Source organism: Bos indicus x Bos taurus, chromosome 13 (assembly GCF_003369695.1).
Source record: "Bos indicus x Bos taurus breed Angus x Brahman F1 hybrid chromosome 13, Bos_hybrid_MaternalHap_v2.0, whole genome shotgun sequence".
Lineage (NCBI taxonomy): Eukaryota > Metazoa > Chordata > Mammalia > Artiodactyla > Bovidae > Bos > Bos indicus x Bos taurus.
The window spans coordinates 17,110,833-17,180,858 of NC_040088.1; the positions used below are offsets into that span (position 1 = coordinate 17,110,833).

Here is a 70,026-nt window from a genome sequence, read left to right on the forward strand (position 1 = left end):
GACGAAGATAAAGAAACACAGGCCACTGAATCGCATGGAGAGAATAGGGGCTGGGTCTTCTCCAGGGTTCAACCCTCCGCCCTGCGCCGAGCTGCGCAGGCGCACTCCCGACCCTCATCCCGCTGAGGATGCCGAGGACAGGCGCTTTGTCCCCGCCAGGGGCTGGGGCGCATCCCAGGCTGATCGCATGTGTCCCTGCACCCCGCCCCGCCAACCGTGTGTGTGGGCCCTGGCCAAGCGGCTGGCATTCTGTGCACGTCCTGAGCCCACAAGCATCCATGTGAACACACACGATGCACAGTGCAGACAAGAGAAGCCCCGTCATTCAATTCGGGGTCCTGGCCCCAGTAGCCCACAGATTGAGGCAGAACCTCCTGAAGTGGTATCCACGCAGTACTCACAAATCACATCCTCACAGCTGGAAAAAAGCAGGTTCACACATTTGCGCACACAACCCCAGGAGCCCAGACTCACAGGCCACCTGGACACATGTCCACACACCACCACAGGCGTTCATGAGCACACAGGCCCACAGGTGTACCCACGTGAGCACAAAGACACTCCCAGGAGCGCACACTCACTCCCATGCTCCTACCTCTGCTTCCAAGACACATGCACACCCATGGAATCTCCAGATGTCCATTCAGATCTGGACATTGTGGTGTTTGGCTTGTGAACATAACAGCAAACAGAGAAACATCCCAATTTTGAAATCTGTTTTTAATTAAACAGATTAAACAGTGTCATTAGGCCAGAGGTAACTCACATGGATAGGTGTGTGATCTGATAAAAAATACATTTCTTCCTATAGACTGTTGCAAATGAATTTCCCGGGGCCGTGTGCCCTGGTGGAGGGGACAAGGGAACAAAGGAGGAGTCTTTGGAGTTTTCTCCAGAATACCCAGGGCTTTTGCTGACCCAGTCTCACCACCCCCACCCTCCCAGGCACTCCTGGGAAACACACAGCACACACACAGCCACAGCTCCCCCTGGGGACATCCACAACTCCACAAGGGCATGACAGCCCCATAGGGCCCCGAGTGTCAACTGCCACCATCCACCCAGGGCATGCTACTGCTACTGCTAAGTCACTTCAGTCGTGTCTGACCCTGTGCGACCCAATAGACAGTAGCCAACCGGGCTCCCCCGTCCCTGGGATTCATCTGAGTCCTCAACTGCTCACACTTGGAGAGTCCTGGGCTTCACCCAGACACAAGCAAGGTTGCTGCCAGGCATGGTCACTCCCCAAACACAGGAACAGATGTTCACACACAGCCACACTCCAGAGGTCTCCAATCTGATTATGTCCCTCCCTGACCTGAAGCCGTCCAGCCACCGGTGCTGCCTGCACAAAGGCTCCTCTGACACAGCCTGTCCTCCCATCCCACCCCCTGTCACGCTCCAGCACACAAGAGATACTCAAGAAACCACTGGCCAAACTCTGAGGTCTGTTTGTGTTTAATCAGACAATATGCAAAGTATTTACAACCAATTCCAAATTCCCCCCTCCCCCACCCCAGGCCTGGGCCATGGAATGCGGGACCCCCTGGCCCTGCCCAGAGCCGGGGGTCCCCTAGGCCTCTGCATAGTCATCTGAAATCTACAAAACACTGTTCGCTTAAAAAAAAAAAAAAAAAAAAGGACAGTATTAGGATACCTTATACAAAGGGCGCTGGGCAGTTGGAAGGGGATTTGAGAGCACGCTGGAGTGAACCCAGATTTTGACTGGGACAGACAGGAGAAGACTTGGGTAATACACATGTATGAAAGGAAAAATTGAAATTTCATAGGCAGGCACCACTTGGCCTCCTTCCCCACTGGCAGGGCCTGGCTGGCTCAAGAACCCCTGGCAGCAGGAACGTTATTGCTATGATGAGGGGCAGGGGGTGAAATGTACATGGCTGGGGGACAGAGTAGGGGACATTTTTACATGTTAAATATGGACACACATGGAGGAGGAACACACACGTGTACACACACACATACACACACACAGGGGCCCTTGGCAGAATGCCTACAAAACTGTCAGCTGCCCCATTTAAGAAGGGCAGGATGAGGCCCAGGGAGAAGCCACCACATAGCCCAAGGGCCAAAACACGGTCTCTTGATGCCACGGGCTGGACTCACCACGTGATGCCAGGCCATAAGGTCTGGACAGGAGTGGAGTAGTTGCAGAGGCCATGGCCACATATGGAGGCAGACACTGAAGCCCAGAGAAGCAGCAGGGGCTGCCTGAGGTCACACAGCCAGTCCTGGTATGTGGCAATAGACAATCTGTCCTCTCTCACCCCAGCCTACGCACTCCCTCCCCTACTCGTGAGTTAAGGGTGCCAACTTGGAGAGGAGAGCAGGGGCCAGGCATTGAAACAACACAGGACAAACTGGGGGAAGGAGGACCTGGGGTTCCGTCCTGAGGCCAGGGTCTCACAAACACTTGGATCTTCCTTCTACTTCTGCTTGATTGCCTCCAGAGCCTGTGAGCTCCTTTTCATGATTGGCTAGCGCCAAAGATAAAAAACCACCCACATTCTGATTAAAACCTGCTTCCCTATCCTTATACCCTTCATTTCTAGCTCAGCCCCACATCCACCTCCACTTTCTCCCCCGACAATAGCCCCACTGAGCGAGCAGTGGCAACAGGACTCTGTCTGCTATCTCTGAGCCATTCTCAGGCCCCTTGTCCCCTGGGCTACCCCAGTCTGTCCACAATGCCTCCAAGGACAATTGCAATGGTTCCTGAGGAAGACAGAGGGAGCACCGGGTTCCAGTTCCACCTCAACCCTGAAGTGCTCTGCTGCCTCGGGCAAGTCACATCCTCTCTCTGGACTCAGTGTCCCCATAGGTAATACGAGGACAAGGAACTGATGATCTCTGAGGATTCCTCAAGCCTAAGAAGGGCAGGGTTTGAGGACGGTGTCCAGCCCCACCCACGATCATCAAGTCAGGCTAGGCCTCACCAGCCTGGGAGCCACCAGCAGAGAGGGCTGGACCCAGGAGCCTTCCGCAAACAGGCGATTCAGAAACGGACGGATGGGCCAGGGCGGCAGGCAGGCCGGGGGCCAGGGGCCCATCACTCCTCTTTGGAAAGGCTCTTTGGCCAGCTCTGCAGACAGACCTGGGGTGGCGTGGAACTGGCAAGGAGCCAGTGCACGGGGTGGGCTGAGACTAAGAAAAGGGCACCCTCAGCCTCAGCCTTTCTTCCCAGGGTCTCCCGCTGAGACATCCAGAGCTCCAAGAGAGAACGCAGGGAGGGGGCGTGTTTGTGGGCGGAGCCAGGACAGCAGCCTTAGGCCCCGCCGCCATGGCGCCCCCAAGCCCCGCCCCACCACGGAAGAGGGCGGGGCCTCGTCACTGGCAATTCCACGGAACGCGGGCAGGCAGAGGCAGGCAAGACCCCGCATCAGGGGCCACCCCGCCCAGGATCCAAGCCGAGAAGGCAGTCTGGCCCGGTAGCCCCGCCCTATAGGTTCTCTCCGGGCTGGTACTGGGGCTCGGTGGACGTGAAATAGTCCTCCAGGAAGGCCTGCAGGTACTCGAAGGTGGGCCGTTCCTCCGGGTCCTTCCGCCAGCACTGGCACATCAGGTCATGCAATGACTCGGGACACTCAGGAGGGCAGGGCATCCGGTAGCCCCGCTCCACCTGGTCCAGCACCTCCCGGTTCACCATCCCTGCGGGCAGAGGGAGGCGTGAGGCGCTAGGGGAGGCAAGTGGAGCAGAGGGACGTTGATGGGGACAACAAAGAGGGGTTCCTGCTTAGGGGCAGGGTGGCTGTGACCATAGGTAAGGCCCTCCCCAAGCCTGGGAGCCCTGAACAATGACAGAGCCTAGGATCAGAGGGTCACCTCCTTGTTATGCAGACGGGGAAACTGAAGCCCAGGAGGGGCTTTTACATGCCCAAGATCTCCTGAGCAGGGGGGTCACCAGGGCAGGGGCAGAAGGACTAAAGATGGGCGGCGGGGAGTTCTCTTACCAGGGTAGGGCACCCGTCCCTTTGTTGTGAGCTCCGTCAGCAGGATCCCAAAGGACCACACGTCTGATTTGATGGTGAACCGGCCATAGAGGGCAGCTTCCGGAGCTGTCCACTTGATGGGGAATTTGGCACCTGTAGGAACAAGAACGGTCGGGGGAGCTCAGGAGAACATCACTACCTCTCTGTCGGGCACCATTCTGGTCCCCACTTGACAGAGGAAGAAACTGAGGCTCAGAGGAGGGGTGTGACTCCCAACGGCCACATAGCATCGGCTGGGAGCCTGCCCACCTTGCCGGGCTGTGTATTCGTTGTCTTCAATGAGTCGAGCCAGCCCGAAGTCAGCCACTTTGCATACGAGGCTCTCTCCAACCAGGATGTTGGCAGCCCGGAGGTCTCGGTGGACATAGTTCATCCGTTCCACATAAGCCATGCCTGAGGCGATCTGCAGGCAGAACCCGGGAGTCTGATTCAGAGGCCACCCTGTGCCCTTCCCAGATCACAGGGCACATCCCCAGGGATGGGGTCATCCCCAGGAGTGGACAACCAACCAAATGCCCTGCCCTTCCCAGTTTTTCAGGCAATGAAACCAGTTTACAGTAAACCCTGTTGGCACAAAAAGCGGAACCAGTGCCTGGCCTAAGGAGGGAGCATAGGACAAAGGGGAGGCACAAGACAAGATGCAACCAGGGAAGTGGGATGACCATGAAAAAGAGACCCCAGACGCTCCCAGAGACACAGATGAGAACCAGATCCTGCCAGTTGTCCCAAGTCCCCTTTCTGAGCCTCAGTTTTCTCATCTGTCAAATGGAATAATAGCCATCCTACCTCCTCTGATTAAGTGGCTGTTGAGCACTGCCTGCAACAAGCAAGTACTAATACACGTTTGTTGAGTGTACTGACACTTGACAGAGAAGAAAACTGAGGTCTGAGGTCCCATAGCAAGTCAGTGACTCCTGATGCCCAGGTAAGGGCTCTTTCTTCTGCCCAGAACCACCACTCACAGCATCTGTAAGTGGTCCCAGTAATACATAGGATGAGATCAGTGAGGGTGGGGGCAATCAAGGCAAGTTTCTTGGAGAGGGCACTCAAGAGGCCAGATGTGGCAGAGCCAGGTGGGCGGGAGAGCTCAAGGCCAGATGTAGGAGGTGGGAGGGGCTGACTCACCTGTGCAGCCATGTCCACCAGCTGAGGCAGCCGCAGGTACTTGCCTGTCTCCCCCTTGAGAAAGTCCAGCAAACTCCCTGGGCAGAGAGAAAGCAGCTCTAGCTCCCACTCTGTCCTCCCTGAGCCAGGAAGCAGTGATTCCCAGATCTTGTCCACTGGGGCAAGCCAGTCTTGCTTTAACCATACAGCAGATTTTATGTAAACCTATCTCTGAATAAAGTCTGTGTTTGTCACTCAAAAGGCAAGCAGGATGGGAAACAACCAAACGTTCACCTCTAGGAGAACAGAACTGTTGTACAGCCATACTATAATGGCACAGCTATACTATAATGGAATACTACTAAGCAATCAAAAAGGAAGAAACTACCGATAATACACAAGAAAGAAAACCCGTGGATGTAAAAGATTTCATATATGAAGTTCTAGAAGAAAGAAATCTATGAAGACAGAAAGCACATCAGCGGCTGTATGGGTTTGGGACTGTAGCATACTATCTGCAAAGGAATACAAAGGTGTTTTCTGGGGTGATGGAGATATTTATCTCAACTATGCTAAGAGATACACAGCATATCCATTCATTAAAACTCACTGAACTGTACATTTTAAATGGGTGTTTTTTTTCCAAAGGTTTTTTTTAACGTGGACTATTTTTAAAATCTTTATTGAATTTATTACAATATTGCTTCTGTTTTATGTTTTGGTTTTTTGGCCATGAGGCATGTGGGATTTTAGCTCCCTGACAAGGGATCGAACCTACATGTTCTGCATTGGAAGGCAAAGTCTTACCCACTGAACCACCAGGGTGTATTTTATCATATGTAAGTTATACCTCCAAAAGTGGAATTTTGAAAAATAATTATTTTCAAAACTAAGTAAAAGTCAAGCCAGGAACTTGACCCAGGTGTGGCTCAGCTTGGAGGATTCAGGGAATTTTCCTTCCAGCCCTAGAAATGGCAAACAGCTTTACAAAAGCAGCAGACAGGGGGACACTGATGCATTGTGGGACATCACTAAAAACAAAATGAACCGAGAAAGGCAACCTGCAGTTTAATGTTCCATGGATGTGGGAAGTTGATTCTTTTCATGCATTTCACCTTTAAAGGCATGCACTCTAACTCACAGACCTAGAAAACGAACTTATGGTTGCTGGGGGAGAGGGACAGTTAGGGACTTTGGGAAGGACATGTACACACTGCTATATTTTAGATGGATAACCGACAAAGACCTATTGGATAGAACAGGGTACTCTGCTCAATGTTATGTGCCAGCCTGGAACCAGGTGAATGGGAGAGCTCAAGGGAGGGAGGCCCGGGGCAGAAGGGATACATGCATACGTATGACTGAATCTCTTTGCCTTTCACCTGAAACTGTCACAACATTGCTCATCCCCAACACAAAATGTTTTTGATGTTATAAATAAATAAATAAAAATTTTAAAAAATAAAGGCACACACTCATTCTAGATGTGGTGGGAAGTGAAGCGCGTCCCACCTGCCCTGTTGCAAGGACCCCCACCAGGGCCCTCCCGGCTTCCCTCACCCTTGCTCATGTACTCCGTGACAATGTAGATGGGCTCTTCGGACACCACGGCGTACAGCTGCACGAGTTTTTCATGCCTCAGTTTCTTCATAACCTGGGCCTCCTGCAGGAAGGCCTCCGGAGACATCGTACCAGGCTTCAGGGTTTTGATGGCCACCCTGGTGGTGCCGTTCCAGGTACCTGTGTGGACAGGTGTGCAGGTTGCCTCAGGGGAGGACCCCCATTCCCATCTCACAGGGATGCAGGATCTGCCTGTCTGGGTACCAATGTCAGCTCTGACCTCCCAGGCCAGGTGACAAGCCCAGCCTCTTTCTGAGCCTCAGTGTCACCATCAGCAAAATGGGCAGAACACTCCTCACAGGGCACGCTCAAGAAACAGTAGCTGTTCTTAGGACTCTTATGATTAGAAATGTCCCCAAAAGCAGCACATTCGTCAATTCAACTGCCCTCCTCGGGGTGGTCATGTTCCTTCTGGGTGACACACTGAAAGGTGGCCTAGGTGTTCACAGCTGGTGCGTGTGCACTGGTGGGGGATGGGGGTGAGACAGAGCTGGCCTCAGAACAAGGCCCCAGAACAAGAAGCTGTCTCAAGCCACACTCGCCAAAAATTAATTAAAGCCTTACACCAAGTACAAAGACTCAGAGGTCAGACTGGCAGGAGTTTGGCTCCCACCTCTGCCCACTGTCAGCAGTGAGACCACAGGTGAGTCAGTGCCCCTCTAAACCTCGATTTTCTCATCTGGAAAATGGGGATGCTATAATCCATCTATGGGGCTGCCAGGGCTGCTAAGCCCACTGGGAGCACCCAGTTAACAGCTGCAGCTGTCATTTTATTATCTGGTTTTTCAAACTGTGATGCCTCGGGGAAAGCTATGTTTTAAACCAGTGTGTTTAATCCCTGTTTGGTCCCAGCCAGGCCTGAGGATCCTTTGATGAGTGGCCTTGGCCCATGCCTCACTATCTCTGGGCCTCCATCTGTGGGTTGGGGCTCAGGCCCATGTCTGCAGTCCTCCAGCACAGGCCCTCTGGAGATATGTACCAGGCTCTTCATAAGTCTGTCTGGATCATCCAGGGAGGAGCGAGAGCCTCCTCCACTGATTTCACCGCACAGCTAAACCAGGAATGAGTTTTGCAGCCACCAGAATGGCGGATGCTATCTCCGTTTTGCTCGGGTTCTCTTTTTTTAAGATTTATTTATGCATTTGACCACTAGATCTTAGTTTTGGCACACGGGATCTTTGATATTTGTTGAAGCATGTGAACTCTTAGTTGTGGCTTGCGGGATCTAGTTACCTGACTAAGGACTGAACCTGGGCCCATGCATTGGGAGCATGGAATCTCAGCCACTGGACTGCCAGGGAAGTCCCATCAGTTCCTCTCTTTGTGCGTGTGCTTTGCATCTCCATCCCCTCTCCCCAGCTCAAAGCCAGCAGCTCCTCTTTCCTGACCTGGCCTGACCTCCAGCCTGTAGGCCCCTGTCCCTGCATTGAGCCTCCCAGGAAGCCCCTCTGCTCTCCTCCATCATCTCTTCCTCATGGGAAGGAAGTGGAGGCAGTGATACACCGGAGCTCAGATGGAACCGCCTTGAAAACTGCACACGGTCATCTCCCCATGGGATATGCGGGCTCACAACAGCCAGGCCTCCCTCACCACAACCTCTGCGACACGTGTCCGCAGAGACCAGTCAGCAGAAGGGGGCCTGGGTTTTGTCAGGGCTGCACGGCGTTTGTTTTCAAGGACAGTTTGGCCATTTCTCCAGAGTGAAACAGGAGATCGTTAACAGGCCAGGAACCCTCTAGACTGCACCTCCCGGAGCTCCATCTAGGAGCTGAGGTTTCTCTTCCCACGGCTGAAGTTAACGTGGGGACACGTGTAGGGCAAGCATTCTCTCAATCCCCCAGGGGGTCCTATTACCCCCCGCCCCCGCCAGCCCCATTTTACAGGTGGGAAGATCAAGGCTCAGAGGGAAGCCACCCGGCCCAGACCACAGGGCATGTCACTGGGGAATCACGATGCCCAGCCCCAAGCAGTTCTCAGAAAACGGGTACCACGGCAGCTGGAGGCATGGCTTGCTGGGGCCCTAGCTTGCTACTGCCCACCACTGGAGGAGTTCCACGTTGAGAGTAGGACCCACAGTTCACAGAGGTTATAAGATCATGGAAGCAAAGGTTGGGGGACTCATGGGGCCTGGAGAAGCCACATGGGACAGACATCTGCCTGGTTTTCAAAGGGGGACAAAGCAGGGGCGGGAGAGCCGGGGGCATGGCCTTACCCATCCACACCTCTCCGAAGCAGCCCTGGCCCAGCTTGACCTCCAGCCGCAGCGACTCCCGGGGGATCTCCCAGGCATCTTTGGCCAAGCCTTGAGTCTGCGGCTTGGACGTGGGGCACACAGTGGTCAGGCGGTGGCAGAGGCCGTCAGCGTGTTCTGAAGACAGAGACAGGGCAATGGAGTTCAGGCCTGGCATCCACGCAGGGTCACCGTGTCCCACGGTGTGTGTGTGTGTGTGTGTGTGCGTAGACTCACACACTGCATGCACACAGGCTTCAGGGCCACACAGGACACCCTCAAGGCCAGGCGTCCATACCTGTGTGTATGCACTGCCCCCAACACGGGCCCACAGTGCCTCATGCATCTGCTCCCCGAGTCATTCGTTCATTCATCTGACTTTAAGGGGGTGCCAGGGAGCCAGTGGAAGCCTGCCCTCATGGAGCCCCCAGTCCAGGGGGGCACCCAACTTTCCCATATCACCTCCCAGGACCACAAGTGTGACAGAGGAGAGCTGTACATGCAATAGCAGGTGGGTTGGGTGGAATTCTGGGAGGCTTCCTGGAAGAGGTGGCACCTGGGCTTGTATTTGCAGGAGGGTGAGTGGTCAACTAGGGAACAGCCCTCTGGGTAGAGGGCACACTGCCTCATCCATGTGCAAAGGCCCTGAGGCAGGAACAAGCCAGTGGGTTGGAGGAGCTGAACGGAGGTCGAGGTGGGTGGGGAGGGCTGCCAAGGAGTGAGTAGGGGAAGGAGGGCCCCACGTAAGGCATGGAGGCCAGTTGGGTTTAGACCACCCAAAACCTGACGCCACATGGGGGTCTTTCTCCTAAAATTCCAAGGTAACCAACCCCTGGAGGGTTTTGATCTGGGGGAACCGGGTTCAGAATAAATACAGCGGTGGCCAAAGGGATGGAGGTGGACAGCGGCAGATCCTTGAGGAGTCAGGAGGCTCAGCTGACAGAGGAGAAGGGGCTGGCGCTCTCAGGAAAGGCCACACGTGAAGGCTGTGGCCACATGCCAGACACCCAGGTCCCCACAGGACTGTCCCATGGGAGCACACAGGCCAGGACACCACTGGAGTCCACCCAGGCAGCCCGGACATCCAGACGGACTGGCCACAGCCTTGCACACATGGCCTAACCCGCGCCCACAACCTGCGCCTGTGAGCTCCCCGCCTGCCACTCGCTCTCCCCCTCTCTGCTGCGATCAATCTAGACGCCCCCTCGTCTCCTGGTAACCGGTTCTAACCGGTCCTAAGGCTGCAGGGACAAATGACACCGGTCTATGCCCCCCTCCTTCCCGGCTCACTTCTCCAGACAGCCCCCTCCTCATCAGGCAGCTTCGGAGGAGGAGGACGGAGGGGTGGGAGGGGGTGGGGAAGGCAGAGGGAAACCAGGGAGGAGGGCATGGGAGGAGGGGAGTGGGAAAAGGGGCACAGGAGGAGGGGAGTGGGAGGAGGGCGAAAAGGGGAAAGGAAGAAGCAGGAGGGGAACAGGAGCTTTCATCCTCAGGGTGACAGGAGTCCTGGACCTGGTTGGCTCCAAAGCCCCCAGCTCAGGGTCTGCAGTATGGATGGAGACCCCCACCTCCCAGCCGCTCCCGGGCCCTTCCCTCCCCTGCGCCCAGCTGGCAGCCCGGAGGCCGGCCGGCACTCACTGGAGTAGTAGGCCACCAGCTGCTGCAGGCTGTTGAACTGGGTGCGGGAGGTGATGTAGAAGCCTCCGCTGTCCAGCTTGCGGATTTTGTAGTGCTTCACGTTGAGGCCCTTGGCGTTGTCGAAGTCAGACACCGAGAGGCAGTAGGCGCCTGCAGGACAGGCCGGAGAGGGGCTGTGACCACCACGCTCGCTCGCCCATGGCCGCGGCGCTGAGCACACCTACCCAACACGGGACAGAAGGCAGGCACAGACGGAGCCAGGTCTGGTCCAGCCTGTCTCTGAGCACCTGGCGCCTGGGCGGCCAATGGGGCAGAATCAAGTGACAAAGGGCACGTGACTCAGGAATCTTTCCATGCACCTTTGACCTGTGAAGCCCAGATGTGCATCCCAGCTCTGTGACCTAAGCAAGTGACTTGCCCTCTCTGGGCCTTAGTTTCCTCCTCTGCACAAGCAGGCTACTCCCCAGGCAGCTGGGCAGATTCAGTGAGACCACATATAAGAAGGCCGGGTACACAATAGGCGCTCAGTAAATGTTTGTGGGGAGCCTCATAGGAATAGCCCCAGGTAGCTGTGTGTCCCTGGCCTAACTGCCTCTCTTCTCTGGGTCTGCCCACTGTAGTGGTGTCCAGGCCCCGCCCCTCCCTGAAGACTCCAGGCTTAGGCAGGAGCCGGTGGTTGGCTAAGGCCGGGCTGCCCTGGGCAGGAGACCACATACTGGGCGTGGCCTGAAGGGCGCCAAGGCTCAGCTGGGCCAGTCCGGGTGGCCCCTCCCTGTTGCCCTGGAGCCTAGAAAAGCTTTGGGCTTGAAAAGTTTCCTTCTGCCCAACAGGCCTGTTAACCTGAGCCCAAGAGATGCCTGGGGTGGCATCAGGGAAAAAGGCTGAGCGCCAGAGGTGGGGGAGAAGGCTTCAGTGGCCAGAGAAAGCGCTTCTAAGTAAACAGCATACAGGCATCATTCTAGAAGCCCAGGCCCCTCAGCCCCCACAACCTCTGGACAATCCTCAGGTGGGGTTTACAATATCCAGTGTCAAAAAGGGAAAATGAGGCTCAGAGAGGCAGCTAGCTTCGGGTCACCCACCCAGCAATTCAGACACACACAGAACCTGTGGCTGGGTCTCTAAAGCCTGCACTGGACAACCATGACTTTCTGCAGATGGCCCAGGCCATGTGCTATAGAAGCCACAGCACTAAATCTAAAGCCAAGCCCTGACCACGTGTGCACACACCACAAACATGCCTGTGTCCGGTGGCCATATGCTCACACAGGCTCACGCTCTCCAGGCCCCCAGGCACAAGGACAAACCCACAACAATTCACTCCCACACAGCATTACACAGACAACACCACCCCAGGTGCACACACACACACGCCTGGACCCACATGGCAGGCACAGCCACATGACTGCTCATAAATGCACACACGTGACATGGACACTCTGCTTTCCCATCTCCCACTGAGCCCCAGGCCCACAGGAGCAGGAGCTTCGTCGCCATGGTGATGGAGTCTGCAACCCACTTGCAGAGGGGCTAGAGAGAAAGGGGGTGATCATTCTCTGGCAGAGGGGAAGGACAGGAGAGAAACAGAGGCCAAGACTACTGGGAGAAGGGCAAAGCCAGGTCCCAGTACCCAGTCCAGCCCCTGAGGCCCCTGGGGAGAGGGAAGAGAGAGGGCCATTGCATCAGCACCCTCCTTGGGAACAGCCTTTGGCTTTTTGACCCTCAGGCCTCCTGATAATGTGTGTCCATTCCTTATCTGAGCAACCTGAGGCCAGAGAGACTGGCCTCTTTTGTTGCACCTTTTGCGGCATCTTTTGCTCACCCCAGATAATTCAGTGCTCTTCAAATGTACCTCCCTGCCGTTGATCCTGGCTTTTTCTCCAGCTGGAGGATTCTTCCCATCCCACTCCATATACCAAACTCCTATTCATTCCTCAATACCCAGCTCAAATAACCCACAAAAGGTTCAGTTCCCAGTAGAAGCACTCATACCTTTCGTGGTCTCGCTTTCTCGCACTAGGAAGGTCCCTCTTGGGTTCTCTGCATTGAGCAGTAACCGCTCTGACTCCCGTCTGGTGATCTTGCCAAAGTACCACCTGGGGCGGGAGGGAGGGGGATGGTGCTGGTGGTCCAGGATTCTGCCCACCCACCATGCCTCTTCCTGGGATGTGGCTGGGGCAGCCAGCCCCTCCACTCTAGCCCAGGAGAGAAGCTCTGAACCAGTAGCGATGATGGTGAGCAAGCAGGAGGCCAGAGTCAATACTCACTCTTCAGCCTGGATGGAGTCAGAGGGTGCCACGTAGTTGCTGGGGATGTAGCCCGTCTGTCCTGTGCTGAGCGAGTGGGCCAGCCACCAGTCTCCCTCTCTGAGCAGGGGGAGAGGGAGGGAGCAAAGGAGAAGGAAACCATCAGCAATGGGCCCCGGGGCGTGTGGTCTTCAGAGGTGCTATGCTGGGGGCTCGCGAGGCTGAGTGAGGTGCAGGGAACACGGAGATCAGGCCACTCACCCCTTGCCAAGCTGAGCTGGCCTGGGACTCCTCCCCTCCCTATCCCAGAAACCTCCTGGCCAAAGCTGACTCAGACGATGAGGCCTGAACTCACAGGGGCAGAGTCCTGAGACAGGAAGTGATCGGCTGCCCTGCAGATACCCCAAGCCATCTCAAGATGCCAAGCACCTGCCTTGGGATTTAGGGAGGGAGCTCCCTGTCTCTGGGGAGCAAACAAGTTGTAACAGGAGAAGCTTCCTGCCTGAGATGGATGGCGAATCAGACCTTCAAAACCTCCCCAAGCCCTGAGATTTTGAAGCCCAAGCCTGGGAAGTGGCGAGACCTGAGTGGAGGCAAAGGATGGTCCTTTTGGGGCTTGGTGACAATCCAGGCGCTCTCTGCAGAGCTGCCACTGCAGCTGGAGCAATGCTTGCCTTTGTCACAAATCACAGGTCACGCCCACCAGGCTCCATGACTGAAAACTACAGGCCTCCTCCTGCAGCCTACCCAGCTATGGGGAAACTGAGGCCAGAGGGGGCTGGGACTTGCCCAAAGTCACACAGCGAGTCATGTCAGAGGGAGCTGAAGTGGCAGAGCCCCAGTGCCCAGGGCCCTTCTACACTGATTTCCCCATGAGGCAGGGAGTGTGATGGGGACAGGGTGATGGGGCAGGAGAAGCCCCCAGCAGGGTGGGTCCCCTGGGTCTGGTGGGGAGCAGGGAAGGGGCAGAAGTACCTTTGCAGCCATCTGAATGTGAACCAGGTCTGGCTGGAGCGGGGGTCCAGAGACACAGAGGAGGGAGGAGAAAGCGAGAGCCCAACAGGAAAGAAGAGGCAGAGATGGGGGTGGTGAGAGAGAGAGAGAGGCAGAAAGAGCGAGGGAGAGAGCAGAGTGCCAGGCGGTGCTGGGGACAGGGGAGGGGGGACAAGGCGGCAGCCACAGGAGCCTCGCATCCAAAGCAATCAATGGAGGCAGGGAGAGGATTGATGGGAAGGGAGGGGAGGCTGATGGGAAGGGCTGCCTGGGAAATAGGGCCCAGCCCCCTCCAATTCCCACTGTACAGATGGGAAGACTGAGGCTAGAGACGCAAGGGCCTCTGCTCAAGGCCACACAGCCAGGCCCAGGTTCCTAACTCCCAGATGAGGAGGAATCCTTCCCTACAGGGAGCTGTAGAGCTGGATACCTTGCTGAGCTTCTCACCTCAAGGCTGCCTTTGACCTCATCACAACCCTGAGAAGACACACAGCCAATGGATGTGTCCCCTGCTGCCCGTGATCGGGATCCAAAGAGAAAAAGGCCCTTGCCCACAGCCACAGTCTGGACTTGAACCTGGATCCCTGGCTCCAGGTTCTTCTGAGCTGCCCCACCTATGCTCTTCAGCCCATTTTGAAGATGGAGAAGTTGAGGCCAGGAGAGAGTGGGGCTGGGCGAGCTCTCCGAGAACAGATGAGTATAGGTGAGCATCCCAAAGTCAGCCAGGTGAGCCCAGGCTCGACCAGAGAGTATGAATCCCATCTGGATGGAGTGAGATTGGCGCTGTGGGGCTGACTCAGCTATACAATCATTGCACGCATGCACACTCAGGTGGGGGCACAGGCTCACATGGGAGTCTTGGCAGGAGACGGGGGGCCCCAGAGTAAGGTGGTGATGCCCACCTCAAGGAAAGAAGCCTGGAGGTGCCCCGGACCTCCATCTACCTCTCTGTGTGTACCCACAGTGGATGGGGGGGCCCCTCACTGTCTGTCCTATTTGACTCTCAAGACTGCCCTGCAAAAAAGGCAGGCCTCAGCCCCTAGATGAAGAAAAGGTGGCTCAGAGATGTCTAGGGGGCCAGCCCAAGGACACACAACACCCAGGATGGAATAACCCAGCACTTTCTTCGTAGAGTTGGTGAAAATGAGGCACAGAATGGGTAGAAACTTCCCCAAAGCTAGCGGAGATCTTCCAGCCCAAAGCCTTCACTTCAGCAAGGGGAAAACTAAGGCACAGAGAAGGGCGATGATTTGCCCAAAGACACACAGCGAATCCACAGCAGAGCAAGGGTGAGAACCTGGGCCCCTGTGTGCCCACAGCCAGTCTTGGCCGGCCCCCTGGACCCCTGTGCCCTCCCCAGGCCCCTCAGACTCAGAGACCCTCAGGGAAACCAGGGGAAGATGGAGGAGGAGGCAGCAGGGCTGGGGGCAGGGGACTGAGCCAAGGTCTAGGTCAGAGACTACGAAATGCGGCAGATTGACAAAGCAGAGTTTGCAAGCTGGCTGGCCTTGGGAGAGGCCCCAGCCACCTACTCACAATGGAAGGCTGGCAGCAGCATGTGCCCAGAGGCTGGCCAAGCACGGCCCCAGAAGCCCCTGAAGCGGGGGTTCAGCCCTGCTGACATTACCCAGACTGGCCCAGCTGAGCCTCCAGCTCCCCGACACCAGCCCATGTATGAGTCTGGGCTCACAGTCCAATTTGGGGGTTTTATTTCACAAGGACAGGGATGGAGGCGTGCGGAAAGCTCACTAAGGATCCACGGTCCAGCTTCAGCCTGGACCCAGCTCGAGAGGTTTCAAAGAGCCTGAGCGCCAGAGTCCAAGCATCCTGGCGCCAGCCCAGCTCAGCATTGCAGGCATGACCTTGGCCCTACCTCGGTTTCCTCATCTGCAGGATGGGGATACTCATGCCTCCCTCCGAGGATGTAAAATTGCAGCACTATGCCTGGCACACAGTAGGTGCTCAATGTGCATGAGCTGATAGTATCTTGGTTTGGCTAAAAAAAGAAAAAGAATGAAATCTGCAACTCTATGGTACCCCTCCCCACTCTCAACACGGCTTTAAAAACCAGCACGCAGCTCAGTTAGTCTCCGATAAGGATTTGCTGTGTGACTTTGGGCAAGTTCCTTACCCTCTCAGCACCTCTATAAAAAGGAGGTAATAGTCATAAAATCTCCCTTGCAGGCAAAGCGTGTAAATCAGTCAGCATCAAGCCAAGAAGTGGCTTGATCATCTGTGATGATCATCTGAGCCTCAGTGTGCCCACCTGTGAAATGGAAATATCAAGCCCCACCTTCCGCTGCCAACGGTCTGGAAGGTTCAAACCTGCCTCAGACGGCTGTGAGCTGGCTCTGCCGAGGGCCAGGGACTGCCCTCACAATGAGGGGCCCCATAGCTTCCCAGATCAGCCCGGTCTGGTGGGGACTCTGATCTGAGCTCAGAAGTGACAGTGGTGTTAACCTAACATGTTGAGCACACTTACTGCATCTCACACCTTTCCTGGGGCCTGGGTCCCATCAGATAGGGAGGAAGAAGGGAAGGAAGGGAATCACACATTCCCTGCCTGACCCCTCACCTTCCCTCACACGGCCAGAGAAGAAAGTACTGGACCAGGAGTCCCCGAACTACGATTTTACACCCCAAGTGCTGTCACTAGCTGTGTGACTTCAGGCTACTGACCTCACCTCTCTGAGCCTCAGGATCCTCTTTTTAGAGCCTAATCCTTGTGGCTAATTCAGGCAGGCATGTGGACTGGGAGGGTGGCAGCTTTGGAACCTGGGGAATTAGGACAGCTTGCATTGTTCTATTTAACTCATGTGGGCTGTTGGGACTGACCAGAGAAGCGATTTGGAGCTTGCAGGCGAGCCAGGGCAGCTGGGCACAGCTCAGACAGTCAAGTTTCCGAGCCTTGAGGCCTGGACCCCTGCTTGGTCCTCGGGGAGAGAGCAGGGTGAGGCCGAGGCAGATCGTGCGAGGAGGGCAGGAAGAGGTCCCTCGCCCCATGGTGGGGAGTGGAACCGAAGAGCCCAGGGCAAGGGGGCAGAGGTCAGTGCCCGCTGGAGAAGCTGCTGGAATAATCGGGGTGGGAGGAAACGGCAGTTTGGGAAGCACCCCAAAGTCAGACCCGAGGGGCTCTGGCTCCTAGAGAACCAGGACAGGGGCTTAGGGTGGTCACCCCTCAGATGGGCTTCCTCCGACCCAAGGCCACACAGCAGCCAGAGCTCTAGGTCCAGGACCACGTGGCATGGAGATCCAAGGAGCAGGGTCTCCAGGCAGCTACTGTGAGGACTCCAACCCAGCCAGCCCTGGCCCAGCCCCAACAGGCTCAGCTTCAATCTCTCCCTCCCCGACTCCCAGCCCAGCCACAGGCTAGACTCAGAAAGTCCCTCACTCCTGCAGGGTGTGGGGTGGGTGCAGGGGGCTCACAATAATGGAGCTTAAGCAATAACGGTACAAGGACATGCGGGGTGTTCCCAGGGTGAGGTATGAAACCTCACGCGTGGGTAGCCTATCTTCCACTAAGGGAAGCAGGACAGGGATGCTTCCCTGTCCCATCCCCGATCCTGTTACCCCTCCTCTTCCTCTAATGCCAGCTCCCCACCAACTCCATCATCACCCGACTTCTGAGGCAGAGGAGCAGCTGAGTGCTGTGATATGAGGAAGGGCTCCCGATCCACCCCCACTTTCTAATCGGGGCACCTCACTGCCCCCCATGGGCTTCCCATGGACAGATCTCCATCACTTCCGGCCCTCCTGGCAGCCCATCCTGGAAGGCAGGAAGAAGGAAAGGAAGGGGCTGGCAAAGGACGAGTGAAAGAGGCAGGATCAAAGTTTCCAGAACTTTCCTCTGGCCACACCTTTGCTCAAGCTGTGAGTTCCCTAAGAAGCCCTTCCCATCGTTGCCAGTTGAGATCTCCCCAGCACTTCAAAGTCTCCTCCAGCCTGAGGCACCATCCCGCCCAGCTCGGGCCCCTCCCTCCTCCCAGCTCCTCTGCACCTGCACAGAGCCCCTCCTCCAAGGGCTCAGGGTCATGCCTACCTCCCCGCCGCCCAGCTCTGCCACTACTAGCTGTGTGACCTTGAGAAAGTCATTTCACCCCTCTGGGCCTCAGTTTCCTCATCTGTAAAATGGAGCCAACAAACATTTCCACTTCCCAGGGCTATGGTGCCTTTTAAATAAAACAACGCAACTGAAGCGGTCAGCGTGAGCACAGGCCCACAAGCAGGGCACAAGAAATGGTGCTCCAGTACCACCTGGGTACCCCCAGTGGGGTGAGGAACATGGGGTGGGGGGCCCCAAAATGTGGCAGGCACAAGAGCGGCCCTCAACAAGTTTCCAGTTTGGGGGTGGGCAGATGGAAACAGCTGGAACCAGGAGAGAACTAGAGTGGCATTGGGACTCAGACAGCAGGGGTTTGGGGGAGCTGGGAAAGGCCCCTCCCCTTGGGAGAACAGCTTAAAGAAGACAGAGAGCTGCTGCCCAAGTTCCAATCCTGGCTTTGCTACTTGGTGGCTGTGACCTTGGGCAAGGGCCTTTACATCTCTGAGCCTCAGTTTCCTCCTTCCATATGAGGAATCAATATGGCGATGGCCCCGCCCCCATCACTACAGCCCTGGCAGGCGGAACGGCAGCAGAGTAAAAGACGTGGGTAAAAATGCCTACCCCTCTTTCCCCCTTTGCCTCACAAGGAAGGCACTTCTGAGCTGGATCTTGAGGGATGAGTAGGAGTTTGCCAGACCAATGGGAGAAGGGGCCTTTCACGCAGAGGGAACAACATGCATAACAGCAGGCAGGCACGAACAAGCAAGAAATGACTGGAGACGGTGGGGATGTCCAACCTCCTTAGCCAGGCCTTCAGGGATGCTCCAGGATCAATCCCACTCTACCCTCTAGAACCTTCTCGCCCTTCCATAGCCCTGAAGGCATGTAAACCCCTCCAGCACTGCACCCTCCCAGGAGCTGCCCTTCTGTGAGGGGTGCTGGCATCTACCACCCCACTCCAGCACCTCTGCTTCACTGTGCTTCCTTTGAGGTCCTGCTTGAGTCTCCCAGCCCCTGGTCACCACCAGAGGTGGGCACACAGCGCGGCCCCCTAAAGACCAAGCTGACCCCAGCCCCGCCCTCCACCGGCCACGGGGCCCGGACTAGGGCCAGTCCCGCTATACTCTGGCCCCAGGAGGACGTGGCCTTCTCCACCCAGGCCTCCCTGGGCCCAGCGCTGGCCCTGCATGCAGCTGGCACTCGGGGGGAGCTGAGCGAGCAGGAGGTGGATGGGGAAGAGGTGTGACGGGGAGTGACAGGGGTGATGAGAGGACCCTCCCCATTCTCAGCCTGGGGGTGCAGCCTGGTCCAACTCTAGGGTGTGAGGACGGAAGCTGGGGAAGCCGGAGGGGGTGCAGCCAAGGGGGTGCAGGCGGAAGCGCATGCAGCCCCACCCCCACCAGTGAAGCACCCCCACCCAGCCCGCCGCCCTGGGAGCGCGTACACACCTGACATCCACCTTCCTCCTAGGGCCAGCAAGAGAGAAGCAGAGAGGGAGAAGCTGAGAGAGAGCTGGAGGGAGCAAGCACGGGCCAGGAGTGGGGCAGGATGGGAGGTGGCAGAGAGGGGAGAGCAGGCCGTCCAAGGGCAGGAAGGCAGCTGGTGTGGAACTGTGCCCCGCCCTCTGTTGCCAGCTCCGCCCCTACTGTGATCACCCCAGGGCACGGCACCCAAAGCCTGTACTCCCCAACCCCCATGACAGGTGCTGCACCCCACTCCCCACTGCACTCTGGGCGGGGAAAGGAGAGGAGGAGGAAGGAGGCGAAGGACCCCATCCCCTGGCTGAAGCCCCACCCCCCTCATCAGTTCATCACTCACAGGGGCCCCAGCCCCCCCATTCATCAGCTTGGCCCTAGGATGCCCCATGCCAAGGCTGGAGTCCTGGAGGGGGGCATGGATGCCACCCTAGGGTGCCCTGCCTTCCACATCCTATGCCCCCATCCTCCCCATGCCCTATCCTGACCTCTCTCACGCTGGGTCCCTAATATGGGTCCCCCAACCCTGCCAATGTAGGGGCCTCCCTCTACAGCTGAAGACTCATTTTCTGGGCTGCCCCAGGCGCTCCAGCACCTCTGGGGGCACAGCCTTCAAGTACAAAGGCCCTGCTGTTTGTAGCCCCAGGTCCCGGGCCCAGTCCTGTGCTGACCACACACCCCTCTGTGGGTGCTGGGATCTGGAGCACCACGCTCTGTGGACCAGTTACCAAACCCAGATCCCTGTCCCTGGAGCCCTCTCAAAGCCCCACCCACCTCATCAGGATGCCTGCCTCATCACCCCCACAGGCCCCAGGATGCCCAGGATGGGTTCCCTGGACCTCGGCTGCCTTGACGTCCAGCCCCACCCACTGCCCATCAAGCTGGCTCTGGGATGCTCAGAAGTGGCTCGGATCAGGGTCCCCAGGGGGCACTCACGTGTTGTTGACAATCTGAAGCCGCTCCCCTTTCTTGAAAGACAGGTCAGTCTCTGTCCGCGACTCATAGTCATAGAGGGCCACGAAGGTGGTCACTCCGCCTGCTCAGAAGACGGGCGTGTCAGAACGGCCAAGGCCCTGGCTGGCGGAGGAGAGCCCTGCACCCTGGGGGTGGGGGTGGGTCCCCCACTGCCAGCCCGGAGGCCTGCTTTCATTTACAGACGGCAGGCTTCTACGCATGGCCCCTGTGTCTATGTGTCTGGCACAGCCGTGAGGGCACGGAGGAGGCACGTGGGTCTCTCACGTGCGTCTGAGCGGGTTCAGGTGACGAGCCCAGCGGGTGATGCTCGGTGTCGGCTTCTGTTTGGTATCTGTCTTCCCCCCAGAACCCGAAGTCCCCAGTAACAGGCATCTTTGTTTTGTTCCTAGAGTCTGGCGCATAGCAGGTGCTCAAGAAACAACCATGAGGTGAATGAAGCAGTGAATGAAGGGAAACTGCCCCCTGGGGAGGTGGTTCTGTGACTCTCTGTGTGACTCTGGGTGCTTCGGGCCATCAGGGACGATCCTGGCTGCGGGTGACTGTCCCTCCTGAAGCCCTCTCTGTGCCCATCTTAAGTTACAACCTCCATCCACACATCCCCCAGCATCCCTCCCTGTCCTCCGTGTTCTTGCAGAGCAGTTACCACCCACAAACACACGGCACAGTTCGCACAACTCGCTCTTCACCTCTCTTCCCCAGGAGGGTTTTGTCTGTTTTACACACTGCTTGTGTTCCTGACACCAGAAGAGACCTGGCACACAGGCGGGGCGCCACGACTGTCTCTTGAACAAATGAATGGCTGTGTTTGTGGGTCCATCTGTCCCACTTGGGTGCACGTCTGTGTTCTCACTGCACGTTTGTGCATCTGCGAGTCCGTGGGTTCTAGCTGAGCATGTGTGCACTTCTGAAGGGCTGTGACTGCACGTGTCTGTCTCCATCTGGGAGTAGAAGGCGTTTCTGCGTATGTGCATTTGTATTTGTGTGCATCTGCGTTGGGTGTGTGGCTGTGCCTGGAGGGTGCCCATTCCTGCGTCCCTCTGTCTCTGTGTCCACGATGGAATCTTCAGCCTAACATGTGCACGTGTCCTATATGGGTGTCTCTGAATGAGCTGCCGACTGTGTGTGTGTGTCCGTCTGAAGGTGTCCCGGTAGAAATGCCCGTGTTTGTGTGAGGGTCTTACCTCTCCAGAACCACATCTACATCTCTTACTAAGCCTCACTCGCCCGGGGCTGCTGTACCCCCTCAATACCAGCAGAGGGCGCAGGGGCGCATCTCGTAGCTTCTGGCCTCTGAAGACCCGAGCTCGCTCTCTCCTAAAACCTGCCCCGTCCCCTTGGCCACTCACCGCCTCCAGTCCTGATCCATCTCAAGGCTAACCAGAGCGAAAAGGAAAGCCTCAGACCTGGTCCTCGGGCCTCCCCAAGAAGCCCCCGGCTCTCTGGGCCTCAGTTTCCACCTGCAGCCCTTTATCTCTAGGGCCCTTTATACTGTGCACCAGAATTCAGCCCTAAAGGCAATGGCGTGTGCACCACATTTTCCAGTTTATAAAGCCTCCAAAAAACTCCCAATAGGCCCTAAGACCAAGTAACCCCTAGACTCCTCCCCATCATTAAGAGAAAGAAACAGCAGCCCAGAAAGCGGGCATCGCTGCCCTCCGGGGCACACCGCCACCCGGCATTCACACTCCCAGGCACACTGACCAGACAGGGGCCCCGCCCTCTGCGGGGAGGTGACTGTGTCCGAGGAGTTGAAGCCTCCGAACAGCTTGGGCTCAGCGGCTGCAGGGGCGAAGGCCGTGTTGGGGCCGCGGTGGCCATCAGAGGAGGCTGGCTTGCTGGGGGTCTGTGAGGAGGGGAAGGCACCCCCACCGCCGCCGCCGCCGCCGCCGCCTCCGTGGGTGTTCTCAGCAGACTCCAGGCTGCGGCGCCGCTGGCTGGCATCCTTGGGCTTGCTCTTGTTGCTGCCCATGGTCCTGGAGACTAGAGAGGACCCTGAGGTGAAGGACTCTGGGAGCAGACAGGGCTACCTGGGCCCCTTAGCCCGCACTTCCACTCATTCTACAGATGGGAAAACTGAGGCCCAAAGAGATATCTTTGGGTAAGTTACCTTTCAGAACCTTAGTTACTCCATCTACAAAATGGGAATTGTGATGGCACGCATAAAGGGCTTCCTTGGTATAAGGTCAAGCACAGAAGAAATGCCTCATAATCAGAAGCCCTAACTGCACCCCGCCCCCTTCTCCTGAGACACCGTGTCCGTCCCTCCTGGACAGGGACAGCATCTGAGGCATGTGTGTGTTCCAGGCACCCAGGAGAGGGCTGAGGGTTTGTTGAGTGAATACATGGTTGGCTGAAACTGTCCTACACCAAGGAACGAGGTGCTAAAAGTTGCAACCAGGGCAGGGGTATAGCAGGCAGCTGGAAGAAGGAGAGATGGCTGATAGCTCATTCCAGCCCCAGGGCCTTTGCACATGCTCTTCCTTCCACCTGAATGCTTTTCCTTGACTATTTCAGCAGAGTAACTCATGTGTCTTTCAGTTCTCAGCCCAAAGGCAGCACGTGGGGAGTGGGAGGGAAACGTTTGGGGTGATGGATTATCTTGACTATGTGGATGGTTTCATGTGTGCATCCATGTGTCAAAATCTATCAGACTGCACCCCTTAAACATGTGCAGTTTACTGCATGTCAATTATACTTCAATAATGCTCTTAAGGAAAAAAAAATTCACCTCCTTTGGATGTGCTCCCAAACTACTTTCACTGGTTTAAGTTCCCTTCCTTTTGTGCCTCTTCTTGATAACATGAGGCTTCCCTGGTGGCTCAGACAGTCAAGAGTCTGCCTAAAATGCAGGAGACCCAGGTTATGTCCTTGGGTTGGGAAGATCCCTGGAGAAGAGAATGGCTACCCACTCTAGTATTCTTGCCTAGAGAATTCCATGGACAGAGGAGCCTGACGGGCTACAGTCTGTGGGGTCACGTGACCCAGTGTGTGTGTGTGTGTGTGTGTGTGTGTGTGTGTGTGTGTGTGCACGCGTGCACGTGTGTGATTATATGATTATTCCTATGGGCTTTTGTCCATCTAGACACATTGCTGCACTCCTAGTACCTAGAAGTGGCACATAGTAGGTGCTGAATGAATGAGTGAATGTGTGACTATTGAAGAGTTAGGAGATGTCTAAGCAGGAATCTGGGTGGGCTAGAGATCAGGAAACACAAAGAAACTCAAGTTGCAAACTCCCCAGTGATGACCATCACCCCACCACCCCCTTTTGCTCCCTACGTCCCCATCTACAGGTGCTGACTCCCACCAAGCCTGGCCAGGGTCTCCCCACCCACTATGGCCACCCCTCGCAGCTCCCTCATCTTGGCAGCCCCGATGGGTCACCACCTCACCTGGTGGAAAGCAGGGGCTATCCCAGAGGACCTGGGAAGCAGCCTGAGGTCAGAGCACGAACACCAAGTGTGGAGTCAGGGGTCGTGGACTAGAGGCCCTGCTCCACCTCTGCCTGCTGTGTGACCCTAGGCAAGTCACTTCCCCTCTCTGGGCCTCAGTGTCCTCATCTGCAAAGTAGGGATAAAGCAGACTTCTCAGGACTATTGAGGGGATATGATTAGAAAGAGAAATCAGGAACTTCCCTGGTGGTCAGTGGCTAAGACTCTGTGCTCCCAGTGCAGGGTGCTTGGGTTCGATCCCTGCTCAGGGATCTGACCCCAGGTTCAGATCCTCTGTGCCACAACTAAGAACCAGCACAGCCAAATAAATAACGATTTTAGAAAGAGACATTGCCAAGGCGCTGACCCTTGGGTCATGATTTATCTGGCTCTGACTCTGGCAGGCCCAGTGCTAAGTGCTCCCAGACCCGAAAGATCCTTCATTCCTCTCAAAGCAAGAGAGAGAGTGAGGCCAGGTATAGCATGGTGGGCTCCGAAGCCAGACTCCCTTCTCTTGGATCCCAGCTCTGCCCCTAACTGGCTCTGTGACCTCAGGCAAATGACTTAACTTCTCTATGTACCCCATTTCTTCATCAGGAAATGACTGTGACAACTGAAGGCAAGGCAGAGTGCTGGGAACACAGTAATCACCCTGCCACACCAGCTATTACTGACACTGTCATTCTGGACACACTGGCGACGTGAGTTCCAATTACTCCCTCGGGGATGCTGCAGGTCCTGGAATCAGTCCAGAATTCCTCTGGGAACCCATGAATGGGGAAAAGTCCCCATGACTGGCTGGGGCCTCGGGGAAGACTGTTTGCCCTAAGCACTAAGCCCAGCTATGCGATGCCCCTCCCTAGGTGAACCTTAGCCAGTGCCTCTAACCCTCTGGGACTCAGGCTGCCTATCTACACAATAGGGGTGTGGCCTGCATGCTCCCTGGGGGCCAACCAGCTCAGAGAATGTGGGGCTGGGAAGGCCCTGGGGAGACCTGTTCAAAAGATCACCAGGGGAGCAACATGCTGATGGGCCTGGGAAAGCTGATTTCTATGGCAACTCAATCCCTTGAGGTCATGATGCCCAGCAGCGCTCATATGGTTGCCGTCCTGTGGGACCTACTGACCCAGTAGCCCACAGCCCCAGGCTTGATGGAAGCTGAGCCCCAACCACCATACCTCCCACTCACCTGCTCCCCCGGAACAGTATTCACAGCACCAACTGTGCAGTAAGCCCTCTGCCAGTCACCATAGGGGGACACAGAGATGGACTGGCCAGGTCCTGTCTCAGGGGGTGCATGGTCTAACAGTGGACTTGTTTGCAGGACTTTGAGAGGAAATAAAAATATAAAAGTTTTTTTTTAATTTTAATGAAGAACTTTCTAAAAGCCCAAATTTTCTTTACAAGGAACTAAATGATAAAGAATGAGCCTGCTGTCACTAGAAGTAATCAAGGACAAGAAAAAGAGTCCTTTGACGTGCCATGGAGGGCGAGGGACAGCCAGGGCTGCACCTCGGAGGCCCTTCCAGCACCAAGAGGATGCATGTGCCCTCTTGGGAAGGAGCAAGGAAAAAAGCTCCTGGCCTCTAAGTTCTTACACTGACCAAGAGGACCACTCCCCACTGAGGCATTCAGAAAAAGCATAAGGGGCCTTCAAGACTAAGGTGGCCTGGGGCCTCTGACTGCAATGTTTGTTGGTTTGGTGGGGTTTGGGTTTTTGTTACACAATGATTATACAAGTACCATGTGTTTGGAGAGAGGTGGGCGGGTTGAGGTCAAGGGCAAGAACACTGGAGAAGACCATCTGTGTGAGTTCCAGCCCTACAAGCCCAGTGTAGGACCTCGTGCCTCAGTTTCCTCCTCTGCCAACTGAGGATAATACCAGTAAGTACCAGGTCATAGGGCCACTGGGAGGATCCATGAGGAAGTACACAGAAGATGCTGGCAACATGCCAGCCCCTGGGCATGGCGGTGGACTTCCTTCCAGTGTCATATAAACATAAGACCGAATCCAGGGACCCCACTAGTGTGCTTGACTCCAAGCTCCCTCCAGGCAGGACCAGGTCAGATCCATTTCCTTATCCCCACTAGGTATTCTGAAATATTTGTGGAAGAGACAAAAGACTAAATGCAAAGACTAAGCACTTTGCATCCTGCTTTGTTCCTGCAATGCCACACGGTCAAGACCATGTATCTGAGATATTCAAAGTCTCCTGGAACCTGGACCTTGTACTGGGCCCTGCTCTAAGCACTTTGCAAATATTGACTCATCAAATCCCCATGATAATCTGGGAGGTAGACATTAATAGTGTCTCTATATTATTGATGTGGAAGCAGAAGCACAGAAAGGTTGAGGCACCTGCCTGAGGTCACACAGCGAGGGTGAGAATGAAAAGAAATGGGGACATGAAACCACATTGAGCAGGTAGGAATCAGGGGTTGCTCATGGGGTCCACCTCCTGCCTTCTGGACCTCTCCTTCACACAAACAGCCAGATAGATGCCCATGGCAGATGGGGCATGACTGGATAAGGCAGCCTAGCCCCGTTCCTCTAGAAAGACCAAGATTTCAAATTTTTTAAAAATATATTTATTTATTTACTTGGCTGCATCGTGGCTCTGAGTTGTGGCACGTGGGATCTAGTTCCCTGACTAGGGATAGAACCCAGGTCCCCTGCATTGGGAGCGTGAAGTCTTAGCCACTGGACCACCAGGAAAGACCCAAGATTTCAAGCTCTGACACAGCAGAGTGTGCTAGAAGGACAGCACATTTAGGGAGGGATCCAGTCCCTGCTAGGGTGTGTCACCTTGGGACCGACCATCCTTCCAGACTGTGGTCTCCTTTCTTGAAACAGGACTCTGTCTCAGGGCCCAAACACTAAGTCACCATGAGCTGCCCATTTGAGAAGGGCTAGCTCCACACATCTCTTCCGCCACTTGCTCACTCCCAAGCAGAGATAGATCCCCCCTGGGGTTCAAGAGGAAGTGGGGAGAGCTCCATACTGGGGATGTGTGAGGCTCCCAGAGGAAGGCGGTCCCTTTCCTCTGGGGACCTGCTCCTGACCACAGGCTCAGGACAGAGGACCTGTGCTGTCAATACCGTGACAGGCCCCAGGATGCCCTACAGCAGTGGTGCCCAACCTATTGGGCACCAGGGAACAGTTTCGTGGAAGACAACTTTTCCATGGACCACAGTGGGGGGTTGAAGATGGTTTGGGGATGATTCAAGCCCGTTACACTTACTGTGCACTTTATTTCTAATATTATTACATTATCTCCATCTCAGATCATCAGGTATTAGATCCGGGAGGTTGGGGACCCCTGCCCTACAGCACTTCCCCATCAGTGTCCCCAGGGCTTCATGCTCAGTGGGCCCCAAACTGACTTAGCATCCTCCTCTAAGACTGCCCCGCACTCCACGTTTCCGTCTCAGGGCTGGTTCACGCATCCTTCCTTCCAATCTTCCTCATACACATCCTTCCCCTCACCCTGTCTCTACTCCCTCGAGGCCAGGCCCTTGTCATCCTGACCTGGGTCAGCAGTGGAGACCCCTCCTCCAAAAGCCAGCGGCATCTCTGTAATCCACACAAACAAATGGGGCTTTTGTTCAAAACTGTCCACGGAAAACTGGAAACGACCTAAGTGTTTATCAGATGGGGACCGGATAAATAAGGGATGGTCCATTCACCGAGTGCACAGCTGTGCAGCTAAATAAACAGAAAGAGTGCTCCGTGTGGCCTGGGAAGATGCTCATGATACACACTATTAAGTGAGAAGAGGAAGACAGCACTGTAGAAGGTCCTCTGGGCCATCAGGGGCCTCAGTTTCCTCATCTGGAAAATGGGGACAATAGTGCTACCTAGGTCCGAGGGTTGGTGGAAGGATTAAAGACACAATGCAGGCAAGGGCGTAGTGGGGTGCCTGGCATGTAGTACACAGCAACTCCAATTATTTCTGTAAATTCACGTGTGAGTGTGTATGTGCGGATACACACACACGTGCTATAGAGGTTTAGAGAAAGTTTTGGAAGAAGTCCAAGTTCTTCACAATATTTCATCCAAAGGTGTGAAAAAGGGAAAGGAAAATCCCTTCTTTATGTTAAGTGTTGTATCACTTGGGCTTCCCTGGTGGCTCAGTCAGTAAAGAATCTCCCTGCAATGCGGGAGACCTGGGCACAATCCCTGGGTTGGGAAGATCTCCGGGAGAAGGGAATGGCAACCCACTCCAGTATTCTTGCCTGGAGCATCCCCAAGGGCAGAGAAGCCTGGCGGGCTACAGTCCATGGGGCTGCAGAAGAGCTGCACACGACTTAGCAACTAAACAACAAAAAGAATAAAAGTAAAACAGACATTTTCAGACAATTAAATACCAACATGGGCTTCACCGGTGGCTCAGATAGTAAAGAATCTGCCTGCAATGCAGGAGACCTGGGTTCGATCCCTGGATTGGGAAGATCCCGTGGAGAAGGGAATGGCAACCCACTCCAGTAGTCTTGCCTGGTGCATCCCATGGGCAGAGGAGCCTGGCGGGCTACAGTCCATGGGGTCGCAAAGAGTCAGACATGACATTTAGAAATTACTCTCATCATTTTTTTTCAATGAGTCTTAAAGAAACATATAAGCGCTTCCCATCATCCTCTCTGGATGAGGCCTAAACCCTTCACCCGAGTCCACGCGGCCCCTTGAAGTGGGGCTGCGGCTCCGCCCCCCAGCCCCCTACAGGAGGGCACCACACACTCTCACCTCCTGGCCTTTGCGTAAACTGTGCCCCTCTGCCTCGTACGCAGACACAACATCCATAAGAGTCCAAAATAGACTGTAATTCAGTCAGGACATACCCACTCCTTCCTTCCTGACTGAAGAATGTCACCTCCACCTTCTCTAAGGGTGGAAGGAAGGCCGGGAGCTTAGGAATAGAGTGAGGACTCCAGTCAGACCTGGATTCAAATCCCAATGGAGTCAGCCCCACTATCTATTAGCTAAATCTTCTCCGGCAAGTCACTTCACCTCTCAGTTTCCTCATCTTTAAAAGGGGGGTAGGACTTCCCTGGTGCTCCCGTGCTTAAGAATCCACCTTCCAATGCAGGGGATGTGGGTTCGATCCCTGGTCCAGGAACTAAAATCCCACACATCACGGGGCAACTAAGCGCACACGCCACAAGGACTGAGCCCACACGCCACAACTAGAGACCCAACACAGCAAAAAAAAAAATAAATAGGTGAATATCTTTTAAAAAATAAAATGGGGGTAGTAATAAACTTAACATCTGAAATTAAGTGAGAGAGTCCATGTGCCAGGCAGAGAATAAGTGCTCAATAAGTCGCTCAGTCATGTCCGACTCTCTGCAACCCCATGAACTGTAGCCCACCAAGGATCTGTCCATGGAATTCTCCAGGCCAGAATACTGGAGTGGGTAGCCGTTTCCTTCTCCAGGGGAATCTTCCCAACCCAGGGATCGAACCCAGGTCTCTTACATTGCAGGCAGATTCTTTACCATCTGAGCCACCAGGGCAGCATGGCGAGTCTGGACATAAATACTTTTTAAAAAATAAAATAAAATGGGGGTAGTAATAAACTTAATATCTGAGAATTAAGGAGAGAGTCCATGTGCCAGGCAGAGAATAAGTGCTTGATAAACAGCACTCACTGTCGTTTGCTGTTATTACCGATACAAGTGACCCGAGGACAAATAGCAAGATGAAGCAAGAGTAGATGGCAGGGACCTGAAAGCCGAGCACAGAACTGAGAACTTTGCTTGCAGTCCATATCAATTGTCCCCGCAGCACAGTGAAGTGGGGGACTATAACTACACCCTCTTTACAGATGGGCTCAAAGTTCAGAGAAGCCGGAACTTTGCCTGAGGCCACACAGCAAGCCAAGTGCAGCTGAGTTGAGATGCTCAGGTTCAGGGAAGTGCAGTCAGAAGGTACCTCTGGGGCCCCGCTGATGCTCTGACTACCCCAGGCGCTCCCACCACTCGACCATCTCCACCTCCTTAACACAGAGGCAACTTGGGTCAGAGGTCAACCTCTAACATCACCATCCATATCTCCGGATCCTCCAGGGAAGAAGAAGCTTTACGGAAGGCCTGGATCCAGAACACCAGATTCAGAAGCCAATTTACCACTTTCTAGTCGCACAGCCTCCAGGGGGCCTCAGTTTACTCCTCATCAAAAATGGGAATCTATAATTGCACCTACATGATTAAGCTTGAGAGGAAATCATGAGGTAATACTCATACAGTGCCTGGAACACAGGAAGTGCTTCCTAAATACTTGCTATTATTATCATTACTATGGAAGATTTCTTTTCATATCCTTGCTCTCTTTTCTAACAACTCTTTTAATTAAGCAACAGCTTCCAAAATTCCTAGTATGTGCCAAGCCCTGTGCATGACCCTGGACAGAGTATCTGGTAGAACTGATTGGAGCCAAGGCTTACAGAAGCCACTTCATAGGGAAAGAGTCCAGAAAAGACAAGCATGTCTACGAGTTAACTTTGCTCTACAATGCTTGCCAGTGCAATGAGCTAAGAAAAAGAAATGGAAGGGATAAAGAGAATTGGAAGACAGAAGACGAGTTTCATCATGTGCAGATGTTATCAATGTATATCTGAGAAATCCAAGAGAATCTGCGATAAAACTATTGAAGAAAAAGTAAACTGAGTAAAACAGAAGGAAATTAAATGTAAATATCCCAAAGTCAATAATGTAGCTACACATCAACAGCAATGAGGAGATAAAATGAAAGAAAGCTTAGCATGACAAAAATATCAGTTCTTCCTAAGTCAATCTAAACACTGAATGTGATCTCAATGAAAATCCCAGCAGGATTTTTTCTCTAATTAGGCAGGTCAGTTTTCAAGTTTATGAGTAAAGGTATAAGAATAGCCAGGAAATCATAAAAAGAAGAGTAGCTAAGAGCAAATAGCCCAACCAGAGAGTACAACTTACTGACAAATTACATACGGAAAACTGTGTGATATCACTACAAAAAGAGACAAATTAATGGAGCAGAACAGAGGGGCCAAAAATTGTCCCCAAACACATGGGAATTTAATATATTACGAAGGTGGCATTTTATAACAGTGAGAAAAAGGTAGGCTATTTTTAAGACGGAGTTGGAACCAACGATCTTCCTTCAGGAAACAATATTGGAGCTCGATCTCACTCAACATGCCTATAAGTTCCAGATCAATCATATTTAAACTACACAAAAATGGCATCCAGATGGACAAGAAAGTAAAACTATTCATAGACGTCAGAATTTTGTATATAAAAATTCCTAAGTACGCTAAAAAGATTAGGAGAACTAAATAAACAAGTTCAGCAAGTTGCAAAGTACACAATTAATGTATAAAATTAAAATGTATACACTAGCACAATAAAAAATCCAAAAATTAAATTAAGAAAATAAATTATAATATCAAAAGAAGACTTAGAAATAAAATTAACAAAAGAAGTGCACAACTTATACTCTGAAAAACACAAAAATTGTTGCAAGAAATTAACTAAATAAACAGGATGAGAGCCCACATTTGTGGATCAGAAGACTATGCATTTTAAGATGGTTCAGTTCAGTTCAGTTCAGTTCAGTCGCTCAGTCGTGTCTGACTCTTTGTGACCCCATGAATCGCAGCCAGGCCTCCCTGTCCATCACCAACTCCCAGAGTTCACTCAAACTCACGTCCATCGAGTCGGTGATGCCATCCAGCCATCTCATTCTCTGTCATCCCCTTCTCCTCCTGCCCCCAACCCCTCCCAGCATCAGAGTCTTTTCCAATGAGTCAACTCTTTGCATGAAGTGGCCAAAGTACTGGAGTTTCAGCTTTAGCATCATTCCTTCCAAAGAACACCCAGGACTGACCTCCTTTAGAATGGACTGGTTGGATCCCCTTGCAGTCCAAGGGACTCTCAAGAGTCTTCTCCAACACCACAGTTCAAAAGCATCAATTTATTAAGATGGTAATAGTCCTCAAACTAGTCTATAGGGTCAACACAACCCTTAAAAAAAAAAAAATCCTAGCTAGCTTCTTTGCAAAAACAGACAAACTGATCCTAAAATCATGCGGACGGTCAAGGGACCCAGAAAAACCAAAACAATCTTGAAAAAGAAAAACAAAGTTGACGGCCCACACATCTCAGTTTCAAAACTTGCTGCAAAGCGCTGGTAATTAAGACAGTCTGGTATTGGTATGAGGACAGATTTAGAAATCAATGGGAGCGAATTAAGAGTCCAGAAATAAGCACTCACATTTATGGTCAATTGATTTTTGACAAGGCTGCCAATATAATTCAATGGAGAAAGAAGACTTTTTTCAATTAAGACTGTGGAACAACTGGATACATTCAGGCTGAGCACCTTCCTCAAAACCCTACACAAAAATTAACTCAAAATGCATCACAAATCTAAATGTACAGGGTAAAACTTTAAAAAATCTTATAAGAAAATACAGGCATAAGTTTCAACACCTTGGATCATGATGGTTTCTTAGACATGACACAAGCAACCAAAGAAAAACACAGATAAAACTGGACTTCATCAAAATTAAAAATTTGTGTGTGTCAAAGGGCACCATCAACCATAGGTATACTATGGCTGTTCATGGTGATGTTTGGCAGAAACAAACACAATATTGTAAAGCAATTATCCTCCAATTAAAAATAAATAAATTTAATTATTTTAAAAAAAGGGTGGGGGGACACCAGCCAGAAAGATGGAAAGATGGGAATTACCTGGCAGTCCAGTGGTTAGAACTCCATGTTCCCACTGTTGAGGGCCTGGGTTCGATCCCACAAGCTGCATGGCATGACCAAAAAATTTTTAAAAAGAGAAAAAAGAGAAACAGACTTATGGACACTGTGGGGGAAGGAGGGGAAGGGATGAATTGAGAGAGTAGCATTGAAATAAATATATTACCATGTGTAAAACAGAGCTAGTGGAAAGCTGATGGGGTAGGAGGTGGAAGGGAGATTCAAGAGAGAGGGGACATGTGTATACCTATGACTGATTCACGTTGATGGATGGTAGAAACCAACAGAAAAACACTGTAAAGCAATTACCCTCCAATTAAAAATAAATTAATTTTAAAAGAGAGAGACAGAAAGTAAAAAGAATCCACCAAATGTGAGAAGATATTTGCAAATCATGTATCTGATAAGGGACTTGTGTCTAGAATATGTAAATAAGATTTACAACTCAACAAACAAAGAGAGAAATGACCCAATTTTAAAATGGGCAAAGGATTCAAATAGACATTTCTCCAAAGAAAATATACAAACGGTCGATAACTGCATGAAAATATACGCAACATCATTAGTCACCAGGAAAATGCAAATCAAAACCACAGTGAGATAGAGCTTCACACCCACGAGGATGGCTATAATTGAAGACAGAAAACAACAAGTGGTTGGAGAGGATGTAGAGAAGTTGGAAACTTCATACATCACTGGTGGGAATATGAAATGGTGTCGCTGTTTTGGAAAATAGTCTGGCAGTTCCTCAAAAGGTTAAACAGAGTTGCCATATAATCCAGAAGTCCCACTCCTAGGAATATACCCAAGAGAAAAGAAAACATATATCCGCATAAAAACTTGAATGTGTCCATAACAGCATTGTTCATAATAGCCAAAAAGTGGAAACAATCATATGTCCATCAACTGATGAATGGATAAATAAAATGTGGTATACCCATATAACAGAATATTATTTGGCAAGAAAAAGAAGCGTGTACTGATACACGCTACAGCTTGGGTGAATCTTCGGAACATGCCAAGTCAAAGAAGTCAGACCCAAAAGGCCACATATTACACAATTTCCTTTACATGAAAGATTCAGAATAAACAAATCTATAGAAACATAAAGTAGATTAGTTACTACCTAGGGCTGGGGGAGACAGGTTTGAGGGGCCATGGGGACTGACTAAATGGGTTACACAGTCTCTTTCTTGGGGGGAGGGGTAATGAAATTGTTCTAAAATTGATTGCAGTGATGGTTGTACAACTCTGTGACTGTACTAAAAACCATTCAATTGTACACTTCCGGCCGGAGATAAATTGGCAAATTGGGACTGACATATACACACTACTATATATAAAATAGATAACTAATAAGGACCTGCTGTATAGCACAGGGAACCCTATTCAATACTCTGTAATGACCTATACGAGGAAAGAAGCTAAAACAAAGAGTTAATATATGTACAACTGATTCACTTTGCTGTACAACAGAAACTAACACAACCTCGCAAATCAACTCTACTCCAATACAATTTTTAATAAATACACAAATTGTACACTTTAAATAAGTGAATTGTCTGGTATGTGAATTCTATACCAATAGAGAGAAGTGAAAGTCGCTCAGTCCGGTCCGACTCTTTGCCATCCCGTGGACTATACAGTCCATGGAATTCTCCAGGCCAGAATACTGGAGTGCGTAGCCTTTTCCTTCTCCAGGGGATCATCCCAACCCAGGGACCGAACCCAGGTCTCCCACATTGCAGGTGGATTCTTTACCAGCTGAGCCCCAAGGGAAGTCCAATAGAGGTGTGATATTAAAAAGACAAAGCACTACACCAGAGGCCATCTGTTAAGATCCATCTATTAGATTGGCAGGTTCCCACATTCTAGAGCAACCTGTGTTGGTGACAGCTAGGGGAAGCAGAGGGTGGGGTGTGAAGGTTCACCAGCACCCACTTCCATGAAGGGCCATCTGGCCACATCTACCAAAATTACAACTGCACACATTCTCAGACCCTGCGATTTGGGACTATCTAGTGTTCCTCACACAGGGCCACTAAGTGTACAATGGAAGGCATGCATCACAGAATGATCTGTAATAAGCAAAGCAATCTTAACAAATTAAATAAAGCACTGTCTCCATCCACACAATGAACACTATGTAACCAGGGAAAAGACAGCAGTAGCAGAAAACGATCTCCAAGGCACACTGTCAAGAGCAGTCAGGTGTAGACTACAGGATACACCATGTGTGATCATTTGTGGTTTTGTTTTTTTTTTAACATACATGCTTCCATATACGCCCTGGAAGGACATACTGGAAACGCCTCCCCATGGCTGCCTCTGGCAAGGAGATGTGAATGCCAAAGAGGCTTTGCTTTTCCCTGCCTTCTTCGGTACTGCTTGAATTATTTTTTACTGTGTGTGTTAATGCTTTTTCTTTCCTTTTTAAGAAAAAAGACAGGCTTACCTGGTTTCAGATCCTGGTGTCGCTGTCTCTCATAGCTGGGCAAGTCACTTCACTTCTCTGAACCTCTGGATTCTGCAAAGGGAGGGCTAATAATAGTCTCCACCTTGCAAGGTTGTGGTGAAGGATTAAATAAGACAAGGCCCCACAGGCATGCACAGGGCCCCCACTGTTTCTGTGTCTGGCGCCTAGTGGTAGGTGCGTGGTCCGTGTGGGTTACTAATATGTCACTATGGACGCCAAGGTGGATTGTAACAGGTGCCACCAGAGAGCCTCAGACTAAGTGTTCAGAGCATCAGCAATCCCCTCAGCCTCGGAGAAACTGGAAGGGCTTCCTGGGAGAGGCAGCATGTGAAAAGGACTTCAAAGTCGAGAAGGAGGTCCACAAGCAGAGATGACTGGGGCTGGTGCATCCGGCAGAGAGTCGCGCAGGCAAAGGCCGGGAAGTAAGAAAGCCCCGGGTGTTTGCGCAACCGTGCATTCACTGCCTCCTTCACCAAGCTCAGCTGAATATTGACTCTGCTAACCAGGCACTGTCGTGGGACAGACAAAGCCAAGTAGCTGGACCAGCCGAGGGAGGAAGTACAGTGTGTGGAGACAAGGGGCTGGGGCAGAGCCACACCCAGCTCCAGGTGCTCAGAGAGCAGACCAGGAAAAAGAGGCTCAGAGAGGGACAGAGGCCACCTAAGATCACACAGCACCTTCTCAACTTCCGGAAAGGGCCTCTCCCAGCTCCACCCTCCCTGTGTCTCAGAGGCCTGGAGAAGAGGAAGCCTACAGGGGCCATCCCACAGTGTGCTCAGCAAAAGGAGGATACAGATGCCATCACAAAGAGGAGGGACAACTGGTTCTCAGATGATAACAGCACCTGGTTGATGGGTAGAGAGGCTCCTGTGTACCAGGCACCAGGCTGAGAAGTACATGCGGTCCACAAGCCCAAGTGAACCTTCTGCAGCCCTACATGGTCAGTCCCATTTTGCAGATGAGGAAACTGAGACCCAGAGAGGTCAAGTGACTAGCCTAAGGTCACACAGCTCAAAAGAGACCGCATCAGCAGGCAGACCATCTGCTTTTGTCCCAGGGCCTATCCCCCGAGGGAGCCACTGCCAGGGCCTGCATCAGCAGTCATACTCCTTCTTAAAAGGGCCCAGGGTGTAAGCTCTTCTCAGCCAGTCCAGGAATGTGTCCTGATAACAGGACCAGGGGTGGGAGGGGTGGGTGGTGGAGGTTGTGCGGGGAAAGTGGGGGCAGAGGAGGGGGAAGGCGGGGGAGGTGGGGGAGGGGCACAGCCCATCTGCATCGTGCCTCTGGAGGGAAGGGAGCAAAAATAGCCCCATCGGGTACCCGCTGGAGCCAGCTGGGTGGGGTGCAACATCCTTGTGAAGAGGGATCCTGCCACGACCCATGGCAGGGCCCCGAGCAAGTCAACCAAAGCCTCGTTCAGTACCATTGCTATTGTTCAGTTGCTCAGCCACGTCCGACTCTGCGACCCCATGGACTGCCCCACACCAGGCCTCCCTGTCCTTCACCGACTCCTGGAGCTTGCTCAAACTCACGTCCATCGAGTCGGTGATGCCATCCAACCATCTCGTCCTCTGTCGTCCCCTTCCCCTCCTGCCTTCAATCTTTCCCAGCATCAGGGTCTTTTCTAACAAGTCAGCTCTTCAGTACCATGGAGACACACAAAAGGATCCCGGGACAGTTATGAAGGCAGAGGAGCTAACCACGTGTGCCCTGGGCACTCAGGCCATGCTGGATAAATGGGGCTCCAACCATCACAGCTACCTTATAGTTTCCATCGTTACTGTGGAGCTCTCCAGTTCTCACAGGGACCCTGCTTCACAGAGAAGATCAGCCCAGTCTCCCAGACAAGGCAACAGAGAGAGGCTCAGAAAAGCCAAGCCAGGTGCCCAGGCCACCATCCAAGACAGCAGAGGACCAGCTGGAGACCCTGGCTCTCCTGGCCCCGGGCCACTGTGGCCCCTCTCTCCAAGGGCACCGGTCCCAGCTGGGCTCTCGCAGGGAGTTACTACACCAGGGATTTAAGCAGGGCACTCAGCCAGTCCATTTCCAACTAGGGGAATGGAGGCCAAGACACGGGGAATGGGCTGGTCCACATAACCCAAGAAGAACACTTATTTTGGAATGAACCTCTCAGCCCTCTGAACCTCCAAGGCTGGGTCCCCAGCTGATGCCCCATGCCTCCTCGCAACAGCCCTAGGCGGGGCAGGCACCACCAGCATGCCATGTCCACCGGGGAGGAAGTTGAGTCTGGGGGAGCCTGGGAGAGGGGCCAGCCCTCATGCCCATCTCACAGATGGGGGCCGCCACCCCTGCCTGCCTCCAGGGACCTCCCTCATGTGGCAAAAATCTTCTCATTCTCTTTTTTCCTTCAGCCTTTCAAAAGAATGACCTGCTCACCTGAGGTGTTTTTGTACAAGCAGATTCAGAATATAAAAAAAAGTCCTACTTCAGAGAAGAGAATATGAATAATGACACTGATAAGATAACAGAGGAAGCAATAGCTAATACATATTTAGTGCCTACTGTGTCCTATGCTTTCAACCCATTTTACAGATGAGGAAGTGGAAGTAGAGAAAGGCTAAATAATGTGATTAAAATCCCACCTCTTATTAAAAAAAAAAAAAAAAAGAGGGAGGGAGGAACTTGCTTGGTGGTCCTGGGGCTAGGACTCTGCGCTCCCAATGCAGGAGCCTGGGTTCCATCTCTGGTCAGGGAACTAGATCCCATATGCTGCAATTAAGAGTTCGCATGCTGCAACTAATGATCCCCAAGTGCCACAACTGACCTGGTGCAGCCAAATAAATAAATATATTTTTTTAAAAATCCCACCTCTTGGGACTTCTCTAGCAGTCCAGAGGTTAAGACGCCGCACTTCCAAAGCAAGGGGCACAGGTTCAATCCCTGATCGGAGAACTAGGATCCCACCTGCAGTGCAGCGCAGTCAAATAAGTAGTTTTTAAAAATATCCTGCCATCGGCTGTTCCAATGCGGGCTGGTGGGGTGGAACGGGGCATGCTGATGGTGGTGTGGAGACCTACACCATTCCCCCTCATGTCCTCCCACCTGGGGTTCATGTCCTCCCACGTGGGGTTTACAGTACTCCTTCCATACTCCCAACAGCCCTGGAACCACTTTAGGTGTCACTCACTTTACATGTCAGCACATGGGGGGCTCCAGCAAGCTGCCCCAGCCAGGAAGTGGAGAGCCAGGGTGCCAAGCCAGGCCCAAGGATACCAAAGCCCACCCTCTCTCCACCATACCTGCAAGGAGGCATGGGAAGGGCCGTGCAGGAGGCGGACACAGAGCAAGCAAAGGCCCTGAGCCAGGAGGGTCAGATGTGCAGGGGGTTATCGAGTGAGAGGTCTGGACCGAGTGGGTTCCAGCCTATCTGGGTCGCTGCAGGCTTTTGGCCCAGGCACGAGGAGGTCTGAGGGAGGCCCCGAGAGGGACACGTCCAGCAATTTAGGTCATAAAGACCTGAAAAATTGAGAGGGGAGCCCATGAAGATTTTCTCAGGCCCTGGAGCACGCTGAGCGGGATGGGGGCAGACTATTGAGACTTCATCCTACAGCGATCCTGTCAGAGCACAGTGGTCTCCAGCCCCAGAGGAGGCACCTAAACCACGGTGGACTTCCAGGAGGAGCGACATCTTACTGGAGGTCCAAAGGTAAGCAGTTTATGAAAAGAGGAAGGGGAAGCGTGATCCAGGCAGAAGCAATTGCTTGGCCAAAGGCCCAGAGGTGGGACCATTGAAAGAAAGGCAAAGGGTCAGTTTAAGTCATGTGGCCTCAGTTTCTCCAGCAGCAAAATGTGGGGGAAGGGCACACAGTGGGTGCCTCCATCTCCCCCACCCCCTCCTCCTACCACCTCCCTTCTCCAAGGCCCCTGCCCGACAGGAAGGGCACTGGCAGCTGGTTCTCCCGCCGTGGGAGCATCTTTGAGGCTGGCAGGATTGGGAGGCTTCACTGACCTCCCCCTACCCTTCGACCCCACAGGCCAGGCCAGGCTGCCCAGCAGGAGGACGGGGAGGGCAGCTGAGGGGCCAGGAGACGACAGTCCCAATCTCAGAGAGCTTTGTAAGAGATCCCCATTCTCAGATGTGGAGGCAGAGGCCCAGAGAGGGGCACACTCAGCCTCAGGCCACACAGCACAGTTGAGTTAGGGGTTCGAAAGAGGGTGTGGGACGGGGCTTGGACTGAAGATTCTTGGCACACCAGGCCTAAGGGCACTGAGGTGAGGAGGAGCTGGAAGAGGAGATGCTGGGCCCCAAGGACCACGCATCAGGCTGGTCTCAGGGACCCAGCCAGGTACCGCCTGGCCTGGCCACCATGTGGCTAAGCAGAAGGCCTCCCTCCAAATCTCCATGTGATCTCCGCAAATCACACCCACTCACGGGCCTTAGCATCTGCACCTGGGCAGAGGCCCTGGCATGCAGAGGATTCTTTAACAGACGCCCCCCGCCCCTGCCCCAGCATCAGAGTGACCCCAGGGAACACTGAGGTGACGAGTTTTGCTCTGTCCCAGCTTCTCCAAGGTCATGCCTCCCAGGCACCCCCAGCCCCGCCGGCTGATGGCTGACAGGTTCCGGGGGAGACAGCTGCCAGCCGGCCCCTGCCCACGGCACCCGCTACTCCTGCCAGCAGCTCTGGCTGCGTCCCTGCTCTGGGGACACACAGTGTCCCTTCCTCCCCACCCCTACCCCAGCCCCCGCAGGGACACGGGTGGGCAGGAGCAGCTGGCAGCCAGGCCCCTCCACATGGCTGGCCCTGAACTCAGCCCCCCACACTCAGAGCCTGCAGGTGCCACCCCGGACGTGTAACCTCCAGAAGGTCCAGGCCTCCCTTTACTCATCCATGAAATGGGGACCTCTGGGAGGTCTCTGAGAGAGATGGCGTCCGAGCCTGAGGCCAAGGACAGAGGTAGCAGGATGGCCAAAACCCTTAAAGCTCCTACGATTCGTTCATGGGATCAAGGCCAAGGCTGGGGGCGGGGGTGGCTGCTGCAAGCTCCCTCCTCCCCACCCCTTGACCCTCCCTGAACTCAGAATTACGCTCCAGCCTCCAGACCTTTGCACCCTGCTGTTTCCTCCTGAAGCAGCACAGCCCTGGCCCCAGCCAACTCCAGGAACTCCAGTGCCCACTTTGAGCCTGACCACAGGCCATACTTGACCCCGCCTGCCCTCGACTGAGAGAGGTACCCTCTTTTTCTGGGCTCACATAGCCTCCATCACATAGAGATTAAGCATTAAACCGCCTGGGTCCCAAACCCAGCTCTGACCCTTCCTAGCTGTGTGGCCTTGGAAAAGTGACTCTACCTCTCTGTGCCTCCATTTCCTCACTTATAAGACCCCACATGCTATGTGGCACAGCCAAAAGAAAAAACCAAAAAGGAAGACGAAAGAAAATAATACAAAACAAGGTCTGAGCCCCTACCCCTTGCCACGAACCGCCCCAGGCTAGGCCAAGCACTGTCACACTCTCCACTCGCCAGACCAAAGCAGCAGTCGTCTCTCTGGTCTGGGGGCTCCATCCTTAGTCCCCACAGTCTGCTTCCCACACAGCAACCACATGCCCTCAGAAAGCCTCCTGGAGCCCCATTTCACTGGGAGTAACAGTCAACGTCAAAAGGATCCGGATGCCCTCCCTGACCTCCATCTCTCTCTGTCCTTCCCTCCTGCCATTCTCCCCCTTGCCCACTCTGTTCCCCTGGCCCCCATGCAGTTTCTCCAACACTCCAGTGCACCCCACCTTATGGTCTTTGCACTGTCTGTTCCTTCTACCTGGACTCTCTTGCCTCAGGGAACGACCTGTCTCCTCCCTCCCCTCCGGGGACATGAGCTTCTGGGAGAAGTCTTCCCCCTGCGTTCCCATCCCTCACCATCCTATCTAATCAGCTAATCACAACCCATTCTCTATCCCAGCCAGTCTTCCCAGCTTTATGTCTGACCCATGACACGCTGGCAAAGATTGAAAGCAGAAGGAGAAGTGGACGACAGAGGACGAGATGGTTGGATGGCATCAGCAACTCAATGGACGTGAGTTTGAGCAAACTCCGGGAGATGGTGAAGGACAGGGAAGCCTGGCATGCTGCAGTCCCTGGGGTCACAGAGAGTCAGACACAACTGAGCCTATCAAGTTCTTACAGACCATGTGCGTATTTTCCTTATTTGCTCTGCTTTTATCTCCCCAACTAGAATGTCAGCTTTGTGAGACCACATTTTTGCCTTGTTGCTTCTTTGCTGAATCTCCAACCTCTAGAACATGGTCTGGCACATGGTGTGTGTTAGTCTCTCAGTCGTGTCCGACTCTTTGTGACCCCATGGACTGTAGCCTGCCAAGCTCCTCTGTCCATGGGATTCTCCAGGCAAGAATACTGGAGTGGGTTGCCATTTCCTCCTCCAGGGGAATCTTCCTGACCTAGGGATCGAACCTACTGCACTGCAGGCAGATTCTTTACCATCTGAGCCACCAGGGAAGCCCCCCTGGCACCCAGTAGTACTCAGTAAATATTTGTGGGAGGGAGGGGTAGATGGAGGGAGGGATGGAAGGAGGGAGAGATAGAAAGAGGGATGGAGGCAGGAACAGAGGGAGGGACGGATGAATGGGTCCTATCCGGAGCCCCCTAAGATAAAGAGATACAGGCCTCCGTCCCAGGTCTGCCCAGCTGCACAACCTATGCCCCAACTACAGCACTCTCCTGCCACTGCCTGGCCTGTCCCCTGGGCAGAGCCTCTGACCTCCCTGGTTACACGGGACAGTGTGCAAGGGTGAGACAGCTCTAAGCCACGAGCCCCGCCCCGCACGGCTCAGGCACGGACTGGGTACCAGGGATGCTTGCTGCATGAGCCAGGGGTTACTGAAGCGTGAGCCAGGGGCCATCCACGGGCCAGGGCAGCCAGGACATGTCTGGTCCTGTGTTCCCGGTGCCAGCACATGCACAGCTGTCAGACCTCAAACCGGCTCCGCCAGTGCGGCCAGGGCGGGATGGGCACTGCAGGCTCAGGCTGGCATGGCGGGCAGATGGAGGGGCGCTGCCTGAGCGGGGACCCACCCCCCGGGAGGATGATGGTTCAGCAAGCGGATCGTGCTGCTCCCACTAACCCCGGCCCTGTGGAGATGGAACTGTTCCAGTCCAGGCGGCTTTTAGGTTTCTTTCTGGACAGGAAGGAGACCCCCTTTCCAGACCCTAGGTCCTGACCTGCTCTGTAAAGGGCGGGGTCCCTTCCTGAATCACCAACAGCCCAAGAGTAAGGACGATTCTTCCTGTGCCCCATGAAACCCAGTTCCAAGCCCTAGGACCTGTCCTCAGCCGGGAAGCCCGAAACGGGGAAAGAGGCGATGTCGGAGCTCGACAAGGCAGCAGGCGACCTGGTTAGAGCCCCGCTCCTCACCCAGGCGCAGCACGGCCCTCGGCCAATCCAGGTGGGTCCAGACCGTTTCCCCAGGGGGAAAGCAGCGCCGGGCACGGGTTCCAGGGACTTTCTTCCATCCCAACCTCCAGAGTTATCTAGAAGAGGCCACTTTGGTGACTCCAGCCCTCCCCCAGAGCCCACCCCTGGGGTGGACGTGGCCAGAGCCTAGACTTGCACACACGTCCTTACTCCTCACAGAAGCAACAATAATAAATAGACCTGCTAGTTACTGAACACTTTACTCTGTGCCTGCCATGCTGGCTTTACAGGCACTGTTTCATCTGGTCCTCCCACCAACACTGTGAGGTAGGGACCGTTACTGTGCTCATTTTCCAGCAGAGGAAACTGAGGCCCAGATCACATGGCAAGTTGGAGTCCAGGTCCCCAGCCCCACCCCTGAGGTCACACGGGCAGCTTCTCTCTCCCCAAGACAGGTCAAAGTAGGAAAGAAATCTCAGGTACCCCCTGAAATCTATAGCTGGAATTGGAGGAGGTGGGCAGGGTCCATATTTCCGAAATCCATAGGCCTTCCTGAGTCATGAGAGGCCAAATCCTAACCCTGCCCCTACTGTGTAACCCAGGTCATGGGTGTACCACTCTGAGCTTCAGTTTTCACATCTATAAAATGGGTAGGATCCTGCCAGGTTAGCCTAAGGTATACCATTGCTTAAAGGCACAGAAGGGAGGAACTTTCCTGCTGGTCTAGTGGTTAAGACTTCAGATTTCCACTGCAGATGGCATGGGTTCGATCCCTGGTCTGGGAACTAAGATGCCGCATGGTACGGCCAAAATATTTTCAAAACTAAAATAAAAATTTAAAATAAATAAATTTCCTCTTCTAATAAATAAAAATTAAAAAAGCTTCAGGAGCCAGAAGACTCAGTCCAGCCCTCAGGACAAGGTGGAGAAGCTGCTTGGCCTCCGTGCCTCCAGATGGATCGGGGGGAGGAGAGTGAGCAAGAACAGGAAGCCAGTGGCGTGTGGTGTAGACTCAGCCCCACATCACCAGCAGCCCAGAGAGGAAGGATGATTCTTCCTGTGCTTCACGAAACCCACTTCCAAGCCCTGTCACTCCCACCTCCAAACACAGCCTGAATCCACCTCCTTCCTTCCCACCAGAGTCACCCCTCAGGTCAACCCCTCAGGTCAACCCCTCAGGCTGGCTGGTTGCCTGCAGAGAGTGTCTCTGAAATGTCCATCTGAACCCATCCTTCCTGCTTGACGCCCCTCACAGCCCACACTCCAAGACGAAAGACAAAGTCCTCACGGGGGCCTCCAAGGACCCCAGTGGACACTACCCGGCCCACGCCCCTCCCCTCCTCCCACTCTGCCCACACTGGCCACTTCCCCTTTCCCTAAGAACCTGGTACACGCTTGCCTGGGAGCCTTGGCACTTGCTGTTCCCTCCACCAGCGCCTACTTCCTTCGGGGGCTTTACTCAGACGTCTCCTGCTCAGAGAGGCCAGTCCTGACCACCGGTTTAAACAGCAACACACTCAGCCAATCCCGCTCTCTCTTTGAGTCTCATTTCAAAAGCCACCTCCTCACAGGAGGCCACTCTGACCTCCCCCAAGTGAGAACCTTCCACTTCTCCTTCCTGGTGGGGACCATAGCTGTGATGACATGACACACTAGATGAGTACATGTCTGAGGAGGAGGACCGGGGCCACTTCCATCTCACTCCCAGCCAAATACTCTGCAGTGGGTGTAACAGTCACAATACTTCACAGCCGGGATGCTTGGGGCCATCCGGTCGGAATGGACACTGGCCAAAGTATAGGGCCTAGCATGGAGTCAGTACTTGGTAATTACTGGTTGAATGAACAAATGGATGGATGGAGGGACGATGGATGGATGGAGGGATGGTGGATGGATGGAAGGATAATGGATGTATGATGGATGGATGATAGATGGACGGATGACGGCTAGATGGATGGATGGATGGATGGATGAATAAGTGAACACACCGTGGGCCTGGGACTTACCAGAGATGCCCAGGGCTCTGAGAAGGTGGCCCAGAGAAGGGAAGGGTCCGCCCTAGCTCACCAGCCAGGCTCTGCAGCTGGAGTCTCTGCTCCTGCACAGCCCGACTTTCATTTCCCATCCTCTCGGTCTAAGGAAGCTCCTTGCCCCCCACCCTGGGGAATGAGTGAGGAGGAGGGGCAGATGGCCCCCTGGCTCCCAAAGAGGGGGCGCTCCCAGGCTCCATCTGTCCCACCACAAAGGGGCTTTGTCCTCAGTGCTGAGAGCCTGGGGCAGACCGGAAGCTGCCCCTCAGCCACCCAGCAGGTCCCAGCACCCCCGGTCAGCTGAGCTAACAGCTCCAAAGCCGGATCCCAGGGGCTGGCATGGTACTGGGCACAGCCTTCTAAAATCTCATTAATCCTCCCTGAGAGCCCTAGGAGGGAGGTTCTAGGATGACCCCCATTTTTATGTATGGGGAAAGTGAGGCAAAGTCACTTGGCCAAGGCCTCCCAGCCAGCACAGAGCAAAGCCAGGATTCAGACCCAAGCCCACCTGGCACTAGCATCTTCAGCCCCTGCTCTCAACTCGCCCTGCCTCTGGGTTCAGAAGGGTGGAGGCGCCTTTTTTGGAGGCACAAGTGGGCAACCACACCTGGTCCTTCACCCTTAGAAGACCGCTGCCCTTTGGAGGTTTACCCAACAAGGGAGAGGGGGTCGGGCTCTGAACCCGGAGCCCTCGCTCCATGCCCAGCCCATGCCCCAGGTGTCTTTGCAATCTGCCAGCCAGGCCCCAACACGCTTCCACCACTTCCTGCCAGGCAGGCGTCCACAGGGAAAGGCTGGGCGGGCAGACAGACCAAGGGGTAGACTTCCCCCACCCCTCACCCGCCACGCCCCTGTCAATCCCAGACCTGCTATCTACCTCCCGGCACCCACCTTCTCTCCAGGCCCATCTGGTCTCAGGGCAGTTACCAGGGCCACTTCACCAAGGCCACAGTGCCAACGGGACACCTACCCTCAGTGGACACTAACCACAGGGCCAGGCAAATCAGTCCTGCCCATCACCACCACCACCTCTGCCTCTGTGGCTTCTCCTTGCTGCCCAAGGGTAGTGTGTAGACTCCCCAGGGAGGGACTCCCAGCCCTCCATTGATTGGCACCAGCCACCTGCCAGGAGAAAGCTCTGCGGTTCTGAACTCCAACAAGAGTAGAGCTACTCACACTGTACCTTCAGGCCTTTCACAAGTTCCACCTGCTCCCAGAGAACCGTTCCATTCTCCCAAGGATGTCATATGTATCGCTTCCTCCAGGAAGTCTTCCCTGACTCACTTCTCCAAGACCCCAGACCAGCCCCTCCCTTCTGTCCCAGCTAGGGGCTCTTGATCCCTATCTTGAACCCCAGCCTATGTGGGCTGCCTTCACTTGGCAACAGTAACTGAGCACCTGAGCCCAGCCTGATCCTTCTCTCTGCCCTCCCTTCACACCTTCAGCAAGAGGCCGGCCCTGCTCCCAGAAGTCGCAGTCCGAAGCCTTGCCTGACCAACCTCATCACCGTCTAACTGTCCTGGATCTGACCTCCCCAGTTCCCCAGATCTTTGCTTACCCTGTCTGTTCTTGCTGGCAGGCCCTCACCCTTCTCTTTCCCTCACGAGCTCCTGCTGCTCCTGCTCCTGCTGCTGCTGCTGCTGCTGCTCACCCTTTAAGCTTCAGGCCAGGTATCACCTCCTCTGTAAAGCCCTTCTGGCATCGTAACAGCTGCCCCAGTTCATACAGCATCTACCTGGTGCTGGGGCCATGATCAGGGTCTGTGTCTGGCTCCCCTGGGGTGTAGGCTGCTCCCAGAGTGCCTCTTTGGGGTCCCCAGCACCCAGAACAAGGCCCAGATCTCACCAGCAGATAGTCCAAAGGCCAGCTGCCAAACCCCTGCCTGGAGAACCCACGGGCAGAAGCCAGGAGCAACTCCCAGAGGCAGGACTGACTCCTATTTTGCCCACACTGCCCACAGATCTAAGGTAGGGGTGGAGTGGGGGAGGGGGGCTTTCCACCAATGGCCAACTGGTAACCAAACCCACGTCGTTTCTAAAACTAGGGCACAGGAGAGAAATGGGAGCAGCAGAATTGTCCCCAAATAGAACGGTGGCTCATCTGGTTCCAGGGCCTCCGGGAACACCTGGCGGGGGTGGGGGTGGGGAGGGCAGGTGGCCGCTCCCAAGGCTGCAAAGGGAGATCTGAAGTTTGGAGAACGGGGAGGTCGAGACCACTGCAGCTGGAGATGGTGGTGCAGACACCCCGCCCACCTCCCTCAGGGTTAGTCCCAATCCAATCCCACTTGCCCCCACCTACCCACTGGGTGCTCCCTAAACTGTCCCACCTCCCAGCCTTTGCTCACTTGCATCCTCTGCCCAGAATGCTGTTGCCCTGGCTGTCGGTCAGAATCCTGCCCTTCCTTGGCATCATGGCCACCGACTGGGCACTTGGTATAAGCCTGACACAGGTAGGCACCTGGGGGGAATGAGCTTATCAAATCTTCCCAACAGTCATATGAGGAAAAGACTCCTGCCCCCATCTCACAGATAAGAAAACTGAGGCTCAAAAAGAGAAGCCATTGGCTCAGGACACAGAGCAGAGGAGGCAGGTAGACCAGATGGAAGGTGGTAGGACCTGGGTGGTAGCAGCCGGAGGACCACCCAGGAGGTCTGACAGGCCTGGTTCACCTTTCTATGTCAGCCCAGGCTTGGGGACTTGGCATAGCTCAGGGCCAGAGAACCTCACTGGCCCAGACAGAACAAGAGCCCCTACATCCTTCTGACCTTCCCCTCAGAGTGGCTGGGGACTGAGGAGCCACCCTGGGCCAATGTGATACAACTGTCTCCCCTCAAACACGCACAGACCCACCGCACAGATGAGAAAACTGAGTCCAAAAGGGGACAGTTTTCCCCTCCGGAAAGTGTGATGTGCCCCAGGAACTCTCTGGCTGTGACACTCCTCTATGGATTGAACTGGTGGATACGATTTCCTTTCTCTGAGTCTCAGGTTTCCTATTTGGAGACTGGAGCTGTGATTCCTCCCCATGTGTGCTACGTTGCTTCAGGCGTGTCCAACTCTGCAACCCTATGGGCCATAGCCTGCTAAGCTCCTCTGTCCATGGGATTTTCCAAGCAAGAATACTGAAGTGGGTTCCCTTGTCTTCCTCCAGGGGATCTTCCTGACCCAGGGATCAAATCCGCATTTCTTATGTCTCCTGCATTGATAGGCAGGTTCTTTATCACTTTTCCAGTGCTACCTGGAAAGCCTTGATACAAATTATAATAAAGTAACAGCCAACACATATTGAGTGTTTCCTACATGCTGGCATTGCTCAGAGCATCACGCATAAGGCCTCAGTTGATCCTTAGAACAAGTCTGTGATGCAGATATTACCATCAGGCCTGTTTTTCAAATGGGGAAACTGAGGCACAGAGCAGTGAGCTAACTCACAAAGTCACACAGCTAGCATGGAGGCAGAGGAGAAGGCTGTGGGGCTGGGGACGGCGGGGGGTGGGGTGGGGCTTTCCAGGGGAGTCCCTGGCCTTCACACTGCCCCGAGAGGAACAGTGGGGACGGGGCTGGAGGAGCGATCAGGGGTCAGGCAGGAGGAACAGAGGACGGGGCAGGGCAGGCCTGCAGTATTCAGGAGGCCCTGGGTCCGCAGCCAAGCCACTGTGCTTTTGCTCCTCTGAGCCTCTATTTGGTATAATGGGGCCAGAACTTCTGCCTTGCAGGGACACTGTGGGGACGGGACACGGACATTCGTCTGCCACTGAGCGAGGGCTCAACTATGTGCTCAGGAAAGATGCCTCAGGGCTGGGCCGATGGCTCGCTGCCCCTCCAGGATCTGGGTGGTATCTGATTCTCTGCTCTGCAGGGGCAGGAAGGGGGGTACAGCCTACCTCTTCCCTAGAGGGAACCCTCCGAGCTCTGCCAGCTTTCCAGGCTGTGTGACCTTGGACAAATCACTTCCCCTCTCTGAACTTCTGGCTCCTCCTTTTGCTACTAAATCAAGGCTTTCACAGGTCCCTGAGGAAGGTGGTCCTCCCTGGAAGGACTGAGAGCGTATGCAGGGAGGGCAGCTCAGTTCAGCCTGCCTATGCGGAGAGAGCAGTGCCTGGCATGATGCTGCCTTGAGACCTCCATGTCTTCATCCTGCCAAATGAAGTCTGCTGGGTTTTTTATTTTGGCTGCGAGGCTTATAGGACCTTAATTTCCTGACCAGAAATTGAACCCCTGCAGTGGAAGTCCCAACAACTGGATCACCAGGGAATTCCCCAAATGAGGATTATTAGATAGTCTGTCTCCCTCCCAGCCCTGCTGGGGATGATCAAAGGCGATGGTGAAAAGAGCTTGGTAAACTGCAAAGCGTGGCACCCTTGAGAGTGATGACAATCACTGTACTCCCTTAGAGGCAAGAAGAATCCTGCGACTTGCCATCTAAGGTAGAATGTGCTACAGCCATGAGGGAAGGCAGAGAATGGGGGGGTGGGGTACAGAGAAGCTTGGAAAGTGTAGACTTGGGTTGGGGCACAGGGTGGTCAGCCAGAACTTTCCAGAGGCAGAGACATCTCAGCCACGGGAGAGGGCGGGAACGCCTGGCAGCAAGACCCGCAGAGTCAAAGCATGGACGCTAGACTGCCCGGGGCCGGCAGGAAGGCAGCCGATGATTCAGAAAGGCTAACGGGTCACCTGAGTGAAAGGGGAAAGTGGGAGGCGACAGGGTGGAGTGGAGGGAAGAGCGTGGTCCAGACCACCGCCATGTCCAGGAGCCCTTGCTGTGGGCCCTAGGCCCCTCCAGCCTCTCTCAGCTTCAGCTGTGCCTCCCCCAAAACACAAGAGTGGTGACAGTCCCTGACTCCAGGCCCAGCGGGCAAAGATGCAAAGCACGCAGTGCTCAAACAGCAGCCACTTTTGGAGAAATGGACCCATTCAGTAAGGGAGTCCTTGAATGCCAGGGCTCAGGACACTCAAAGGCCTTCACAAGCCACAGGAGGGCAGGCGCTGAGGCAGGAGGCTGGAGGGAGCTGGAGGGAGCTGGCGGCTTGCAATTGGTCCGGCCACCAAACCTCTCTGTCTATAGTTAACCTCCCCGCCCCCCATCCCCGCCCCAGTGGACAAGCCTGGACACGGGCGTCCAGTCTCAGGCCTCAGGGCTCCTGGATTCACTGGCCTGCAGAGACCCAGAATTCCTGCCTCATCAGGGAATTACCTTCATAATTACAGGCACTCAGAAATCCTAAGCACGGACTGCGTGGGGGCCCTGCGCCAGAGCAGACACACATTCTCTCGCCTGACCCTCAGGCCACCTGGTCGAAGTTGCATTGGCCCTGCCATCCCCACTTCAGAGATGGGGAGACTCATGTTCAGAGCCACCATTTCCCCGCAATCACACACAGCAAACAAGGGGCACAGCCAGGATTTGAACCCAGAACCCATTCGGTCCAAAAATCTGAGTGGAAGTAGCGTCCATGGAGCACCCAGGTTATGCTGATTCTGGGAGCTGGGCAGTCCCTGCAAGTCCCAGGATTCCAGATCTGAGTGGAGATCCACCAGCCAGAGCCGGAAGCCTAGGGAGGCAGGATCGCCTGTCAGCCCAGCCACACACCCATGCTATTTCGGGCAAGACCTCAGTTAAGCTGAGCTCCCATTCAGTGGGACTCAGATGCTACACATTGACCAGCAGCCAGAAAGCTGGGCTCACACTCTGATGGGTGATTGTGGCTCCAGCTCTTAGCCTCTCTGAGCCTCAGTTTCCTCTTCTGTGTAGTAAAAACAAAAATTCCTCCCACCCCCGGATGACACAAAGGTTGGAATGAGTCACCTCACTGTGACCTGGACCTTGACATCAGACAGAGTAAAAATCAAGACTGAGAATCTGGATAAAGCAGCCGGAAAGAGGAGCTCCCCAGGTGGTTCAGTGGTAAACAATCTGGGGCCAATGCAAGAGACATGGGTTCAATCCCTGGGTTGGGAAGATCTCCTGGAGAAGGAAATGGCCACCCACTCCAGAAGAATTCCATGGACAGAGGAGCCTGGCGGGCTACAGTCCATAGGGTCACAAAAAGTCAGACACAACTGAGCGACTAAACAACAAAACAAGCCGGAGAGAAGATAAGCAGGCCTTGACAGAGTAGACCAAGCTTCCGGATGCCACTCCAACCCCGATTTCCATCCCATAGCAGCAGGAATCCGCCTGCACCAGCCTCACAGCCCAGCAGGTCTGAGGACCCCAAACACCCATCCCCACAGTCTCTCAATAGCCTCCAGCCCCACTGACATCCCCAGGCCCACCCGGCATCAATAAGGACGCAGCCGGAGCCAGCCCCTGGAGATCCCCTACTAGGATCCCTGTCTCAGAACCTCAGGAGGGAAGAGCCCTCACCAAACAGATGAGGAACCTGAGGAACGGAGCACAAAGAGGCTTGGACAGGATCACTGGACTACTTCTCCTCTCTGGGTTCTCATTTTATTCTGGAACTCTGCTGGACAGTTTCAAGAGGAGGAGAGGAACTGAAGCCCAGGTTGCAGGGGAAGTCACTTGCTCAAGGTCTTGCAGCAAGGAGCGGGGAAATTGAGGTTCTGACTTCCAGCTCTGGGATCTTCCCCAAACATCTACTCCTTGACTCAGCCTCCCCGACCCCCGCATTGTATTGTGGGGCTGTATTGTGAACAAGCTGGCTGGGTGGGGAGAGCCCCGGATGAAAAGATAGGAGATGTGCATTTTTCACCCTGCTTGAATACTATGTCCTGGGTCTTTCTGGCCTCAATTCCCCCATCTGTGAAAAGAAAAGCTCAGAATAGATCAGGAATGACAAACTCATGGCACATACACAGTGATATCTAACACTACTAATCTATCACAGCACTCTTTCCCATGAAGTCTCCGAGTGGGCCTCAGCATGTTTTTTAACAGAGTACAGTCCAGGCCTGGGGGATCTGAGTCCTAGGGCCACCCCTAGATTGGGTAACATCTGAGTTCTCCCCAAGGGAGGGGAGGGTTTCACAGGTGGCGCGAGTGGTAAAGAACCCACCTGCCGGTGCAGGAGACATAAAAGACACAGATTTGATCCCTGGATCAGGAAGATCCCTTGGATGAGGGCATGGCAACCCACTCCAGTATTCTTGCCTCGAGAATCCTTCGGACAGAGGAGCCTGGCAGGCTACAGCCATAGGGTTGCAAAGACTCAGACATGACTAAAGTGACTTAGCATGCACGCAAGGGAGGAGAAGGGAGAAAGAAAGACGTAACATTTACTGGATATCCAGTAGTTTCAAGCGCTGGGAGACATTTATTGATTTAATCCTAAGGAGGGAGGTGTGCACAAGCTGAGGTTCAGAGAGGCTGAGTGATCTGCCTTTGGACAGACAGCTGGGAACGGGGCCTTGAACACAGGGGAGGTACCTCTGGGGTCACCCTCCCCAGGGATAGTGATGCAGAGCCAGCCACCAGGTGAGAGCCTAGGTTATGGCCTCACCTCGTCCTCCTTTTGGCCCTACTAAGTGCAAGCCCCATGCCCATTTTACAGCATCAGAAACCGAGTCACAGGAAGGGGGTGTCAGCTGCCAGAAAACGATGGACTTGACCATGTATCTAGCTGTTCCCGCCCCATTCATCCAGCTAATGTGTGCTAAACGCTTTATTTCAGTCCCCTTGGGACACCCCAGGAGCCATGACTCATACCATCCCACTTCATAGATGAGGAAATTGAGGTGCCCCCAAAGGAAGTGGCCCCCAACCCTCTAGGGGCTCCAGTGGAGACCAGAGTGGTTTACCATGGAGATAAGTGGGGAGGAGCAGTGGAGGGGAAGTAAAGGGCTGGGGGAACCCAAGAGAGATAGAGGCTGGGTGGCCACACAGCTAAGGCAGGAAATGAGGCTCTGGTCAAAAGGCCCAGGGCAGGGGATGGAGACCTCTGAAGGGTCTCTTAGGCCTGCAGAGGCACGGGAGGCCCTGCCCTGGACTAGGAGCCCAGGGCCCCAAGCCCAGGTTCAGCCCTGTCACTTGGCAACTGGGAGACCCTACCAAGTGTCTTCCCCCTCCGGGTCTCAGTACTCACAGGTGGAAAATGGCCTAATATCACTGAAGGCAAGCTTTCCAAAAGTTGGGACAAGCTGGACCCACAGAGCTCTCCCCAACTCAGCCTCCTCACACACAAAGGGCAAGGCAGGACTCCGGTCACCCAGTGTATGGATGGCCTTGGCCACCAACATCCTTTCTGAGGCCAGCACCTTCAGAATTAGTGAGCTCATCCCCTCGAAGCCTTCATGGGACAGCTGGGGAGAGGTCAACTCATCAGGGCAATTGACACGCCCAGTGTTCACACCGCACAGGGCAGGTCCCACTCCCCCGAGGACCTGATGGTTCCAGGCAGCCCTCCTTGAACCCTCACTCCATAGGAAGATATTGACTCTTCCCATTTTCAAGACAAGGAAGCTAAGTCTCAGAAAGACAAGATGAATGAGCCAAGGACACCCGGCAAGCAGGCATGGTCAGAACTTGAATGCAGGCCTGTCTGACTCCTGAGCCCTTACCATACCTTAGTCTCCAGCTCCCCAGCTGACCCCTTCCTGCTCCCAGCCTCCAGCCATTCTGCATGGCACTGCCCCTACCCCTGGCTCTCACCCTTTCCTGCTTTCCTGCTACTGAACTCCTACTCTACTCTCAAAGCCCAGCCTCCAGTGCCTCCTCCTCTTGACACCTGATCTATGCCCCCACAGAATACCTAGAGTCCAGCCCACAGATTTACTTCTCCCAGGTGACTTGGTCAGCTCTGACCTCCCTGGTCCCCAAGTTGGAGCTGTTCACACAGGGGACACCAATCAGCGCCTTGTGCGAAGATGGAAGCCAAACTTTCCCAAGGCCCATGTGGCCCCACATGGCCCAGCCCTGCTGATAACATCCCCTCGTTTCACCTCTCATCTGCTCGTCTTAATTTTCTGTGCTCCAGACTCACAGGCTTTCCCATTGTTTCTCCAGAACAGCACACACTCCCTGCCTCAGGGCCTTTGCACATGAGTTCCCTCTGCCTGGGAAGCCCTATCCCCAGCTCCATGCCTGGAGGACTCCTCCGTGCTTCTTTCATGATTCTTCTGCACCCCACAGCTCTTTCTCAACGCTTATCACATCTGTGATTATACATTCATTTACTTGGTAACTTGTTTGCTATTATACTTGGCTCACTCTCTAGACTTACATTTCTGGGCAGCCAGGACTGTTCACAATTCCCCAGCAAGGACCCACCCAAGCTGACCACTCCCACACACGTCCCAGAGCCTCCCCCAGGGGCCCTGGGACATGTCCGAGCTGAAAGGAAGAAAGAATACTGTGTCCCCTTCTTTGTTGAGGAAAATGTTGCTCCCTGCCCCCTCCGCCGCCCCTGTCACCACCTCCTGGAAGCCTCCCAAGGTCTCCTACAGCTCCCACTGCTAACCCATCACACAATGCTCAGCTCAAGATCAAAGCTCCTAGAACATCATAGGTACTCAACACAGGGCCATGGATGCTTGTATCTCAGCAGGTTTGGGAAAACGGGGTCAGTTGAGGTTCAGGGAATGGGTGGTTGGTCACAGACCACTGAGCCATCTCCCTCCTGGCTCCTGGGGTTTGAAGGAGCCAGACAACCTCCCCCTACCCACCACCCCACCACTCCCAGGTCACAATCAGGGTAGAAGCCAAAGCCGGAACTGGCTATGAGCTGGGGATACTTCACGCCTGGGAAGAGGCTAGGGGAGAGGAGGAGAAAGCTGGGAGGCCTTCCTGGAAGAGGTGGGCCTTAAACGAAGCCTTAAAGAGCAAAAGCAGACAAGCAGCTCCTAGAGGAGAGGGCACTCCCGGCGGGGAAACCTTCAAGAGCAAAGGCCCAGGGGTCATACTGGAGGGCCTAGGCAGGCAGTCAGCTGAGAGAGGTGATACACTGTAAATCATTTCCTTGGGTGGAAAGACCACATCACCACGGCACACCACTTCACCCAAAGGGCCTCGTGGCTTCCGCACAATCACTCATCGGAGTCTTTTCCAACACTGTCGTGTGCCTGGTCCCATACTGAGAAACACCCATTCCTCCATCACGGGAAGGGAACAAGGGCAGCCAGACTGGGGACTCTGAGCTCTAGGCTCTTATTCCAGCTTCAAACTGTGTGGCTCGGTCAAGTCACTTCCGCTCTCAGAGCCTCAGTCTCTTCCCCAGCAAAAAGGGGATACACAAAAATCCCTACCTCCTAGGAGGTACTCGACAGATGTTAGCAGCTATCATTCTCACGAGCCCATTTTACACTGAACAAAATTGAAGCCAGAAGGAGAAGCGAGTTGTCTCAAGCGCTGGGTGGCAAGATTGCACTGAGGCTGGTTCCTCCTCAAGGGGTTAGGAGGTGGCTTTGGGGACACCGATCCGCCCTCTTCTGGGATAAGCCCCACAAGAGCCAGCCATCTCATCTCATGCCCATCTTTTTCAGGCCATTCATCCAGTGCCATGCTCATTTATTGAACACCTACTACATGCCAAGGCCCTACCTGCAGAAGTGCCTACAGGTTTCCCCTGGGGATCCCCACTGCACACAAGCAGACTCAGAGAGGCGGTCCTTTGGCCCAGGTAACCCAGTGTGACCAGAAGCCTAGGTCTTGTCTCTCCAGCCAGAAAGCCAAGATGAGGCTCAGCAACAGCATCAGCCTGCTCCATTCTTGAAATCAAGTCTGATCTCAGCTGACTGAAGCCAGGCCTGGAGTCACCTCAGGTGATCCAGAGACCATTGCCCCAACTGGACAGTGTCCCTGAAGCTGGGGACACCTCACCCAGGGCCACACAGGCTCTGTCCACTCTCAAGTCTGCCTGAAGGTCCCAGAGGTTGAACTGCTACCCCACAGGTGAGGACCTTCTGTTCACCCAGTCCTTCCACCAGCCCAGTAGGCCCAGCCAGGCTCACAGCTGGACCTGAGGAGGGCCCCCAGCTCAGAGAGAGCAGGCAGTTGCTTGAGGAAGCACAGCAAGGGCGAGAAAGCAGCGCCCCGCTGGGACTCCAACCCACCACCAACCCCAGCCCAGACAGGCAGATGGACCGGCCTGGGGGCGAAATCTTAAACTTTTGCCAACTTCTGAGCAGACAGGAGGTAGGACCTGCCCAGAGAGGAAGCTGGGGGCTGTGGGCAACTGGGACCAACCACAGTTTGGCCCAGTCCTTTCCAGGCCGGCAGCACCAGGCCCTACCCGAGGCCCCACGAGGACAAGGAGACCCTGGTGTCCTGGCCCGGCACCCCCTGCCCGGCGCCCCCCAGGTCCACCCTGCCGGCCCCTCTCCACCTCCCATCCCGGGCTGGGGGCGCCAGGCTGGGTAGCGGCGGCCAGAGGCGGCGCCGACTGGTTCAGATTTCAGATTTGGCCTAGACCTGGCCTGGGGGCTCAGGCCCGGCTCGCTGCTCTCAGGGGGCCCGCAGAGGGAGGGTGAGCGGAAGGGGGGGTCCTCGCGCGGACAAGACCCCTACGCCCCCAACCCAGCCGCCTCCCCACCCGCGGCATCACAACAAAAGGCCGCGCCAGGCAAGTCCCGGTGCGCCCGCCCGGCGCTCCGGGATGTCCTCTCGGCTCGAGGGGTGAGGGTTGCGGGGGGGGGGGGGGGGGGGGGAGTAACCCCCGCGGCCCAGCGATCGGACGGCAGGGTGGTCCCCGGCCGGGGGGGCTACCTCACGCGGGCCGGGAGCAGGGAGCCGGGGCCGGCGGAGGGGCGGGGGGCGCTCACCTGGACCGGCGGGCAGGCGGACGCACCGGGCAGACAGACGCACTGGCAGACGGACCGCCGGACGGCCAGGGGTTCGGGCACACGGCGGCCTGGCCGCTCCGGCTCCCGGGCCGGAATGGATTCCGGGCCGGGAGAGACAGATCGAGAGAGAAAGGGAGGCGGAGGAGGAGGAGGAGGAGGCGGCGGCCCGGGGAGGGGAAGAGGAGGGAGGGAGCGCGCGAGCAGGGAGGAGGGGCCCGGCAGGGAGGGGGAGGAAGGAGGAAGCGTGCCGGGACGAGTCCCCGCCGGTGACCTGGGAGAGTCCCGCGCGCGGCCTCCCCACGCCCGGGGTCCCGGCGGCCAGGGAATGGAAGGGCGGGGGCACCGGCCACGGAAGCCCCGCCCCCACCCCGCCCTGAGAGTGCTCCCTACCCATGGGGCACCCACCCATCAGCTCTCAAGCCAAAATACCCTCCCCAACTCCTCCCAACCCACCCATCCAATTGACCCCAAATCTACCTCTCATGAAATTATTACTAATCATCAGGAACAGCAGCACTGATGGAGCCCTCATTCCTTGCCAGGTGCCATGCTAAGCTGTTCAGGTCAACTTTAGAATCTCTTCCTACCAACCAAGTGGGCTGGGCAGGCCAATGATCACCCCCATTTTACAGATGAAGAAACTGAGGCACAGAGAAGGGACTCACCTGACAAGAACCAGGTCTTGGACCCTGGCCTTGACCTGAATTTCCCAAACTGGGGACTGAGACGAGAAGGACAGTGTGGTAAGTAGCAGCACTTTTATCTTACTAGATATGCATTCATTTTAATGTGCATCAGAAGGGGGAAAAAAAAAGTAACTAAGAAGCCAGTAAGTTCCAGATAAGGAACTTATAAGGGGCTTCCAGTAAGCCCCTTAGGAGGGGCCAAAGCAGGTATTTAGTGGCAATTATACTTCCGTGGTGGCTCAGATGGTAAAGCGTCTGTCTACAATGTGGGAGATCTGGGTTCGATCCCTGGGTCGGGAAGATCCCCTAGACAAGGAAATGGCAATCCACTCCATACTATTGCCTGGAAAATCCCATGGACAGAGGAGCCTGGTAGGCTACAGTCCATGGGGTCGCAGAGTCAGACGTGACTGAGCCACTTCACTTCATACTCAGTGGTAAAGAACCTGCCTGCCAGGGCAGGAGGCACGGGTTCAATCCCTGGCTCTGGAAGATCCCCTGGAGAAGGGAATGGCAACCCACTCCAGTATTCTTGCCTGGAAAATTCCATGAACAGAGGAGCCTGGTGGCAGGTTTCAGTCCATGGGATCCCAAAGAGTCAAACGCAACTGAGCACGTGTGCTAGTCCCACCCTTGGCTTTTCACAGGTCCTCCTGGGATTACTGCACAGGGGAAGGTGGGCCTGAATCCAGCTTTGAATACCACCATCTGCCTCTGTTTTCCTTCTCTGAAAGTTTTCCCATTTCACAGATGGGAAAGTAAAGCCCAGTCCGGGTCAAACGGTAGAAGCCTGGACTTCTCCTGAGAGGAGCAGGGAGGGAAACTCGAGACCACGGGAGGCAGGGCCTCAGGGTACAGTACAGTATCTGGGAGACCAGGAATGAGCAAGGCCTTAAACTGGACTGATCTGGGTTCAAACCTAGACTGGTTGCCCAGCTGCCGTACCTTCTACGAGCCCGTCACCTTCCCCAGCCCAGGTCCCCTCGCCCATGAAACGGGAGTAAACATGTCCACAGACAACTTCTGGGAAGGTTAGAACTGACAGGAGTGAGGGTGGCTGAGGTTGTGCTCAACAAAGGTAAATCGCTTATGGTTGGTAAACTGAGGCCAGAAGGGGAAGGGGCTGCTTGAAGCCCCACAGCAAGTCAGCAATAGAGCCAGCACCAGAAGCCAACCCTGGCTGGTGAAATGGCTGCAGGTATTTGCAAAGGTGGTTTAAAGATTAACCCCAGCTTCCTAGGATATTCTGGGCGGGGCCCTAGCTGGAGGAGCAGGTTTCTCAGCCCTCATTCATTCCTCAGACAGGCCTACAGGCCTTTACTGGGGGGCCTGGGCTGAGGGCAGGATGTTCATGCAGTGGTGTGCTGAAGCTGGCTCTTCTCTTGTGCAGGAGCAGATCGGGTTCATCTCTTCCCAACTCCACATTCAGTGATATCATGCTGGTAGCTTGACGTCAGCAGAAGTGGAAGTTTTAACACCGCAGAAACCAGCAGACACGACAAATCAAGGCTTTTTTTTTTTTTTAATTCCAGAGAGCTAGTTGTTAAATATTTACCAGCCCATCACTAGATTCATCCCCAGGAGTTCAGTCGAAAGTTCTGGGCTTCTTCTAAAGCTTGGATGACAAGAGCGCTTAAAAGCATAGACTTTGGACCCACAGACCTCGGTTCAAGTCCCGTCTCTGCCACTTCATGGTTACATCTCCTTGAGGGGAGCAGAGTTTCTTTGAGCCTCACTATGCCAACCTGCAAAAGGAGCTAAAGAGAGTGCTCCCCTCAGAAGACTCACGCGAACGTGAAATGAAGCAATGTCCCCTCAGTGTGTCTCAGCCCTTTTCACACCCTACCGCTGTCTTGGAGGAGAGGGGGCAGCTGGGACCCCTCTTGGCTCTCTGAGCGCATATGTGGCCTTCCACCTGGAGCCACCAGTGGCTCGGCTCAGCCGCTGAGGTTCTCAGGAGGTCTTTTGGGAGGATGTGGCCAGCACGGTGGTTTCATGATCGAGCGTTGGAAGAGTTCGTTATTTTCAACCACCCCTCTGGGTCTTCACTCAGGCTGTAACCCCCACCAGGAATGCTCGCCCCACCTCTCTAGCTTCCCGAACGTCCCAGTCCATCATGGTCCTAAGTAAGTGTGGCCTCCTCCAGGATAAGTTTCCTGACAATCTTCTGCTGGAGGCACACCCCGAGCCATTTGGGAGTGTCTGTCCCCACCCAGAGGGCAGGGACTCTGGCCTATTCCCTGGCACAGAGTAGGCACTGCCAAGCGACACTGTCTGGCCAAGACAGCACTGGGATTAGGGATATACATACAAGAGTTCTAACTCTTCCATTCATTGACTATGTGATCCTGCCCTCTCTGAGCCTCAATTTACTCATCAATAAATTGGGAGCAATAACCTTACCAGGATTATGCAGGCGCAAGAGTTGCTTGCTGGTCTAGCCTGGGGAACTGGTGAGTGACTCTTTGTATATTATTTTGCTTAAAAGATTGTTAGTAAAACAGCAGCTCATTGCTTCATACCTGCCAATCATTCATCTTTGTCCATGGGCAGCAAACACTGGTCACTGATAATATACCCAGCCCCGTGCCAGGCCTGGAACACCAAGAGGGATAATTTCCCAACCCCAAGCACCCAGCAGATGACAGATGTTATTGATGTCAACACTGTGGAGATGGTGAGCACCAGCTGTATACAGTTCTCTGTCTCTGGAAACCTCCTCTCTTTTCCTCCCCCCAACCTGGGTCAAAGCCACAACCGAGGGCAGGATGGAGCATGTGGGGTGAGGCCTGGCTCCTCACAGCTGGCAGCAGATCCGTGGCACCTCCCCCAGGCTATTCGCCTCACCCACCCTGAGCCCAGCACATCCTTGGAAAGCCACTGGGAAGCTGACCCATCCCAGGCGCTGGGTGGGAAATTCCAGACCCGCCCTCTCATTCCCTAGATAGTCTGCTGCAATTGGAAGAACCAGGCTCAGGGCTACAGGACAAGGTGGAAAAGAAGACAGACTCTGGCCTGAGGCTGTGAAATGGGTTTGGCACCTCTCGTGGCACTACAATTTACAGTTTAGACAGAGATGTCCAGTGCATCAGCCTCGCCAACTGCTCGGGCCTCACTTGGGAAGCCTCAATCAGTTCACTTCAGTCTAGTTGCTCAGTCGTGTCAGACTCTGCGACCCCATGGACTGCAGCACACCAGGCTTCCCTGTCTATCGTCAACTCCCAGAGTTTTCTCAAACTCATGTCCACTGAGTAGCTGTTGCCATCCAATCATCTCATCCTCTGTCGTCCCCTTTTCCTCCTGCCTTCAATCTTTCCCAGCATCAGGGTCTTTCCCAGTGAGTCAGTTCTTTGCATCATGTGGCCAAAGTATTGGAGTTTCAGCTTCAGCATCAGTCCTTCCAATGAATATTCAGGATGGACTGGTTGGATCTCCTTGCAGGCCAAGGGACTCTCAAGAGTCTCCTCCAACACCACAGCTCAAAAGCATCAATTTTTCGGCGCTCAGCATTCTTTAGAGTCCAACTCTCACATCCACACATGACCACTGGAAAAACCATAGCTTTGATTATGGGAAGCATGACTTTGACTATGGGAAGCCTGCTTCCCTGTTATCACAGCAGCTTGTTCCACCCTGAAGCGCCTGCTCTGGTCCGTCTGCCTGGAATGCCCTCTACCCGCCAGCCCCTGGCTAAGCCGTACTCTTCCTTCCTCTGGTTAGTCAATATTTACCGAGCATCTACTATGTGCTAGGGTCTGTGCTCTGCACATTCACCTCTGGGATTCAGTAGTGAACAAGCCAGGTCTGGTCTCTGCCTTGGAGATGCGGGGAAGAGTGATGGTGTGGTGGTTGGCACAGTGATGGGTAAGCACTGGGGGGTGGAGGGATGGGGCTCTGACTCTGCATGTGTGATGGAGTCCGGGTGAAGGAAGAAGGTTGTCTATGGAGAATATAGAAGCCGGAGGAAGTAGTTGCAGGTGAAAGAGGGGCAGAGAAGGCGTTCCGGGCAAAGGGGTCAGCATGAGCAAAGACACAGAGGCTGAAAACCCTGTTCGGAAGCAGGCTCAGGCAGTGCTAAAGGAGCACAGTGTAATGAGCAGTGGGTGCCTGGGCTGGGGGAAGGGAGGTGGGAAGGGAGGCTAGGGGGAGCCCTGAAGATGCTTGAATGTCAGGCTTGGCTTCTGTCCTGGAGGCAATGGGAGCCATGGAGGGTTGGTCGAGAGGTGCTGTTCCTGAGCAGGGAGCAGATGGAGGGGTGGGAGGAGCAGTCTGGGGCCTCTGGGTTGATGGCAACTACAGCTGAGGACCAGCGGAGGTGGAGCCCCTGGCTTACAGGGTGTGTGTGTGGGCGCAAACCTATATTCCAGGGAGTGAGGCCAAACTGGCCCGAAGGCCTAAGACCCAGGATGCCAAGGGAGTGCCCCCAATCCCATGAGAACCAGAAGGAGCTGGGAGCAAATGAGCGTATGTGTCCTCAGAGGCCGGCTCCGGAGGGGTGGTCAGCCAACTGCAGGCTCCTGCAGCATCTGCCCACCTCCGGGGAGGGATGGAAACAGTGAGCGCCTGAGCAGATAGAGCCCAAGCGAAGACCAGCAAGTGACGGCGCTGACCTTGGAATGCCACCCGCACACTTAGAGTCCTCGCAGCCCACCTTCTGGGTCTGCACGGTCACTTCACAGATGGAAATGTGTGATTCCAACTTCTATTCTCAGCCTGGAGTCTGGAGACAGAACAGAGGCTGCCCATGTGAAAATAGGGGAGACTCTTGCCCCCCCCAACTAAGAAACTCAGCTATTCTTCACATCACTCCCCTCAGCTGAGGCCCAGAGGGGGACAGACACTCTCCCAAGGTCACACAGAGAGTTATTGGCCAGCAGAACCTGCCCTCCTCCACCCCAAGCCTCCTTCTGCCAGAATCTCAGAATGTTTGTGAGAAAAGATAAAAGGAACCAGGGCCCTTGATCTGCCTGGCCTGGCAGGAGGGCAGAGGGCAGGGCGGAAATCTGCAGCCAGAGCTGTGACCCCAGACATCAGAGGGGGTGAGAAACCTGCTGAGCTGAGAGGAGACAGTCTGCAGCAGAAGGGCTTCACAGAATGCTTGTGAAAATAATCAGCGTCGCAACAGCCCACAGTGACCGTGGCCGGAGCTCCCTGGGCAGTGCCCTGTTCTGGGGTCTGTGCATAGCAATGTGCTTGTTCGTCACGGCACTACAGGGTAGGAGCTATTTTTATTCCTACTGTACAGATGAGGAAACTGTGGCGAGGCAAGGCAATGTGCCCTGGGGAGGGAGGGCAGGACCTCGATCTCAAGCCCTCCTGAGTCTGAAACTCAGGCTCTGTGGTTCTGTCCCACCCAGACCTTGGGCGTATTTCACGTCCAGTAGGGAGAGGCGAGACCCACAGAGCTGGACGCCACCCCTGACCTCTCCTACCCTGAGCCTCTGCTTCCATCTCATGGAATGTCTCCATCTCCCACATTTCCCAGGTCTGTTGGCTAGATGGAACGTAGCAATGTTCTGTGGGAGTACTTTGAAAAGTAGATACTAAAGAAGAAAAAAATGGTAACTCAAGGAGGGGTGCATAACTCCCAGCTCATTAGATGGGGGGTGCTCACAGTGCCTTCCTTCCTCCAAGAGAGGACAGCATGGGGTTGGAGGCAGTAACATTACCTTGGAGAGACCTGATAAACACTCCCTCAGCCAGGTGGTCAAGATCTACATCAACAGGGATAGGGCAGGATGATAATATGCACCCTTGATATGATATGATGAACATAGCACTTCACCTCTGTGGTCTTCCTCCCCCAAATCCACAATCCCAATGTCCTCATGAGAAAGACATCGGACACAGTAGTCCAAAGACATTCTACTAAACAGCAGACCAGTTCTCGAAACTGTCAAGGTCATAGAAAACAAGGAAAGTCCAAGAAATTTTCACAGCCAAGAGGAGCCTAAGGAGACATGATGATTAAATGTTATATGGCATCCTGATTGGGATTCTGGAACATAAAAAGGACATTAGGGGAAAACTTAGCACTCTGAATGAACTATGGACCTTAGTTAACGATAGTACACTGAGATTGGCTCATTCATTGGAACAAATCTACCATCCTGATGGAAGATGGCAGTTATAGGGGAAACCAGTTGGGGAGTATATGCCATGTTGGGCTTCCCTGGTGGCTCAGCGGTAAAAAATCTGCCTGCAATGCAGGAGATGTGGGTTCGATCCCTGGGTGGGGAAATCCCCTGGAGAAGGAAATAGCAACCCATTCCAGTAGTCTTGCCTGGGAAATCCCGTGGACAGAGGAGCCTGGTGGGCTACAGTCCCTGGGGTCCCAAGAGTCGGACATGATTTAGTGACTAAACCACTGCCACCATATGCTCTGTTATGTTCTTTAACAAAGGACAGAATTTTAGGATAGACAGGAAGCCAAGAGAGCTGTCACTAAACATTTCCTTTTAAAACTTGGAAAACCAAGGACTGGGGAATAGAAGAGATTTTCCCAAGGTCATATGCAAGTTCATGACAGCCCGAACTAGGATCAAGGGTTCTGGATGGCACAGGTATTTATCAAATACCTACTGTACACAGGACAGCAGCCTAGGTCCTTGAGAGTTTCAGAGTTTTGTCCATAGGTCAGCACCTCCCCTGGGCCAGGTGTGCAGGGACACAGACCCTGCCCATTGAGGGCTCTCAAACCAGAAGGGGAAGCAGATACTGAAACACCTGAGCAGGAGAGCCAGAGAGCCATGAACTTCCATGTCTGGAAGATTCAGCCCCACCGTCTGCAACCCACGTGATCTTGCTAAGCCTCACGATGCTGCTTCATGGAAAGGAGCTGGTGATGGAACCTTCTCTCCATGATGCTCAGTGATGCTAAGAGGAGGCGATAAGGTGTTGGAGCTCTGGGGGATCTAATACAGCACTTTGGGCCCTGAAATTTCTCCATAAACAATGATTCCTTATTTTCAAGAGCAGTCTGAGTGCTGGAGAGCTAAGAGAGGGAGCGATTTGTCAAGTTGCTTTGGTGGGGCTTTCTTGGGCATCTTCCTAGGTGAAGGACCTTTCAATTGGGTCTTGAAGGATGGGAAGGAGTTTGCCAGGGAGAGAGGATGTGGAAACTGCAGCCCCAGCCGCCAGAGTTCACCACCTGGTCTGGCAGAGAAGGAAACGCATCCAGCAGCTCTCTGAGGGCATTCCCACGGGATGGGACTTCCCCATTTCTTGGCCTTGATGCCTCCTTCCTGACCTCCCCTGGGCTTTCGGGTTCACCACTGCCTTGAGTCAAGGGCAGAGGCAGTGGGAATGGGCGAGGGCGGGGGCGGCCACCAGAGCTGAACAACTCCAGGACTGTCTGGAAATGAAACCCAGCCCTGCCTCCCACTCACCAGCTGAGTGTCGCTTATACAACTTCCTCCTTCTGCTCTTGTTCAGGAATTACCCTGGGGCCGGGCTCTGCTGGTTGGGGGCACTGCCCCAAAGTCTGGGCCCAGAACCTCCTGGGGTCTGCTCTGGTCACTCAAAGACTCAGACACTTGGTCTCGTGTCCCGCCCCTGCCCTCCAAAATACACTTTCTACTTCCTACCTCCATTCTTCTGCCCGTGATTGCCCGCCCTCTCCCCTCCACTAGTCCAAACCCCAGTTGCCCTCCTCAGCCCATCCTAAGCTCCTCCCGGAGGCCTTCGGCAGAGACCCCTCCTGGTCCCTGTATCCTCTCTACCCATTCATGCCTCCTGCCTGGCAGGCAAATCAGCAGCGAGCAAGACTGGCACGAACCCTGTCTTTGTAGCAGGGGCCTCTAGGCTCTATGTCCCATGCATCCTGCAGGCTCTGTCCACACCTGGGATGGTGTATTGGAAGTCTGGTACAGCCTCTGCACTGTGTGATCTTGGGCAAGTCCCTTCCCCTTTCTGGCCAGTGTTGTTTCCATAGCTGCTGAGGGGAAAGGTTCAATGCCACATCCAGGGAGCCTTAATTAAGGGAACAGGCAGGGGAGATGGAAAGGGTTGCCCCACCACCCCCCATTCTGTCGACCCCAATACAAAGCTTCCCTCTGAGTGGAACGGGTGAAAGGCAGACTCAGAGCATCGGTTCATCGGAATTTCTGGGTGGAAACAGACATGGGGGCCTGGGAAAGGAGGCTATGAGGTGGCCAGACATCATGATTAAGAGCAACTATGAAGACAGGGCTTTGAATCCTGCCTGGATAGTTCTGTGGCCCTGGGCAAGGCACCTGACCCTGTCATCCTCACTGGTATCATTTATAAACTAGGGGTAACTGTACACATTTCCTTTGGTTTTTAGAAGCATGACACATGCTTCTTGTTCAGTCACTCAGCCGTGTCCAACTCTTTGTGACCCCATGGACCGCAGCACACCAGGCTCCCCTGTCCTTCAGTATCTCCTGAAGCTTGCTCAAACTCATGTCGATTGAGTTGACGATGCCATCCAACAACCTCATCCTCTGTCACCCTCCTTTCTGCCTGCCCACAATCTTCCCCAGCATCAGGGTCTTTTCTAATGAGTAGGCTCTTCATATCAGGTGGCCAAAGTATTGGAGATTCAGCTTTAACATCAGTCCTTATTGAATATTCAGGGTTAATTTCCTTTAGGATTGACTGGTTTGATCTCCTGGCTCTCCAAGGGACTCTGAAGAGTCTTCTCCAGCACCATAGTTCAAAAGCATTAATTCTTTGGCACTTAGCCTTCTTTATGGAACCATGACACATGCTAGATGCTCAGTAAATGGATATTATTACTATTGTTATTGTTATTATTTCTGGTGTAGCCAGTTTACGGTTCCATTAGAAAAGTGGACAGCTGTGACAGTCTTAAAATTAGCAGTGTACATCTATATATTTTGCCCCGAAAGGGTTCATACTCTACTAGTACATTTAAATGTTATAGTATTAACAATATAATCCCATTTCTGTTTTTAAAAAAATGTGGGAGTAGGGAAAATAAAAGGAATAAACACTACCACGTTTCGAGCAGTTGTCCCAGGGATAGGGGGATGAGGGGCAACTCACAGATGAGCTTAATAATTTTTTCTTCTGTGCTTATCTTTATGTTTTAAATTTTCTAAAATGAGGTCATGATTTTTGTTGTTCAGTTGCTCAGTCGTGTCAGGCTCTGCAACCCCATGTAGCACACGAGGCTTCCCTGTCCTTCCCCATCTCCCAGAGCTTGCTCAAACTGATGTCCATTGAGTCAGTGATGCCATCCAACCATCTCCTTCTCTGTCATCCCCTTCTCCACCTGCCTTCAATCTTTCCCAGTATCCGGGTTTTTTCTAATGAGTCGGCTCTTGCATCAGGTGGCCAAAGTATTGGCGCATCAGCTTCAACATCAGTCCTTCCAATGAATATTCAGGATTGGTTGAGGTTTTGATTCGGGGGCAATAGAAAGTGGTAGAGATTATTTGTGACTCGATCGGCTGCCTCACTGGTCTGGACGCCCAGGGCCAGGCCTGGTCATAGACTCCACCGCTCAGGGCTCCTGGGAGCCAAGGTCCATGAGGGTGAGCTGGCCCTGCACCTGGCCTCTCCCCACCCGCTCTGGGTGACCCACCCCCACCCTCCACCCCCAGGTGCCTCCACATGGGATCCTGTGGCTCATTTTGCTCCTGGCCCCACCTGATGAGGAAGAGCCAGGCTCCCCGGGGGAAGTGCCTGGTTCTCTTCCATGATGTTCTGGGGCCCTGCTCTTTCTCTTTCCCTAGACCTTGGCTCACCCTGTGTATGTCCACAGGCCCTTCCAGGATGGGGCAGAGGCAGGTGATAAGGAGGGGGGCTCCTTGGCCCGGGGCCTGGGTTTGGGGCCGAGGGCACAGCCCATAGTAGCCCGGGAGGAGCCCACAGTCTGCAGGCTCCCACTCATCTCCATCTTGGTCCGGTTCTCCCAAACCAGAGCCTGAGGCCACACTCCTCTGGGAAGGGATTGCAGAAGCCACTGGGAGGGGACAGGAAGAGACGCAGAAGAGGACAGGCCAATAAAGGAGGTTGATCCAGGCCGGAGGCCACAGGCGCTCCAGTTCCTCTGAGACCTCAAATGAGTCTCAACACGCCTCCACAACTGTCCATCCTACGGAGATTTTGTCCCTCAGTTCTGACTCCCTTTGGCTTCGGGATAGCCCCCAGGCTGTTAACTCCCTCACATTCCATGACCAAGCCTGCTCCCTGCCTCCAGAGAGCCAGAGGGAGAAGAGTCCAGAAGGGAGCACCCACCCAGCTTCACCCGAGCCCCCCTCCCATGTCTTGGTCTCTCTCTCTAGAGCTTTGGACCTGTCTGTCCATCATCCTCCAGATCCTTCCCCAGGACACACTCCCCTCTCCCACTCTGGCATCCTGGATACTCCCCCACCCCCAGAGCTCAGGTGAGCTTGGAGCATCCAGACAGCATCCGGGCCTCTTCATGATCTCCCGGCCTCTGGTCTCCCCATCCCCCACTCTTCCTCTAACAGCCCTCACCTTCCTATTTTCAGGACACCACTCTGTCCTTCAGTGGCTCCCCTGTGGCCTCAGGCCACAGCCCATAGAAGAGGCCACACAGGGCCAGACAGCCTCTCCGGTCCTGTCTGCATCCTCCCCAGGGCTGAACCGAACCAGCAGCCCTGTCTCACCTTTGCTCTCTATTCCACAAGGGATGATCCTTTCCCTGCCTCTCCTCCCAGGTTAATCCTCTTCATGTTTTGGCCCCTCCCCTGACACCCCTCCACCAGGCTTCCCTGGTGGTTCAGTTGGTAAAGAATCTGCCTGCAATGCCAGAGACCCGAGTTCAATCCCTGGGTCGGGAAGATCCCCTGGAGAAGGGCATGGCAACCCGCTCCAGTATTCTTGCCTGGAGAATCCCATGGACAGAGGAGCCTGGCGGGTTACAGTCATGGGGTTGCAAAGAGCGACAAACACACATACACAGTGATTCCCCCAGTCTGGGTCAAAGTTTCACAAACCTCATCTGCCTGTCTCACAAGGAATGTCCAGTTGACCATTCCCCCCACCACGGGCTGAGAGCTCCGAGTGGGTAGAGTTTGGGCCAGGGTCATCCTTGTACCCCAGCACTGCCCCTCCTTACCCACAGGGCTTGACACTGAACAGGCCCCAGGCTTGTCAGGACAGGAATCTCAGGCCTGGATTTCCCAGCTCCACAGAAACACTGCCTGGCCTGTCTCAGCCCCTGCCTGAGGCTAACACATTCACTCAGCCTTCCATACCAGGAACTGGGCCAGCCACTCAGGTCACACTCCAAGTCTGGCCTCACCTTCTCCCCGTACTCCTGCTGGCTCAGGGAGGGGCTCGCGGGGGTTGGGGATCCCAGAAGGAGCCAGAAAGGAGCCTGGCCCTTCCCTGTCTGATACCTCTCCCATCCCAATGACGGAGTCTGGGGACGCACCTCCCCACAACCCCAGTTTGAACCAGGTCTCTTGCCGCCTCCTGTCGCTGTGGTCTGTCCTCAACTTCTACCGCATCTACCTCCCAATAATTAAACATATTTAATCATCCCTGGTGGCTCAGACAGTAAAGAAATCACCTGCGACGCAAGAGACGTGGGTTTGATCTCTGAGTCAGGAAGATTTCCTGGAGGAGGGCATGGCTACCCACTCCAGTACTCTTGCCTGGGGACTTCCATGGACAGAGGAGCCTGTCGGGCTACAGTCCGTGGGGTCACAAAGAGTCAGACACGACTGAGCGACTGAGTACTCGCAACCATCCAACAGGTAAGAGAGCTCCCAGGGCCTTGAGCCTAGCTCCCCTTCCGGCTTCTCATTCCTGGAGGTTCTGGCATCTGTGTTTTCAGGGCCTTGGGGGCAGGGCTATTTGACTCAGTGCAGCTCAGTAAACACGGTGGAGCACTGTCTGCAGTAGGCAATGGTGCCAGCCAGGCTGCCTCCCTCCCCGCTGCCCCTGGGGCCCAGACGAGGAGAAGGAGTCCATCTACCTGTTGGGCACAGGAAACCCAAGGCCCAGAGAGGGTGAGAAACTTCCCCAAGGTCACAGAGCCCAGGAGCAGAGATCTGGTTAAGGACTTGGGAGTTGATTAAATATTTACTTTATCATCTTGTGGGTACACATGGTTGATAAAATACACACAGCTCCTGCCTGTGTGAAGTTCACCGGTTGGTGTGAGGGGTGATGGATAAAAAAGGCACAAACCTATAGAAAGGCGGATCGTGCTACCTACTAGGGTGAGAGGAAGCCTGGAGTGTGATGGGGAAGAGTGGGGAGCACTGAGGACAGGAGGTTTGGGAGGGCTTCTCAGAGGAGATGAGTTTTAGCTTTGAAATTTGAAAGATATACAGAGTGGCCATACAAGGATTTAGGAGGAAGAGCGTTCAGGCAAAGGCCTTGAGGTGAGAATGGGCTTGAGTTGGTCTGGGTGGAGCAGTTGGGGTGGGGGCTGGCGTGGGGCGCAGGCAGAAAGGTGAAGCTGGAGCCTGGAAAAGGGCCTGGAGTTTCCTGGGCTGTAGCGAGAGCCTTGAACTTTATTTAAATGCACTGGAAAGCCTATAGATGTTAAGCAAGAGGGAGTGACACGATTCAATGTATGTTTTTGAAATATCCCCCTGGCAGCTGCTCAGAGGGGGATTACAGGGGGGCAGGTAGGAGCAGAGAGGCGGGCGAGGAGGCTGGGACGCCCTCTTGGGGGGTGGTGAAGGTGGCTCAGCCCAGGGGGCGGGGGCGGGGGAGATGGCAGAGGGGCAGGGGAGGTGGAGAAGAGCATGATTCAACTGCATGTGGAGGAAGCGCCCACAGTCCTTGCTTGCATCGGGAGCGTGGGCGCGCACAGAGGGCGGAATCGAGATGAATCCCCAGGCTTTGGGTTTGAGTGGATGGAGTTGCTGTTAGCTGAGATGGGGAAGCCTGGGTAGGAGCCAGCTGAGGGCAAAAAGTCACAAGTTCGGCATTGGCCAAATTATGTTGGAAAAACCTTTTAAGTATCCATGGTGATGTGGAAAAAATGAATACTTCAGCCAACACTCATTGCACACATTCTGCATCAGGCAATTTAATCCCTTCATCAACCCCTAGGAATAGGTACTGTTATTATGCCCATTTCCTTGATGAGGAAACTGAGGCTTGGAGTAGGATGTAGCGTATAGGATGAGAAGAAAGCCAGGCAGAGTTTCAAGACGCCCTCATGTCTAAAAGACCATGGGCGGGGGATGCCTCTGAAGGGAGTCCTGGGCTCCCAGAAG

The 70,026-nt window shown here is 54.2% G+C and overlaps 1 protein-coding gene and 2 long non-coding RNA genes across 10 annotated transcripts in view; 2 read left to right on the forward strand and 1 right to left on the reverse strand.

Annotated features, from left to right (window-relative positions):
- Nucleotides 1-1,440: 1,440 nt before the first annotated feature.
- SRC (SRC proto-oncogene, non-receptor tyrosine kinase) lies at nt 1,441-56,554 on the reverse strand. Of its 8 annotated transcripts, XM_027558584.1 has the most exons (16): nt 56,124-56,208; nt 34,968-35,039; nt 23,723-23,890; nt 22,032-22,310; nt 20,292-20,391; nt 19,329-19,346; nt 13,821-13,853; nt 12,867-12,965; nt 12,592-12,695; nt 10,603-10,752; nt 8,947-9,102; nt 6,675-6,854; nt 5,136-5,212; nt 4,260-4,413; nt 3,972-4,103; nt 1,441-3,669 (listed from the first exon to the last, which is right to left on the reverse strand). In XM_027558584.1, the coding sequence occupies exons 4-16, from the start codon at nt 22,297-22,299 to the stop codon at nt 3,461-3,463; spliced, it is 1,680 nt and encodes a 559-aa protein (XP_027414385.1). In that variant the 5' UTR covers nt 22,300-22,310; nt 23,723-23,890; nt 34,968-35,039; nt 56,124-56,208; the 3' UTR covers nt 1,441-3,460. The 8 variants fall into 8 exon arrangements, with proteins under 8 accessions (XP_027414385.1, XP_027414384.1, XP_027414381.1 ...); XM_027558583.1 differs by lacking the exon at nt 23,723-23,890 and having other exon boundaries at nt 56,124-56,228; XM_027558580.1 differs by lacking the exons at nt 23,723-23,890; nt 34,968-35,039 and having other exon boundaries at nt 56,124-56,554.
- On the forward strand, nt 56,379-59,349 carry LOC113903051. The gene is made up of 2 exons (XR_003514014.1): nt 56,379-56,887; nt 58,221-59,349. It is a non-coding gene; the product is annotated as an uncharacterized LOC113903051 (long non-coding RNA).
- Nucleotides 59,350-68,391: 9,042 nt separating this feature from the next.
- Nucleotides 68,392-70,026, forward strand: part of LOC113903052 — a 5,245-nt gene continuing 3,610 nt past the window's right edge. Inside the window, exon 1 of the long non-coding RNA XR_003514015.1 lies at nt 68,392-68,547. This is a non-coding gene — a long non-coding RNA (uncharacterized LOC113903052). The remainder of the gene's footprint in view (nt 68,548-70,026) is intronic.

What these genes read in the sequence shown, in the direction of transcription:
- SRC (XM_027558580.1), bottom strand. Translation starts at nt 56,553, where the DNA reads ATGGGTGGGTGCCCCATGGGTAGGGAGCACTCTCAGGGCGGGGTGGGG. An exon ending in CTTCGGAGAGGTGTGGATGG is followed by an intron (nt 6,855 to 8,946) that starts GTAAGGCCATGC and finishes CTGTCCACACAG; the next exon opens with GTACCTGGAACGGCACCACC. An exon ending in GGGACGGGTGCCCTACCCTG is followed by an intron (nt 3,670 to 3,971) that starts GTAAGAGAACTC and finishes CTCTGCCCGCAG; the next exon opens with GGATGGTGAACCGGGAGGTG.